The following is a 72089-nucleotide window of genomic DNA, read 5'->3' on the forward strand; positions in this document are numbered from 1 at the left end:
ATAACACTTGGGATCTTGTCCCTAGACCGCCTAATTCTAATGTACACTACAAAAAAATAGTATATTTGTAACGGAATTCCGTTACTAAAGTTCACGTAGCTAACATAATTCCATCTCAAATTCCGTCTCTAATATCATTAGTAACGGAAAAAGTGGATTTAACAACGAAAAAATCTTGTTTACAAAATTGATATTTTTTTGTAGTGGTAGTTGGCTCGAAACGGGTCTATCACACAAAATTCTTGGCAGATGGATCTATTGTCCGTTGCTCAAGGTTTTAGCCAACTTCCTGGGTTTGATTTGACTCATACCTTTAGCCCTGTCGTAAAGGTGTCCACGGTCCGCATTATCTTATCCCTTGTTGTCATTCGTTACTGGCTCCTACATTAACTTGATGTAAAAAATGCTTTCCTCAACGGCTATTTATCTAAGCCGGTCTTTATGGAGCAGCCACCTAGCTTCATTGATCCCTTATATCCAGATCATGTATGCCGTCTGAAGAAAGCTCTCTATGGTCTTCGTCAAGCCCCTCTGGCCTGGTATCATCATCTTCGGAATTTTTTGTTCACTCTTGGATTTCTTTGCAGTACTGCTGACACATCTTTATTTGTTCTTCGACGAAAGTCTACACTCATTTATCTATTAGTATATGTTGATGATATAGTTGTCACAGGAAATGACAATGTTGCAGTTTATTCTCTATTGTCTCGCTTGCGCACCGAATTTTCCATTAAGGATCTTGGGCATCTAGGGTACTTTCTTGGCTTGGAAGTTTCATACACTACTTCTGGTCTCTTCCTCAGTCAGTCTAAATATTCCCGTGATATTCTCGCCCACGCAGACTTTCTTGATTCCAAACCAGTCTCCACTTCTCTCGCTCCTGGCGCTACTTTTACAGTTGTTGGTTCTGCTTTTCATGATCCTACATTATATCACTCATTAGTTGGTGCTCTTCAATATTTAACAATCACACGCCCTGACCTTACTTACTCTGTTAATACTTTCAGCCAATTTCAGCATCACCCTACGCTTGAGCATTTTCAAGCCATCAAACGTATTTTAAGGTATGTTAAAGGCACTCTTGGTTTCGGTCTATCTTTCTCACCAGGGCAGTATGGTATTCATGGATATTCGGATGTTGATTGGGCACGCTGCATTGACACTCGACATTCAACGTATGGATATGCCATTTTTCTTGGTCCAAATCTTATCTCATGGAGTGCGAAGAAGCAACCAACAATCTCTCGGTCAAGCTGCGAATCTGAATAGAGGGCTCTTGCTAATACAACATCAGAACTTATGTGGGTTACTCACCTCCTTCGAGACCTTCACGCATCTCCAGCTTCCCCTCCAGTGCTTTTTAGTGACAACAGAAGTGCACTGTTCCTCAACCATAATCCAGTCTCTCACAAGCACGCCAAGCACCTCGATATCAACTGTCACTTTGTGCGAGCTAGTAGAATCTGGAAGTCTGATTACTCAGTTTGTTCCGTCTTCGCTCCAGCTTGCCGATCTTTTCACAGAAAGTCTTCCTTGACAAGCCTATGAAATGTCCAGGTCCAAGCTTCATATTTCCTACAATCTCACGCTCTGCTTGCCGGGGGGGTGTTAACGATAATTATGCAAATTAATTCTACATCTTCTATACTTAACTCCTTAATTGTCTCACGTAGATTGCTCTTATTACTCTTATCATTCTATATAATCCTACGATGTAATTCTCTTCCATCGGCAATAAATCATATTATTCCAACTTTCACATAATGAAGAGAAATGAATTAAAACAGCAAGTATGGAAAATGAAGTACGAGATTGCAACAAAATGGCATGAAAATTAAACAAAAGCTAAAAATCGGATGTTCGAATGGAATTGCTGGATAAAATAAGAAAACAATAAAATTAATAATAATAATAATAATAATAATAATAATAATAATAGTAAAAAAAAAAAAAAAAAGCAGCTGGTTTTGTTGGATGATCAATTCGCCCCCTCTCACTCGTCAGATTGCTTCAACTCTAATCCCTTATTTTTATTGCCTTTTATTGTTGTAAAAACTCGTGCGTTAGTGACCATAATCTAATTGTCGCAACTTCCTCCAATTGAACGGTCATACGAACTACTGTATGTCAATTCAATTTTTGAAGTCAAACATTAATAATTCCAATGAGTGACGCAACCTCAACTATATTTTTTTATTTCCAATATATACATATTGGGTAACATACTCCCTCACCCCTAACTCAATTGTTAGAAATTTTGGGGGAAAATAATGAGATTGTATTATTATCGTCAAAATAAGGAGCCTATATATAGGCCATACAAAATAGACTCGATAGACTCAAATCTAAGTAATCTAATATATGAATATGATCAAATCTAGATATAAATCTACTAAATCTGAATATCTAAAATATCTCAACATCAATAAATCAATTTGGGGTTTTGTAATAACTAAAAAGTAAGAATATTTTATTTATTAATTGAAGTATATAAAATTATTTTGATACTTTTTGGCTCTTTATATATATATTTTTTATAAATTAAATGTACATTAATAATATATTTGTAATATGTGTAAAAATAAAAATATTTTGATATTAGTGAATACTTTTGTTATAATAAAAAACAAATAATTTTTACCCAATCCGCAACCCAAAACCCTTTAATCCAAAACCCAATACATTCGTACTATGCTAATTTTGAAAATGAGTTTAAAATATTTAAAGAGTAAATAAAAAAGGAAAAAAGAAAAGATTAAAGGGTGTGCTGTATAAATCGGAAAGCGTATTGAATAAACATGTAATGTATGATTAAATCAAGGGGCGGACAGGCGGCGACCTCCGATAGGTGGGTTACATGCATGTACGGAGAACCTGACGATGACGAGCAATAAAGCACCGGGAAATCGGGGCTCTGTCGGGTGGGTTTTTTAAAATAATGTCCAAAGTCAAAACTATTTTTAAAAAAATAGACCTCAAAGTACTTTTGAAAACTACTTACTTTTGGTAAATTAAGTAGTTCCTAGAACTCTTTGATTGTAAATCTAAGGAGTTCTAAGAACTTCATTTTGATGTAGATAGTTATGGCCCACACCAATCCGAATTTAATAGCAATTCCAAAAGTTCTCATAACTCTTGAATGTCAATTTAAGGAGTTTTGGGAACTCCTTTATTCACTACACATATACCCTCACAATCCTACCAAACGTAGGATTAAAAGAAGAGTTCGTGATCGCACTACACGCATTCGAAATGAAATGGATCGGGGCCAAATACGTGCGAGGCAAGTAGCGCAATCAGAAGCGGCCGAGGAAGCATCATCGAGTCGCAACTACTGACTTACATTTAGTGGAAGTAAGTTTTTTTGTTGCATATAATTATTATAGGGATATATTAAAAATATAATGTTGGCCGGTAAAATTTCGAATTTTTTTTTTGTTTGAACAATAATTTGTTGGCAACATAATTTGATGTCATTTTATTATGCACGTTTGATGAACATATGCAATATATGCTGCTGTTGTTGATTGAACTTTGAACAAATATCCGGAAAAAAATATATAATTTCATGTCATCTCATTATCGTATGCTTATACTTGTAAGATATTTTTTTTTATAAAAAAATTTCCATGATATTATTATGTGTTATTATTATTATTATTATTATTTTTTTTTTTTTTTCGGTCACTGTCACTGTCATTATTATTATTATTATTATTGTTGTTGTTGGCATTATTATTATTATTATTATTATTATCATTATCATTATTATTATTATGTGTCATTATTATTATTTTTATAATTGTTATTATTATTACTGTCGTCATAATTATTATTATTATTATTATTATTATCCAATATACAACACTTGTACAGATTATACAAACAAACATGTATGATAATACAAACAAACATTCCAACTAAATTAAATAACATTCCAACTAGAAATATAATATCGAACTACATTAAACAAATATTCAAGTCTGTCTGCATTCATATACAAAATCAAGAGACACATACAGACAAATATTTACATTCATGTCAATGTCCTTTGTGGCCTCCGGTACCACAATTTGGCGGGTGACTTGCACGAGTGCTTCTACGAAGTACTCGTTAAAGTTGAAGACATGGGGATTCAACAATATTACATTCAATAGGTGAGTTATCAAGTACACGCCCTTGAGATTGCACACGGTGACATTCCAAAAGTGGTGAATGATCAAAATTAGTCATATTACCTTTATGAGGTGTAGTATTGCTTTCGTGCACGCCACTATCTTCACCAGTCTCATATGCGTGAATAGAATCACTGTGAATATAAGGATCCGGACTTAGGTGGACTTGATCATCATTTATGAAAGTAGTTTCATATGACTTAAATGTCCAATTTGCTCGATCTTGTGAAACGTCAATAATGTTTTGGACTAGACTGATGTCTCCAATCTCAGTGCAATGCCTTAATTGATTAACCTACACAAAAAATAATAATTATTATAATTTCTTCAAAATGCAATAATTAGATTGCGTTAAATAAAGAATAAATTTACCGCAAAATGATTGTAAGATGGTAGCCCAGGTGGATAGCCAATCCGTGAACGCAATTCAGGATTATAAATAAATCTTTTGAAATGAGTTCTATACCACTGAAGATATTCTGGAGTATACGGCATATCATGCAAGTTTGATTCACCAATCACCAAGTTAGGCTCATACCACTGTTGAATATATATTTGATAAATTCGCAACCAATTTCTAGCATTTGAGCCTCTTGAAGAACTATGTGTGTTCCTATTCTCCACTATCGATGGATTATCCGGAATATGCTGAATTAAACCTAACTGTCGAAGTACTCTATCTAAGTGAAGATGCTCGACGCAGAGCTCGTAAAATAAAGTTCCTTTGTACCGAAACAAGGTTGAAGGACAAGAATGCGGTAAGGAATTGTACAAGTTAGGTTCATACACTACAAAAAAATAATATATTTGTAACGGAATTCCGTCCCTAAAGTTCACGTAGTTAACGTAATTCTATTACTAATTCCGTCTCTAATGTTATTAGTAATGGAAAAAGTATATTTAGAGACAAAAAAATTTTGTTACAAAAATGATTTTTTCTTGTAGTGATAAAGCCGCAAATTAAACTGTATGAAAAATAAATACAACATTATATAGATAAATTGATTAAAATGATTATACCACAAAAAAGTTTGCAGTATTAATAAAAATACCTGTCCATCTCCTTCATGATCAAGAATATCCCGAATAGCAGATACACAATTATGCACGGTTAGTGCAAAATTATGTTTACCACGACTCCATCTACAAAACAAATAGATATTATACATTATATTAAGAACCAAAAATAATAAAATTTTAATATAATGATGATCGTAATAAAATATAAATAATTTACGTACTTAGCTCCATAAGAAGCAGCCGGTAGTACTAGACCATTAGGAAGTACCAGAGGGTCAAGATCAATAGATTTAACGGATTTAATTCGAGGAGCTAGGATGTATAGTCTAGACCATGCCCAAACCTGAAATAACAAAGTATATCGTGAATAAAATATTTAACATGTTATAATAATATATTTAAACATATAGTCATAACATTTTTTCTTTTTAACATATTATACCTGCAATAATGTGAGTGGACCACTAAGCTTCCTTCTATCTTGTCCAATAACAGCCGAACAAAGATTATGATATAAGCATGCAAGACAAGCGCTGCCCCAACTATACTTCTCAGAGAGGTCAAGTGCTCGTATATATGATAAGTAAGTTAGTTTAACCTTACTACCATCTGAAGAGGGAAGTATGCTACCCATAATCATAAGTAGCATAAACCCACGAGTCCAACACTCTACTACCTCTTCAGGACTATCATTATCAATTTGAAAATTTTTCAAACAATTATTTAAAGTAGAATGTAAAATCCAAGGTCCATGTTTGAAGTATTCCGGTGTAAGAGGCAAGTGTAACAACTCTATGCATAGGGTAGAAGCTTCTTCTCTGTTTGCCTAGACGTGACAGCACTAACAATGGGTTTACCATCAATAGGTAATTGATATATCATAGCAACATCCTCTAATGTGATTGTAGCCTCACCAAATGTAAAATGAAAAGTGTGTGTTTCAGGACGCCAACGCTCGACTAATGTTGTAAGAAGACCAGGATCGTGCTTAACATGTCCAACTCTATATACCCCATAAAGTCCCATTCGATGCAATATTTCGAGAACCTTGGGATGACATAATAAGGATATACTAGTCCAATATCTCTCGGGACAAACAAGACTAAACTTATGATCAATCAACTCACCATTCCAAATACGTTCAGAACGATGTGTCGATTGAAGATGAAGCAATCGATCATTAGTAGGGCCGGACAATCCATCTCGATATGAAAACATAATCTGAAGATAATAACAATACACAAATTTATTATCCTTATAAAAGCATAATATTTATGGACCAAATCAAAAATGGAAATATTTATGCATAATATTATCCTTAAATCATAATATTAAGCATAGCATTATCCTTAAATCATAATATTTATGCATAATATTATCCGTAAAAATGGAAATAATATAGCAAATTACGAATAAAGTAATGAAATAAAAATCCATATAAAATAGAAATAAAGATTTGTATTTTCTTAACTCTGCCTCCACCCCCACCACAATATTAAAAAACCAAATTACACCAACACAGTCCATAAATTAGAACCCTAACACAAAATTAATCAAAATCAAATAAATTACCTCAAGTACTTTAGGAATTGAAGGAAGAAGAAAGGGGAGGAAGAAGGGGATTGACCCGCCGGTAGAATTTTAGGAGCAACAGCGGTGGTGTTCAGGCCACGGCAGTCGTCGACGGCAGTGACGCTTCGGTGGGGAGGCACGGGAAGAGCAGCGATTCTGGTGGAGGCACAAAATGATTCGGTTCGATTACGGGGATTGAGAAATGGGTTGGAGAAATCGAAAGCTTCTGTCGCGGGATTGAGAAATGGGTTGGGGAGGGATTGAGAATTCTGTTGCGGGATTGAGAAATGGGTTGGGGAGAGGATTGAGAAATGGGTGGGGGAATTAAAATTAGGGTAAATTTATTTATTTAAATTATTATTAAAATGAAAAAGAAGTTCCCATAACTCCTTAAATTTACAATCAAGGAGTTCTGGGAACTACTTAATTTAGTTTTGAAAACTACTTTGAGGTCTATCTTTTTAAAAATAGTTTTGATTTAGGACATTATTTTAAAAATCCCCTGTCGGGTTGCCGCCTTATCGTCTTGGGGCTTTTTAAAAAAATGGCCTAAGTCAAACCATGATTTAAAATTGTACCCCTCAAACCAGTTTTGAAAACTACTATATTTTTATATTGTAGTAGTTTTCAAAACTCCTAAACTTTTAAGTTTAGAAGTTTTAAAAACTTCTAAATTATTAAATATAGTAGTTTTCAAAACTACTACAAATATTTTTATTAAAAATAAGTTGAGCGATGGCGTCCTGAAACACATACATTTCATTTCACATTTGGCGAGGCAACAATTACATTAGAAGATTTTGCTATGATATATCAGTTACCCCTCGATGATAAACATGTTGTCAGTGATGCCATATCTCGACAGACCATAGAGCACTCTTCAAAGATTTGTATGGATTTGTTAAAATTGTCTCTTGACCCAGAATCTTTCAAGCATGGACCATGGATTTTGCACTCTACTTTAGAAGATCATTTGAAGAGTGCTGAGTTTCAAATCGATAATGATAGTCCTGAAGAAAAAGTAGAGTGTTGGGGACGTGGATTTATGCTATTGATGATTATGGGTAGTATACTTCCGAATTCAGATGGTAGTAGGGTCCGGTTGATTTACTTGTCATATCTGCAGAAACTTGACCTTTCTAATAAGTATAGTTGGGGAAGTGCTTGCCTTGCATGTCTATATCATAATCTCTGTTTAGCAGTTATTGGAGTAAAAAGAAAAAAACTTAGTGGCCCCCTCACATTGTTGCAGGTATATTCATATAAATTGACATCTTAAATTTATTTAAGAACACTATTTTTGTTGTTTAAGTATTTTATTTTTTTTTTCTAGATTTGAGCATGGTCTCGATTAAATATGTTGGCTCCTCGAATTAAATCAATAAACTTTATTGCTGTCGATCCTCAAATGCTTGCTAATGGTGTAATGCTTTCTGCTGCGCCTTATGGAGCTAGGTATTGTGATTTATACAAGTAGTTCTTAATTAAAATATTTTGTATTTTTAATCCTCAAACTGTATTTTGTTATTATAGATGGGCTCGGGGTAAACATGATTTTACTCCAACTGTTCATGGTTGTGTGGCTGTCATATGTGTCTTGTTGAAACTCCTCCTCAGGCAACTTCTGAAAATATTCAATCAATTGATATTCATTTTGACTACCTAAATGTAGAATTGTACATAATTTAGGAGATCCCGATGGCCCTGACTCTTTCCATAATGCAGTAGCATCCACAACCCCTTTTTCACAATTTCCAAATATCTCTATTTCATCATCTGAGCATGAAATTGATTCTGATTCACTAGATTTATCTTCTCCAACTCCTTGACAATCTGCATCTAATATGTGTATATCATCGTCTATTTGCTCAAGCCTTATGTTGGAATTTAATATGCTGTCTCTACAACCGCACTTGTTTCACTAAGTTGAAATTCAACAAACAACTCCAAACATTGATAACTATTTTCTGAATTTAAAAAGTGCTGCAGATTGAAGTCATTCATAATAAGAAGCCTCATTCTCTGATTATCTTGTCAATTCGTCCAACTATAAGGCATTTTCAAAATCAAAGAATAGTGCATCCGGTCTAAATCTTCAAATGTACTATCTCGCCGAACAGCTGTCATACACTGTGGATCACAATTATATTCTATTGTATCCGACTTTCGTATAATATTACCATCTCAATATAGCAGAATATCAATATTGTTCTAGCCACTGCTTGTCATCTGTTTTCTTAAAAAAATATATATTAAATAAATACTAATAAGAATAAAATTAATATATTAAAAAAATAAGCCATATATAAAAATATTAAAATAAGAAATAGACATAAATACATCATGCATTTAAATAATATATCAATATAAACCTTATAAATAATACCAAAAAACACCTAAGATGTTATAAAATTACAAACAAAAATACAATAATAACTAAACAATAAATACCTGAAAATACAATATACAATACAAAACAGAATATTGCCTACCAACAATATAAAACAAAATATTATATGAAAACTATAAAATAATTTAGTGAAACAAATAATACCTGAAAATGAAATGCAACAAAACCGTGAGGTAAATTAAGATTAAAAATATAAAAGTTCTCAAAACTCATATAATAAACAATATAAGAGTTTTTATAACTATTTTTCATAAAAAAAAGTTTTTAAACCTCTTACATTACCAATTATAGTAGTTTTGATAACTTCTATAATTTCCCTGTATTAATGGTTGAAACTACTATTTTTTATATTTTAGATGTTTTGAGAAGGTATATAATTTTAAACCCAAAAAGTTTTAAAAACTACTACAACATAAAAATATAATAATTTTTAAAACTAGTTTTGAGGGCCAGAATTTTAAAACACCGTTTGAGTTTGAATTAGACCAATTTTTTTTAAAATGTCCGTCGTCTTGCTGCAGACCATCCCCTCCTGCCCGCATTTATGTTATACCCACAACAATCCTCACAATGCCAGCCCGCAGTTTCCTCGAGAAATCAATCGGAGGTTTCTTCACTTGCGCCTGGCTGAAACGACGATCCACTCGATCCTGCTCACCTTGTTTCGGTGGGTAACTGTAATTCCAACCATTGCTCTATTTATTATTACTTTTTTTTTTTTTTTTTCTGATTTGTGTTTTTTGGGTTTTGTTTTGGGGGCGGCACCGACGTTGGGGGTTTTCGCGCGATTTAATTTCACGGGTTTCTGCTGCTTCTGTGATTACCTGTTCCTTTTTTCGCTAGAATGATGAAATGATTTTTTGTTTCAATTTGACGTGAATGTTCATGCAGAGGAGATTTTGTATTTCTTCTTCAATTTAATCGAACAGAACGAACTAGTTCTTAATTAATTTGTATGCTTAATAATATGATAAGTGTTTCCCTTTTTTAAATTTAGTCAGTTTGATTATTCAGGGGTTTCTGTCTTGCTCTATTTTGGGGAAAAAGGATCTTCTGCACTTGCATGTAACTGATGTAGAATACAATATTTCTTAGTTAATTCTCCCCTATCTATATATGAATTTGGATATGAAAACATAGTTTAGATCTTTTTAGTGTTGAGATATTTTTTATATTGAATTAGTTTTGATTGGTTTATATTAGATTTAGTTGGTTTACACATTAGATTCTCTCATATTCATTAGATTATGCTGTTTTGCATTAGACTTTGATTCGAGTATATTGAGTTAAGCTCGCGCAATATTTAATCATGAGATTTCGGCAAATTATTTTAGGCAAAATTACTTAAACTCACCTGTGGTTTGGAAAGTCGATACATTCTCACTTGTGATTTAAAAATTGCAGGAGACTCTTTTATATTTTTAAATTACATATGGATTATAAGCAATTTTGCCATTATTTTAACACGGAGAATTGGTTGCATAATTCACTTTACATTAGGCATTCTTCCAAACTCATATTTGTGTAATTTGTGCATATATACATCTGAGGCAGCACTTCCTTTGTTTGTCTGAGCTTCATCAGAGTTGAATTGGAACCAAGAGATGGACAAATCAGAGTTATCAATGATGTTGTTCCAAAGAATACAGAAACTAGACCCAAAACATGTCTCCAAGATCATGGGTTATCTTCTCTTGAAAGATCAGAGTGAGGTCGACATGATCCATCATGCCCCTGCCCCGGATAATGTAATCCAGTCCTTGATCGAAAATATCAAGCAAGAGCTTTGCGTGCCTCCAAAACCACCTGTCCCTGCCTATGTTTTGACTGCTTTGAATTGTCCTACAAAGTTTTCGCCATCTTTGCCATGGTTTCCGGCATCCTCTGCAGGATTTTCACATGAAATTGCACAGCAGGTCCCTCAAGCTCCGACAGGCCAGCAGCAACAGGTCACGCCACTTGTAAACCAACTTGGATGCCATAAAGCTACTGGATTGAATTTGAATGTGCAGAGCTATGTTCCGCAAGCTGTAAAGCATCATCAAGCGTCTTCATTGGACATGTACCCTCACTCCTCTGACCAGTTATCTGCTCCAATCTGTGAAAACTATAGTAAGGGTTATTGTGAGCATTGTGGCGACTGCAAATTCCTGCACTTACTCAAATTACAGAATGGTAAATTTATGATCATTAACCAGCCAAAGGGTGTAGCAGATAATTCCACTAGTTCGTCCGACAGATACACCTTGCAGCTTGAGGAACAGTTTGTTGAGATTCTGAAAATTAGAAGAGGGATCCCGGTCCCGCTCTCTTGCTTACCAATTTTGTATCATGACAAATACTGCAAGAGTCTCCCTGTCCAGGCTTGTATGAAAGAGCCGCATAAACTCAGGAAAATCTGCTGCACACTGACAGAACTTATTCGTCAAATGAAGAGCATTAAAGTGACAGACAAGTTTAGTTACCAAAAATACCTTTTCTATATATGTTTGGAGAAGTTCTGGAATGTGTGTTAGTTATTGTTCTTGTCTTTACATACAGGTGGCACGGGATGGAATCTACAATCTTGGAAGATGACTTGTCGACATACCTAAAGTCAATGAAGAAAGAGAGAGGCAGGGGTCAAGCTTTGCAGGCTACTGCCAAGTTTATGTGACACTCTCTATTCGGGCGAAAGATGTCGAAGAATATTTTTCAAGTGAGCGAGATCATTATACTACATATCTATATTTTGTTTGGGTATCTAATGCAGTGCAGGCATTTGTTGTCCTGTCCTCCTCGGGAAATTTGGAAAAGTAAAAGAAGTTGGTGTTGGGTTTGGGTTCCTTCTATGGAGGCCCAACAATTCAAGTTAGTCCAAAAAGAGTTAAGAGCCCACTTTTGTCAATTGTTGCCCTAGCCCTCATAGTTGTGAGAGGGGTCATTTTGGGCGTAGAGATTTTGAGAGAGGAACAATCGGTATCTACGCACCCGAAAGAATCGACAAGCAAGAGAGAATTTCTTCAAGTCGGTTTCGATCAACGGTCTCATCATCCTTGGATATTTTTCTTGGTATCGTTGATTTCTCACTATTTACTTGTTTGGATTCGATTTTGATTCTTATTGATTGGGGTTTGGAATGGGTTGTTTGTAGTTGAGAGATCTATTGTGGTTGGGGTTCGATTCTTGTAATTGGATGTGGAGTTTAATAGCCCTTTTGGTTGTGGTTATCTTTGATTGTATGAACCTTTTGATATAGTTGATTTTGCCTTGGGTCGGGTGATAAGCCACGTGGTTTTTATCCTTCATTTTGAAGGAGTTTTCCACGTTAAAAGTTTTGGTGTCTCATATTGTTATTTCCGTTGTTTATTGGTGGTTATCATTCATCGTATTTTGGTACAAAGAATAATTGATTGAAGGGAAAGTTTTGGTAGAACAGTTTGAACACCCCCTTAGGCGTGACTACGCTTAAGGAGTACATCGAATCTGATTTTGGTTTGCATTTTGGTTTTCTTCCGATATTCTCACAACATAAATGGTATCAGGGCAAGGTTGTTTTAGAGTGTTATTTACCATTGCAGGATAGATGTGAACTTGGGAAGAATGGTTTACTTAGATGGAACAAACTATCATGTTTGTAAAGGGAAGATAACTGATCTTCTATATGTGAAGAAGTTACATGGGCCAGTATTTTCTGCGGCAAAGCCTGATGTTGAAACAGGTGATTCAGATTGGGAATTGAAGCATCAACAAGTATGTGGTTTCATAAGGCAATGGGTAGAGGACAATGTTTTGAATAACATTGTGAATGAGACCAATGCCAAAATATTGTGGGACAAGCTGGAAAGCTTATATGCTTCGAAGACTGCATTCCATGTGACTGCCAATAGGGATTTCTACACATCATATACTCCGGGAGACTTTTGGAGTCTTGAAGATAGGAAATGATGGCTTGGAGAAAGTAGCAGGCACATGAACAATGTGTTTGGATACCAGTAGTGGATACACACTAGTGCTGAAGGATGTGAGGCATGCTCTCGATGTTCGACTACATCTAGTTTCCACTGGTAGGTTGGATGATGATGGATATTCCTGCCATTTCGGTGATGGAAAATGGAAGATTAGAAAAGGTTCTATGGTAATTGCTCAGGGTAAGAAAAAATCCAGTTTATATTGGTTTCATGCTATTATTTCTGCGAATGGTGTTAATGGAGTTCAGAATGGGAGTTCTTCAAGCTTATAGCATAGGAGATTGGGTCACACTAGTGAAAAAGGACTCGATACTTTGGCGAGAAAGAATCTACTCCCTGGTGTTAGACGTGCTTAGCTTGATAAGTGTTCACATTGCTTTGTGGAAAAGCAAAGATGGTTTTCTTTGTTCATCACCCTCCTACTAGGAAAAGAGATATTCTTGAATTGATCCATTTAGATGTGTGCAGTCCTTTGAAGGTAAAGTCTTTCGGAGGTGCAGTTTATTTTGTTACCTTTATTGATGATCACTCAAGAAAATTATGGGTTCGAGGGTTGAAATCGAACGATCAGGTTCTTGATGCTTTTGTTGAGTTTCATGTTCTGTTGAGAGAGAAACTGGTAAGAAATTGAAATGCATCAGGACTAACAATTGAGGCAAATATTGGGGACCGTTTGATGTTTATTGTTGAAAGCATGGTATTCGACATCAGAAGACGGAACCCAAAACTCCGCAATTAAATGGCTTGGTAGAAAGGATGAATAGAACGTTGATAGAGAGAGTCAGATGCGTGCTTTCGGATGCTAAATTGCCTTAACATTTCTGGGGTAAGGCATTATATGCAGATGCTCGAATTACCAATCTAACTCCTACAGTGGCTTTGCAGACAGATGTTCAGAGTATCTTATGATCACATCAGAGTTTTCGGATGCAAGTGTTTTGTTCATGTGCCTAAGGATGAACGATCCAAGTTGGATGCTAAGATTCAACAATGCATTTTCATTGGCTATGGTGATGATGAATTTGGCTATAGGTGTTATGATCCTATTGAGAAAAAGCTTGTCTGAAGCCGTGATGTTGTATTCATGGAGGATCAAACGATTGAGGACATTGAGACGAACTATAAGCCAAATGTTCAAAATAAAGACTTGATTTATTTAGATCGAGTTCTTACACCAAAAGTGGGTGGTGATGAACATCAGTATGTCGGCAATGATGCCGTTGATGATGTTGATGTTGGTCCGGATTATTCCGAGAATTCGATGGATATGGCAGAATCTTCATTGAGAAGGTGTACCTAGGATAGACAACCCTCCACTAGGAATTCATCTACGGAGTATGTGCTCTTGACCTAGAATGGAGAGCCCGAGGATTATGAAGAAGCCATCCAAAGTCCTGAAAAAGAAAAGTGGATTGTTTCTATGAAGGATGAAATGCAATCCTTACATGCTAATGACACGTATGAGTTGGTTGAGCTTCCAAGTGATAGAAGGGCCTTAGAAAATAGGTGGATCTATAAGGTGAAGCATGGAGAACACTCATCCTCTCCTCGATATAAAGCCAGACTTGTTGTGAAGGGCTTTAGTAAAAAATATGGTGTTGACTTTGAGGAGATTTTTTCACCGGTTGTCAAGATAACTTCTATTCGTGTTATCTTGGGTTTGGCTGTTTATCTTGACTTAGAAGTGGAGCAAATGGATGTCAAGATGACATTTTTTCACGGTGACCTCGAAGAAGAAATTTATATGGAGCAACCTAGAGGTTTTGTGGTGAAAGGGAAGGAGAACCATGTATGTCAATTGAAAAAGAACTTCTATGGGCTTAAACAGGCTTCGGGGCAGTGGTACAAGAAATTCAAATATGTTATGATTCAACAAGGGTACAAGAAGACTGATGCCACCCTTGTGTTTTCATGCAGTAGTTCTTAGGTATTGATGTTATCATTTTATTTTTTTATGTAGATGATATGCTCATAGTAGGCTCTTTAGCCTTGAAAATAAATGATTTGAAGAAAGAGTTGAGCAAGCATTTTGCGATGAAGTATTTGGGGCCAGCTAGAAGTATTCTTGGGATGTATATTTCTCGGAATAGGGAAAAGAAAAAGTTATGGTTATCCCAAGAAAAATATATCGAAAAAGTGTTGCAGCGGTACAACATGGACAAGGCCAAAGCTACTTCTACCCCGTTTGCTGCTTCATTTAAATTGAGTGTGAAACAATGTCCTTCTACTGAGAAAGAAAAGAAAGATATGCAGCGGATGCCTTCTGCCTCAAAAGTTGGAAGTTTGATGTACGCAATGGTGTGTACTCGTCCGGACATAGCTCACGCAGTTGGTGTTGTCAGCCAATTCATGTCGAATCCGGGCAAAGAACATTAGAGTGCAGTGAAGTGGATTCTGAAATATCTTCGGGGAACTTCGAGTATGAGGTTGTGCTTTGGTATTGGTAAGCCGGAGCTTGTTGGTTATATAGATTCTTATATGACTGGAGATATTGATAATAGGAAGTGTACTTCTGGATATGCAGGGAGCTATTTCATGGTAGTCCCGATTATAGAAATGTGTTGCACTCTCTTCAACCGAGGCGGATTTTATTGCTGCTACCGAAGCTTGCAAGGAGTTATTATGGTTGAAGACTTTTGTGAGTAAAATCGGTTTCACTCAACAAAAGTATATTTTGTATTGCGACAATCAAAGTGCGATCCATCTTAGGAAGAATCCGACATTTCATGGGAGATCGAAACATGTTGATACAAGGTATTATTGGATTAGAGAGGTTTTGGATTCTAAGTTGATTGAAGTTGATAAAATCCACACGGATGAAAATGGCGCGGATATGTGCACTAAAAGTCTTCCAAGAGACAAGTTCGAGTTCTGCAGGATGGCTGCAGGGTTGGTTGCCTCCTCCACATAGTCGGAAGGGGGAGAATTGTTGGGTTTGGGTTCCTTCTATGTGTGGAGGCCCAACAATTCAAGTTAGCCCAAAAAAAGTTAAGAGCCCACTTTTGCCCATTGTTGCCCTAGTCCTCATAGTTGGGAAAGGGGTCATTTTGGGCGTAGAGATTTTGAGAGAGGAACAATCGGTATCTACGCACCCGAAAGAATCGAAAAGAAAGAGAGAATTTCTTTAAGTCGGTTTCGATCAACGGTCTCATCATCCTTGGATGTTTTTCTTGGTATCGTTAATTTCTCACTATTTACTTGTTTGGATTCGATTTTGAATCTTATTGATTGGGATTTGGAATGGGTTGTTTGTAGTTGGAAGATCTATTGTGAATGGAGTACGATTCTTGTAATTAGATGTGGAGTTTGATAGCCCTTTTGGTTGTGGTTATCTTCGATTGTACGAACCTTTTGATATAGTGGATTTTGCCTTGGGTCGGGTGATAGGCCTCGTGGTTTTTATCCTTAAAAAGTTTTCCACGTTAGAAGTTTTGGTGTCTCATATTATTATTTCCGTTGTTTATTGGTGGTTATCATTCATCGTATTTTGGTAGAAAGAATAATTGATTGAAGGGAAAGGTTTTAGTGGAACAGTTTGAAACACCCACGCTTAAGTTATACATCGAATCTGATTTTGGTTTGCATTTTGGTATTCTCCCAACAGTTGGGATTCCAAACCAGGGGAATATGAAATACGGATTCATCACTTTTTTCTATGGTGAGAGACAGCTTCCCTTGTGCTAAGCAAGTCGAGTCGAATCTGCATCGATGCATGCATGATAGTTGCCATATGTAGCTGCACTTTCTCAGATGGAATCAACCAACCGGTTTCTGTACTGTACTTTCATCTCATCTTTACTAATGTTTATAAAATCTGCAAGTTTGTTGCTCACATGCATTCATTATTTCATGTATGCCAATTTTCTAGTACATGGATCTTAAAAAATTGCTAAATCTCAACATGCCTTTTGTTTTGATTTGATCTTTGTTATTCGTTTTATTTCTAGCTACTTGTATTATTAATGTAGCACGTATCATTTTTTGTGAAATACTCATAACTAGTGTGTGTGGTGCAGAAAAATCGATGATAGAAATCAGATTCCGCAAAAGCAGTTATCATGTAAGTCTCTGGCTTTTTTCTCAATTTCACGTTTTGGATTCTTAATCATTTGCTTGTTTTATTTTCGATTATATATGTGTGTGTCCTTGGTGACTTAGCTGCTTGAACCCTACTTTTGCATATATCTTCACATCAGTTGATCAAATCTTATCTCTCTATTTCCGAAAGAAAAGCAAAACAGAGAAATTAAATTAGTTATGGTGATTCTTGGACAGTGCAGTTGTGATGTACGATGGCTCTTCTCTTGTATAAGGTTAGTCCTCTTGTATAAGTTCATTTCAATTTGACATTTTCCTATTGCCGTCGTAGCTTACATCTCTATCTCTATTTCTATTTCTATTACTCTCACTATCACTATTCTTATCATCCAGAATCAATAAGCTGCAGATCTATGAAAACATTTTAATATATAAATATAAAAATAAAATAAATTAAACAACTCATTTTTTATTAGAAGCTAATAATACATTATTCCATCTAGCCTAGTTATGCCAATTTTTCTTTTTAATTGTTTTATCCAAATATATACTCCCTCTGAAATGGCTCTTTGGAATTTTGTAGAAAATTAATAAATAATAGTGTTTTACTAATTATGGTAGCGTATAAGAAGATTTGACATTTTTGTCCTCTAATTTTACTTAAAAAGTAAGTGTATGTGTAATGGTTGTTTGTAATTTAAATAAAAATTATGAATATTTTTGTATTTGTATATAATTGCTTTGGTATGTTTGTAATTTAAAAAATTATGAATATTTTTGTATTTGTATATAATTACTTTTACTAAAAAAGCAAAAGGATACGTCGAAATGGGATAGATGAAAATGATATAAAGAATATTTTGAAATAGAATTGAGGGAGTATGTTATTTCACAAAATATATTTCCAACAGAGTTATTTGAGCTCGACAAAAGAAGAAGAAACCACCCACTTATTTGGCCCAAATTTATAAATAAATAAAGGCCCATAATAGAGCAGCCCGGTTGGAGGCCCAGGCCCGAGTTCACAAGCCCGTACGCGCAATGTTCGATTGAAATTATTCTAGTTTTGGATAAAGATAATTGAAGGATGAGATGGAATCTTAATTGGATTAGGTTTGGTGAGATATAATATATATACATACTAGTTCTCTCGTTTGCGACATAACCTCGTCGCTAGATTGTAACAAATTTTGATATATATTATTAAGAATACAGTAGAATCTATTAAAATTATATAGATATATTCCATCCGTCCCACCGGAATTGAACTTTTTAATTAGGGACACGATATTTAAGGAAAGGATGTTTAATTAGTTAATAATAATTAGTTATGATATTATTATATTATTTTTTGTATAATTAATAATATTTATAGTTTTAAAAAATAAATTTAATATATATGATTAAAAAATTTTTAATATATGTTTAAATATTTAAAATCATATAGCAATTAAAAAATATATGCAATATGGATATCATTTTGTAGAGAATAAAATCTTCTATAATACAAGTAAATAAAAAAATATTTTTTTTATTTATTTATAATTAACATAAATTAATTTTATAAAAGATGTTTAGTTTTAAATATAGATAAAAATATTTATTTTTTTGAGGAGAGAGGTAGAAATAAAGGGGTTTTGAATGGGTCCTACGTCATTTATGATGTTGTATGTTATGTAGTTAATTAAGTTGATTTATATTTGTTAAATATGTTTTGGTTTAATAATTTTTACCAAAAATAAAAATGTGTCAATTGTTACGGGACAGACAAAAATGGAAATAGTGTCAATTGTAGCGGAACAGAGAGAGTATTTATTAAGAATGTACATATATAATTTTCTACAAAATATTTTTATTTATTAATATTTCAAAAATAATGAAAAATCAATGACTAACAACATTATAATCATAGAATGCGATGAATTCCATGTCCTATAAAATTCACTTGGGAGTGTTGCCGGTGTCTCTACTCACAATTAAGATGATTAGACTATTATAAATAAAATAATAATGAATAAATGATTAAGTAGGTGCTCTCAACCCCGAATAAATTCCATCATGATGCATTGGGCAAGTTCTTCTTACCCAGATTACCTACAAAATGTAGATTTAACATCGGCAAATAGCTGAGTAAGTAGAATAAAATTACACAAGTTAATACAATTAAAATCATGCACATTTATAATTTTGATGATACATGTGTTATGATTACCTCATTGATTCTCCGTTATATTTATTCCGTTTACAGATACGAGGAGCCAATAAAAACAAACTCCATGATACAAGGAAGGTTTGATTTGATATATATTTGTGATATTGGGCATTGCATAAAACCTTTCATATTCTTTCAACATAAATTTTCCATTATTTAATATTGGTAGCAAGTAAAGCCACCTATAAAAAATCGGCATTATCCAAAATGCCTCCGAACATCATCAATAGCACGAGATAAGGCAAAAAAATAAAAAAGAATGCATCTCAAGAAATAATATAAAAAGTCTAATATAATGAGGTAGGCATCCAGGCCCAACATCAAAAGCATAACCAACAAAGTATAAATAATAGAAGTATGCCAATCAATCATATGGATAGCCGACATGTATCGCCATTAACCATAGAACTATCTAGAGCTCGTGGTAGCGAAGATAGACCTATCCAGAGATCTATCCCGTATATGGTAGTGGAATTCTTGCACCCCATGAATCACCCAAAGGGAACCCAAAAACTCTACTCCTCATAGCGCGCCCATTCAGGATCGTGTTTGGAATTGGCCAATGATCCTGAACTACCGGTAGACCTCATTAGGTGCAAATCTAATGAGTGGACCAACACCTGCACGATAATGATTAGATAGGGCTATAAATAACCAAATCTAATCCCCGAAGAACCCTGCAACATAGGTCAATCGGTTGTCCGACTAACTATTGTTATTGCATATTATAACGTTTCATCAATATACGTATGCATGATGGTACCCTTGCCTAGCACTACTGTACATCGCAAATAACAGTAGAAATAAAAAAATCCACACATAGAAGTCATGCTACATGTATAAGATATGAGATTCACGAAATAAAAGCAATGAAAAACCAAGTGGATCACATCACTTTCAAGCTCCCAACAAAGAGGTATAATGCGTTCGTATTTGATATTGAATCACGATGATACAATTATTAAGCCATCAAAATTATATTTTTGAATACAACAATTAAGTTGTGATTAAGTGTATGTTATTTCCATATAATTACTTATCCGTTTCGGTAGGCAGATCAAGCTAATGAGCTTGACCAGTATGAGTGACCGGTCGTACGGTCAATCAAATATTTCACATACTCTGTGATCACAATTTAATGTAATACAGGGAAAGAGATCGTCTCCACATCGATTGTGTGAATCACTATTTCATGTTCTAATGCATTAAATAAAAGGGAAAAATTTCTTTTATTATCTAATGAAGATAAAATAACAAAACAATTAAATTAGCAAAGAACTTGTGTTTAATCATCAATTCAATAAAGTTATTTGTTTTTAGACTATCAATAAATTGGTTATAACTATTAACAAGCTCTGACAACCAATCTTTTCTTACAGTGTAGGTAGTTAAGGTACGCCGTTGCCTATCTCTAAATAAACTAATAAACCTAGGTATGCCCATAGGAAATATTGCCTAATCGCATTCTAATCTAGAAAAAACCAATACAAAACAATTACTATCTAAGAGGAATAATTAGATTTGATTGTCTAACCCCCGGGAAGGAATTATTCAACCCGGTTGTCAACTATTCAAGTGTGAATACAATTACGGATAGCCCACCCGAATTAACTTTAGATTATCAGACGAATTTAAATATCGATACCAAAACATCTAATCAATCTAACAATCACAAACATTATTCTCAGGATTAGACAAATATTGATAATAAAAAACTTGTATAAAAAAAGTCAAGAATCTTCAAAATACAAGAGCCAAAACATTATCATCCCTCAAATCAGAAAAATATCTACTTCATCAAATAACAAAGAACAATAAGGAAAGATAAAGTCATAGTCTGAAGATAAATAATTTGCTCCTGCGCGATCTATGAATCTGTCATTCTTTTGCTCCTGTGCGTATCTGTTTCTGGCCATTCTGCTTTTCTGTGTGACTTCTCCTTCTTCTTATTCAATTTTGCCATAATTTTTTGTAGTTGGGCTTTTGGGTCTTTAATTAAATTCCCATGTCAAGAGGATGTAGTTAGTCATGGTCATAACTAATTTCATTGTCCAATGCTGATTTTTTCTTTTATTTTTCTCCAAATTCACCAAATTTGTCTTTTCCCTCCTGCATGTCGAAAATAAACAATATGCACAGAAATTATGTAGAATTCAATCAAAATCAATCAAATATCGCATATGATATAAACATAAAAAGCACGCAATTTCGAGCTATCAATTCTCTTCACACCTAGATCATACTTGCCCTCAAGCATAGATTCGAAATAAGCAAGAGAAATCGCAGGCGACTCAATATAACAAGAGGATCAAACACAACCAATTCAATCCGAAATTCAACACTTCAAGCCAAGTCGGCCTCACAAGATAAAGCGTATACGCACATTCTCTCTGAAGGAATAAGTGTATAATTGGTTCAACACTAATTAAATAAACATACTTCATTAAGATGATTATTTTTTTCTTTTTTTCTTTTTGTTTTTTTTTTATTCTTTTCTTTTTTCATTTTTTTTGGTCTTTTGGCCTTTATATAAAGATACCTTACTACCCATAATCATTCCAGCATACTATGAGTTATTCGTACCCAAATTTTGTTTCTAATTAGTGCCGAAGAAATAAAGTGTATCACAATATAAACTTAAAGTAATTCTTTCTAACATAGGGTTCAAATCGGAGAAGGCTTAATCAAAAGAAGGGTATTAAGCTAAAAAACGGTTATTATAGAAGAAAAATAGGGTAAGACTCAAATGGGCTAAATGGAAAAAATTATTGTGCTAGGTGATAACGAAAGACTTAATTGGGTTACCTAATGCCCTTATCATTTCCAAAATGCAAGACTTGATAGTTGCAAGTTCAACATGCATAATCACTCAAATTCTAGGTCATCTAATTGAGCATTACAAATCACACATGAAAAAAATTCCAAAAGCTTGAATATTAAGTTTATTTTCGAATGTAACTTTTGGAACATAGGCTCAAATCTCACAGGGTTTAAACGTCGACATGACTCAACATATCACCAAACAAATGTCATTAGTCATGCTAGACACACCTATCACACAAATCACATTTGACTCATTCAAACTAATCGCAAAAACATGTAAAAGGACAACAAATCAGACATTAAAAGTAGAACGGAATGAAAATTTTGCCCAATAGTTTTGCATCACTCTCCCCACACCTAAAGCATACATTGTCCTCAATGTAAAGAAAAAGTAAGAAAAGAAAAGAACTTCCCTGGATTCCAAGGGGTGCGACAGTGTGTTCCATGTTTGCCTTGCCAACGCTTTATCATTTGGTCATGTGCCACTTTTAAACAAGGCTTGAAGTGTCTCACGAGTTCTGCAAAAACAAACTAGCCGAAGCAACTATCCAAAGAAAAAGAGTGATAGTGATGGACTAGTCAAATGCTTTTCTCAATTTAGACACAAAAGAAGCATCATAGCACACGAGTAAATAAGAAAATAGCATCGAGAATCCACGAGAATTCAATTTTCAGTCCAACTAAAGCAAGTGTCCCAAACCACAAGAAGATATCCAACAAAAGATTAAGATGCAATTTGACTATGATCAATCAAAATCAAATGTATAACCACAATCTGCAATCAATTGCACCCAAAAACTTACAGAAAATTCTCTTAGCATCAAAAAATTCTATTTCACTTTCAAGTCCAGAACACCAATTGTAGTGAGCCAAGCCAATTTATCCCAATAATTAAAGAAAATAATCAACCACAAATCAACTTCAAGTTCCATTGCAGAAAATCAAATCGATTAAATTTATGCAGCACATATCAAAATTAAAAGCAGCAAAAAGATGGAGAGATATTACCAAATTTCCGGATTGGTGTTTGGGCGAGCAGGAGTCGACGTGGCGGGCTGTGCTGGCTGGTGTCGCCCGGTCGGCGGCTGAAGAAACGATCAGCGGCTGGAGCGGCTTGGTCTAGTTCGGTTGGAGGATGAAGGTGGCGGTCGTGACAGCGACGCTGGCGGCTGGAGCGGTCTGGCGGAAGAAGTTGGCGAAGGCTGGAGGAAGAATAAGAAGACGAGGGGGAAGGGGGACTGGGCGGTTCGGTTCGGGTCGGTTGACGGGGTGGAGAACCCGTTTGGTAAGGGATGTCGCTGCGGCGTCAGTGGTAGGGTCGCGGCCGCGATTCGGTTTGATCGAACCGGTTCGGCGGTGGGGCCGCGCAACGATGGCTGGGAGATCGCGGTGGAAGGTAGGGTGGAGGGTGGTCGTCGGCTGGAGAAGGAGAAGAAAAAGGGAGGAATAGAGGATGGAGTCACCGGTGCTGTCGTCGTCGGCTGTGTGCGCGGACGGCTTCGCGAAGAGAAAGAGGTAGGCCGGTCTAGCGATTCAGGATGGTTTGGGAATTAAATTTAATTTAGGGTTTAAACTTTGATAGGGCTAAAGAAGGCAAGCACTATGTCGGGGGTGTTTAGTCATGATTATGACTAAACAATATCTCTTATTCAAAATGGGTAAAGGAAGGTTGGGTGAAAAAACAGTATGGGAGGTGCCAATTAGTCATGACCATGATTAATAGTCACCTCTTGGCCTGAATTGTTTTCTTTTTTTTTTTTTCCGAGATATAAGAAAATCGATGCGCCTACGCCAAGAGCCAGTAATTAGTTTCCAAAAGACCTGCACAAAACCATCAAAAGTATTATTAGCATTAAAACAATAAAAATACAAGCAAACAATAAAAATTAAAGAAAGCATTTAAATAGTTTGGGTTGTCTCCCAAAAATTGCTTTTCTTTAGTCTTTAAGCTAGATTTTATCTCGCATCAATTCTGAACATCAAAATCAGCAAAGGGTGCCGACTTCATAGGATCAAGTGAGGGTCCCTCGTGGCATAATTTGAAGCGATGTCTATTGGCCATACTTTTTCTTCGCTTTAAAATTTTGATTCACTTTATAGCACTTTTTTGCGGCCAACAATGGTGATCCCTTGGGAATCCCACTCAACTTTTCGACAATCCTTTTTTTTCTCTTACTCGTTGTCATATCTTCAATTGTTCTTTTCTCTAACTACTTTGTCAACAAAGTATTTCGTTTTTTCTCATCACCAAATTCATAGGTTTCCTACACCACATGATTAATAATATTAATTGCATATAACGATTCAGATTGAACAAGATATTTGATGAGATTAAATCTATTGAAATGAAATTCTTCTCCATCAAACTCCAAGCCGAGTGTGCTTTTTTTTTAACATCTATCTTCACTCCTGCAGTTCACATAAAAGGTCTTTCTAACAAAAGAGGCAGTGGATTAAAGTAGTGTGCATCATGCATATCCAAAATATAAGATCAACAAGAAAAATTAAGTCATTCACTTGAACGAGTATATCTTCTATCATACAATCAAAATAAGCATTGGTTCGATCAACAAGTTAAATAATAATTCTTGTTTCTTTTGGATGCACTAGATTTAAAGAGTCACATATTGATCGTGGTATGACATTAATAGCAGTTCCTAGATTTAGCATAGCCTTACTTATCTCAGCTTTTCCAATATTACAAGGGATAGAGAACATACATGGATCACCTGTTTTAGGTGGTACATTTCTTTTGAAAACAACATAAATGTTTTCACCCACTATAATTTACTCATTCGCAATTTTCTCTTGTTGGTGCACAGTTCTTTAAAAAATTTTGCATACTTGGGAATTTGGTTGATAGCTTCCAGGAGCGGGATATTAAGTTCCCGCTTTTTTAAAAATCTTCATCATCTCTTTTCGTTTGTTTGTCTTTTGTTGTTTCTTCAACATGTCAGCGAAACGAGCCGATTTAGTTTCAGTAGGAAAAATAAAATTTGGATGTACTTTTTCATGGATCTCAGCTTCCTTTGCATCTCATTTTTACGTTTCTCTTCGCTTTGCTCCTTTGAGATAAGAGTTGGACCATCCACTTGCTTCCCACTACGGAGTATTATAGCATTCGTATTCTTTGGATTAGGTCGGGAAGGACATTCAAACATCGTGTCACTGCAAATAGTGATGGCACCGACATTTTCTCGATTTGGCTTAGACTGAGCGGGCCACTTTCCTCTTTCATGTAGCTATTTTACCTCGTCTGACATTTGATTGATCTAACCTTGTAATTTGTCAATGGTCAAACTCATCTATTGTTGGAACTTTTTCGTCTTTTGTTGGAACTGCAGGGTAGTGGTAGCCATAGACTTTACCAAGTCTTCCAAAGACGAACTGGAGTTGCTTGTGGGTGCTTGGGGCGGTTGTTTTTCATAGAAATGAGGTTGTTGTATTTGCTACTTAGCTCCGAATGGTTGAGGATTTTTACTTTGTTGCGCGTTTCCATAGTGCAGGTTCGGTTGATTTCTCCGGCCTAGATTGTAGGTGTTGGAGTATGGGTTGTACACTGGAGGTCCATTCATGACTTGTCGCGCGGTCAATCAAATATTTCACCTATTTCGTAATCACAATTTAATGTAATACAGAGGAAGGGATCGTCTCCACAAGGATTGTGTGATTCACTCTTTCGTGTTCTAATGGAGTAAATTGGAGAGTATAGTTAGTTATGGCCATGACTAACTAGGTGGTGCAAATCTAAATTTTTCTTTCCTTTTTCTGCCAATTATGGCAAATTTGATATTTACCCTCTGCACACAGCAGATAAACAATATGCATATAAATTAGGTAGAATCCAATCAAAATCAATCAAATATCGCATATGATATGAACATAAAACGCATGCGATATCTAGCTATCTATTCTCCGCACGCCTAGATCATGCTTGCCCTCAAGCATAGATTCAAAATAAGCCAAAGAAATCGCAGACGACTCAATATGACAATAGAATCTAATACAACCAGTTCAATCCGAAATCCAACACATCAAGCCAAGTTAACCTCACTAGATAAAGTGTATTCGCACATGCTCTCTGAAGGAATTAAATATATAATTGACTCAACACTCAGGTAGTGCAACAAAAGATTATCTATCCTATAGGATTGAGTAAAAATCAAATCTCATTTATTTAAATATTCAAATCTAACATAAAGAATCAAACAGACTTTCAATAAGGGTTGTAGTGGGGCGTATGATCAGGGTAAGGAAAAGGATATACAAATGCTAAAATATGTCAGAAAAGAACACAATAAGAACATGATGCTAGCACATGAAGAACAAATCGGCATAAACAATGAAATCCTTACTTTATTCACTACCCAAACTTCAATAATATAATTAAATAGAAATACTTCATCAAGTTTTATTATTTATTTGTTTATTTATTACTATTGTTGAGTAAGAAAAACCAATGTGTAGGGTTTTTCGAGAATAGGCTGATAAATTAGACTATGAGTTTGGGTATGGTCTAGGCGTTATTTAGAAAAATGGGCTTTTTCGGGAGAACCTGTGACTAAGTGATCGGTGGATATAGAGGTCGGACAAGGAGAGGTCGGACGAAGGAAAGTGAGACAATAGGCATGGAGGTCGGACAAAGGGAAGTCGGACGAAGAAAGATGAGGCGGCCGATGTGGAGGTCGGACAAATGGAAGACGGGCAAAGGGAGATGAAGTAGTAGACGTGCAGGTCGGATGAAAAACAGTTCCAAGGCGGTTAGAAGAAGTTACAACTGGAAATCGGATATGAAGGCACGATCTGATAACGACATTTGGTCGGTTGACATGGGTTTTTAAATAGGTCTTTTCACGACCTAAAAGGGGCATCATCAATCGACATCAAATTCAGTGAATTTCTTTTAGGGATCATCATTTTACTTTTACGGTTTGTAATATTTCTTTTCAATTTTTTCTTATGTATCGTACGGTGTCTAGGGATTCTTAATCTCAAGCATTTATTTTAATCAAATTCGAAGATAATTTCTATTTTTGGATTTCACTTTTTATTGTTGAAAATCAGCATCAACAACTATTATTATTATTTTATTATTATTTTTTCCTTTTTTTTTTATTTTTTTGATTTTTTTGATTGATTTTTTTTTTTTTTTTTGACTTTTGCCATTATATATATATATAAATACTTACACTACCCACAATCATTCATGTATACTATGATTCATTCGTACCCAAATTTCATTTCTGACCAGTACCGAAGAAATAAAGTGTATCACAACATGAACTTAGAGTAATTATTTCCAACATAGGGTTCAAATCGGAGCTTAATCAAAAGAATGGTACGAGGCTAAAAGACAGGTTGTTATAAAGAAAAAGTAGGCTAAGAATCCTCAAATGGGCTAATTAGGGGAATATATTGTGCTGAGTAATAAATAAAGGCTTAATGGAGTTACCTAATGCCCTTATCCTTTTCAAAATGCAAGACTCGATAGTTGCAAGTTCAACATGCATAATCACTCAAGTTCTAAGTCATCTAATTGAGCACTACATATCTCACAAGAAAGAAATTTCCAAAAGTTTGAATATATGCAATTTATTTTCTAGTGTAACTTCTGGAACATAGGCTCAAATCTCACGGGGTTCAAACGTCGACTTGACTCAACATATAACCAATCAAATGTCATTGGTCATGCTAGATAAACCCATCACACAAACCACATTTGACTCACTTCAGACTAATATAAAAAACATGCGAAAGAATAGAAAATCAGCTATAAAAGTAGCACAAAATGAAAATTGTCCAAAAATTTGCATAACTCTCTCCTCACACCTAATGCATACATTGTCCTCAATGTAAAAAGAAGTAAAACAAGAGAGGAACTTCCCTGGAGTCCGTAAGAGAAGGAGTAATTGCGAGCTTTTACTTTACTTGCCAATGCCATTGGATTTGGATTTGGTTGTGCACCACATTAAGACAAGACTTGAAGTTCTCATGAGTCCTATAGAAATAACTAACCAACCCAAACTATTCCAAAAGAGAGTGATACTTGATCTAACTAGTCATCAAAGAATGAGGTGTCATTTACCCAAGACTCTCATGAAAATTTCAAAGCACAAAGTGACAACACCCGACAACCACAGCAAGGAGAACTCAAATTTCAGTTCAATTATGACAAAAATGAGTGATGCAATGACAATGATCGATCAGGCTATAGAAATTGCTTTATGTATGTATGAAATATGCAGCAAATAGAGTCCAACATTCAATCCAAACCATCAATCTCACTAATCCTGGAATATATCCAAAATCGAAAGAGATTCGAACAAATAAGATTGCACTTTTAAGTTCAAGAGTATCAATTGTTCTAATCCAAGGCATAGTATCTCCAAAATTGAACTAGCAACGAAAAAAAAATCAAATGCCAAGATGCTATCATTGCATAGGAGAATTGACATAAACTTCACCAAGTCCCAAACTTCAAGTTTAACCAACTCGATACCAAATTTGCAGTCCAAATACCAATAGCAATAATCCAAGACAACATTTACCAAATTGAAAGTATTAGACATAACAGGGTGAAATGATGTTACCTAATCGCGATTGCTGTGCGGTGGAGTGAGGCGGTGGTTGGACGACGGAGGCGGCTGGACTCACGCAGCTTGGTGGCGCGACCAAGGCAGAGGCAGTTGACGGTTGGATCACGGCGTCGGAGGCAGAGAGCATCTTGGTTCGGACGAAAACGGCGACTCTGGAAGGAGTCGCGCCGGAGGGCGGAATCGCGGCGGAGAGGGAGGGGAAAAAGGAAGAAGACGAAGAAGAAAAAGAAGAAGAAGAAGGACGGCGGGGGACGGTGGGCAATCGGCGGTGGCGTCGGGAGGAGGCGGCGGTGTGCGGCTGGATTGGCGGAGATCGTCTGTGCAGAAGACGATCGGCGAAGGCGGGGAGGAAAAAGACAGGGAGGATCACGGCGGAGTCGAGATGGAGGCGTTCTGGTTTGGTGGCTATCGTCGCTGGGGTATCAGAGAAGAAGAAGAAGAGGAGGGCGACGGGTTCGGCGAGACGGAGGAGAGAAGAAAAAAAAGAGAAGGAGAGAGAGAGAGAGGCGGTCTGGCTTATGATTTTGGATTTTTTTTTTTAACCTTATTGTGTGATTCACTCTTTCGTGTTTTAATGCAGTAAATAATTGGGGAAAATTTTTTTTTATTATCTATTGAAAATAAAACAAGAAAGCAATTAAATTAAGGGAGAACTACCTATTAACGGGATGTCTGGCTCAAGGGATAATGCAGTTATGACACTTATGTTTTATCATTGATTCAATAAAGTTAGTTTTTATTAAAGTATCAATAAATTGGTTATAGTTATCAACAAGCTCTGACAATCAATTTTTTCTTACAGTGTAGGTAATTACGGTACGACCGTTAACTACCCCTAATTAACCAAATAAACTTAGGTGCGCCCATAAGAAATATTGCCTAATCACATTCTAATCTAGAAAAATCCAATTCAAAACAACTACTACCGAAGAGGAGCAATTAGATTTGATTGTCTAACCCCCGGGAAGAAACTATTCAACCCGATTGTCACGTATTCAAGTGCGAATACAATTACGGTAATCCTACCTGAATTGACTTTAGATTATCAGACTAATTCAAATATTGGTACCAAAATATTCAATCAATCTAACAATCACAAACGTTATTCTCATAATTAAACAAATATTGATAATCAACAAGAACTTTTATAAAAAAAATTAAGAATATCCAAAACAAAAGAACCAAAACATTATCACCCCTTAAACCAGAAAAGTATCTACTCCATGATCAAATAACAAAAAACAAAAGAGAAAGATAAAGTCATAGTGGGAGGGGAAATCTTCTCTATCAATTTGCTCCTGCGCGATCTATGAGTCTGTCAGTCTTCTACTCTTGTGCGTATCTGCTATGACCGTTCTCCCCTTTTGAAACGTGTGATCCCTTCCCCTTTTATTTAATTTTTGCCCTAATTATTTTGTAGCTAGGCTTTTGGGTCTTCAATTTAATTCTCATGTCATGAGGGTATAGTTAGTCATGGCCATGACTAGCTAGGTGGTGCAAATATGAATTTTTCTCTACTTCTTCTGCCAATTATGCCAAATTTGATATTTTCCCTCTGCACACAGCAAATAAACAATACATATGTAAATTAGGTAGAATCCAATCAAAATCAATCAAATATCGCATATGTTATGGACATAAAATGCATGCGATTTTTAGCTATCAATTCACACCATAGTTTGTAGCATTTACATCCACTGCATATCCTTCTTGGAGGGTTGGGCATGAATCCGTACGGTGGCTTGCATTTGTGCATATTTCACGTGCCTTGACCTGGACACTCGGGGTTAGATTTTTCCACGACCATCTTGCGCACAAAGCTTGTCAGCTCAGAAAGTTGTTGCTTCATTGATTGGATAGAATGATCGTTGTTGTTTCCGCTCGCCTGTCCAATGTCCCTCGAACCAAACTGTTGCGTGTTTTCAGCCATCCTCGCAATAAGATCCCAAGCTTGTTCTGGCATCTTATTTACTAGAGTTCCACCACTTGAAGTATCAATGGTGTTCCTGTCCATCAATGACAAACTACCATTAAAATATTGAATCAATAATTGTGGAGAAATTTGGTGTCGTGGACATTTAATCATAAGCTTATTAAATCGCTCCCAATATTCATGGAGCGTTTCACTTGGTTGTTGCTTGATGCCACATATTTCCTTCCTAAGAATCGCAGCTCTGGAAGTCGGAAAATACTTCTCCAAAAATTTCTTTTTTCATTTATTTCCACGTGTCGATGCTTCCAGGTGGGAGATAGTAGAGCCAACCCTTTGAAGCATCTTTGAGTGGGAATGGAAAGGCTCTGACTTTGATTTGTTCGTCAGTAACACCTGGTGGTTTCATGCTGGAGCACACCACGTCAAACTCTTGCAAGTGTTTGTGAGGTTCTTTCCCTGCAAGTCCATGAAAAGAAGAAGACAGTAAATGAATTAAGCCAAATTTCAATTCAAAAGCAATAAAGTTAATCAAAGTTGGAAAGTTAATGCATAAGGACTGCTGCGTCAAGTTGGGAGCAGCCAACCCCCTTAGAGTGCGGGTATCTTCAGCCATGACAGTCTCTTGATCACTTTCAGAGTCGCTAGAGCTAGAGAATCTGAGGTGATTTAAAGAATCGGACAGCTTTGCAAATTAAGCAGCTTTTTGTTGTTTAGCTTCCTTTCGCAGCTTTTACCCAACCTTCTCGATCTCAAGATTAGGTTTCAATTCACTTGTACGAGAAGAACGGGCCATTAACAGAATGATGAATGAAAATAAAGCAAATAAACAACACAAAAGGGTAAAACAAAGCGCCAATCCCCGGCAATGGCGCCAAAACTTGACCGGTCGCACGGTCAATCAAATATTTCACCTACTCTATGATCACAATTTAATGTAATACAGGAGAAGAGATCCTCTCCACAGGGATTGTGTAATTCACTCTTTCGTGTTCTAATGCAGTAAATAAATGGAGGAAGTTTATTTTATTATCTAATGAAGATAAAATAACAAAACAATTAAATTAACGGGGAATTAGCTATTAAGGGGATGTTTGGCTCAAGGGATGATGTAGTTATGACACTTGTGTTTTATCATCAATTCAATAAAGTTAGTTTTTATTAGACTATCAATAAATTGGTTATAGTTATCAACAAACTCTGACAACCAATTTTTCCTTACAGTGTAGGTAGTTAAGGTACGACTGTTAACTATCTTTAATTAACCTAATAAACCTAGGTATGCCCATAGAAAATATTGCCTAATCGCATTCTAATCTAGAAAAATCCAATCCAAAACAATTACTACCTAAGAGGAACAATTAGATTTGATTGTCTAACCCCCGGGAAGGAACTATTCAACCCGGTTGTCACGTATTCAAGTGCGAATACAATTATCAGACCAATTTAAATATCGGTACCAAAATATCCTACCTGAATTAAATTTACATTATCAGACCAATTTAAATATCGGTACCAAAATATCCAATCAATCTAACAATCACAAAAACTATTCTCAGGATTAAACAAATATTGATAATCGAAAAGAACTTGTATAAAGAAAGTCAAGAATCTTCAAAACACAAGAACCAAAACATTATCATCCTCAAACCAGAAAAAAAATATTTACTTCATAATCAAATAACAAAGAACAATAAGGAATGATAAAGTCATAGTTTGAAGAGAAATCTTCTCTGTCGATTTGCTCCTGTGCGATGTATGAATCTGTCAGTCTCCTACTCCTATGGGTATCTGCTTCTGGCCATTCTCCTTGTTTTTTTGTGAGACTCCCCTTTCTTTTTATTTAATTTTGTCGTAATTTTTTGTAGTTGAGCTTTTGGCCTTTAGTTAAATTCCCATGTTATGAGGATTTGGTTAGTCATGGTCATGACTAAATTCATTGTCCAATGCTGATGTTTTCTTTTATTATTCTCCAAATTCACCAAATTGGCTTTTTCTCTCATGTATGTCGAAAATAAACAATACACACATAAATTAGGTAGAATTCAATCAAAATTAATCAAATATCGCATATGATATAAACATAAAACACATGCGATTTCGAGCTATCAATGAGACTACTAGTACATTCTTGCGACAGACAGCTAGCTACCTTTGGAAGCAGAATACATATATTATTCTTTTCCGAGTTAGATTAATGATTTCATTATCATGTAATATCAACTATTAATTTCCCAATATATTCACTTTCATGCGATTTAAATAAAGTCGGATCATGTTATGAACTTGTAAATATAGTTTGTTAACACAGAAGATGAGCTACCTGATTATTCAAATGAACTACTAGCTTGCTCAAATGATGAATTTCAAAATTAATCCATTGGTTTTCAAATTCTTTTTTATGATAAAAATACTATATTGCAATCATAAAAGCCTAATACCTAATATCATTTTGACTGACGGATTTTAAAATAAAAATATTTAAAGTTATAAATAAGCAGACAAGTCTAAGATACTGCCAAAATAACTTAAAAGCCGTAAATATAATATCATTTTGATGGAGATATTTTAAAATAAATATATTTAAAGTTATGAACAAGAAGACATGTCTAAGATACTGCCAAAATAACTTAAATTCGGATTAATATGAAATTCTCCAAATATAAACTTGAAGTTATATCTAACATAATAATTTAAAAATGATCATGATTTGATAGTTAAATATTCAATTATAAATATTTGAAGAATTTTTTCAAATGTTTGATTTGTAAAATAGATAATTTAAACCGTATTTAAAATAATAATCAAATTCTACTCACACGAAGGAATACAATACCAAAAATAAAATAAAATCGAACAATACTTTTTCTTCCTTTCTTCTAATTTCTCCCCAATATGCCTCGTGCCTTCGTGGCAAGGGTTTGTTTAAAAATTCATTTTTGTTTTTATTTTATATGATAATTTTATTATTATTATTAATCAGCATCATCCTTATCATCGATTCCATCGTCATTATCTTCAAAATATAATAAATTAATTCTTACTATATTATTTTCATATATCATTAATTTAATATATTATATGATTAGCTGTTTTTTTAATCTCGTAATTAAATAATTTTATCATTTTAGTTGCGTAATTAGAGATTGTTTTAAAATAGTCATATAAGTGAATTTTTTTCTCAATTTAATCCTCAGTACCTAAGTGCCATCTGCATGGCATGCTGACGGACATGTGTCGGCCTGACCAGCGCCACGTGGCTTACACATGTATGCCACGTGGACAATTTTAATTTTATTTTTTAAATAAAAAATAAATTTAAAAATATAAAATATATAAAAAAATAAAATTTAAAAATTTAAAATAAAAAATTTAAAATTATTCACATGTCGGTCGGATCAGCGCCACATAGCTACTATGTGAATAATTTTATATTTTTTATATTAAAAATAAAATATAAAATATAAAGAATATACTAATATATAAATTATTAAAGGTCACGTGACGCTGATTTGACATATGAATAAGTTTTATTTTTATTTTTAGTTTTATTTTTAGTTTTATATTTGTAACTTTTATATATAAAAAGATTAAAATAATTCACGTGGCGGACACGGGTCAACCACATGGCGCTGATCTGACCGACATGTGTCCGTAAGCATGTCATACAGGTGCCACGTAGACACTGAGGACTAAATTGCGACATATTTTCAATTACAAGACTATTTTAAGACAACCTCCATTTACAAGGTTCAGTTACGGTACTAAAAAATCAGTTTACCAACATTAACCCTCATTGTAATATCATAATTATCCAATTTATATAATAATATTGTTGATGCTTTTTTCAACCAACAATAAAAAGTAAAATCCGAAAATTCAAATTTGACTACAATAATATCTGGGATTGAAAATCCCTAAATACCGTACAAAATGCAAGAAAATTTAAAGCAAACAGATACTGAAAAAGAAATAAAAGATGATCCCCAAAGCGAATTTTCACTGAAATTGATGCTGATTGAAGATGCCCTCTGCCGGACGCGACTTGCTTGTTATATGCCCTCCAAGTCAGTTATCGGATCGTGCGCGCAGTCGGTTGTAACTGACAAAAAACTACTTCGCGGTTACAACCGCCTAAGAACCGCTCCTTGCTTGTATTCCATGCCACCACCCGACCAGTCGACCAGGCAAGCTGCCGACTGACCAACCGACCAACCAAGCTACCGACCCACCGATCGACCAAGCGACTGACCAACCGACCAACCAAGCGACTGATCAACCGACCAACCAAGCTACTGACCCACCGATCGACCAAGCGACTGACCAACCGATCAACCAAGCTACCGACTGGCTTACCTTTTCCTTCAATAGGTATTCAAAGGCCTACATTCTTTTTTGGGTTTATCCGCGGGCCCAAACGTTAAAATCCAGTTATAGGCCCAATAAAAACCCTAGAATATTTTAATATATAACAATTTGCCTCCCCCGCCCGATTCCCTGCCGTCACTTGTCGATTACTGTGAGATGTGACGTTTTTAGGGAGTCTGTTCATCATTGCGCTGTCCAATCACGGGGTTTTGCAAAAACCCCACTTAAAACCCCTCAACTTTCGTCATCTTCCCTACGCCTTCCATTTTCCAAATACATTTTCTCCTCTTCGCTAAAGCTCCTTCTTCTCTCAGCACTCGAGCTTCATTCTTGTGCAACAATGGCCAACCAGCACGTCCCCGCTCTGCCTTTCGATGGCTCTGACCCAGAAATCCCTTTCGTTTCTTCCGTTGTTCTTACCCCAACTCTTCGCCCCTACTGTACTACCTCCGAGGATGCTTCTCGCATGAGGAGCATAATTTCTTCAATCACCCCCTTAGCCATCAACCATCTCGATTCAAACCTGAACGTGTTAATGACCACATCAAAACTCATTTGACTGATCCGAAAGAAGCCTTCTGTTCCTGGTATTCCAGGTTTTCCCCCACTTTTGGCGAACAGTGGAGACGACAGGGGATCGACAAGGCTATTTACCTCTTTACCCAACCGTTATACCTCTATGAAAAAGTTCTTCTGGCCATGACGGCCTTCTGGAATGCACAACTGGGCATTTTCCTTATCCCAACTGGTCCAATTAGCCCAACTTTGATGGATATGGCCATGATCGCCCATCTCCCTGTCGTTGGTGACAATCCGGTGTTGGGCTCGCTAGACGGTCAAGAACCGGCGCCGACCACGAAGGCTGGTCGCTTGCCCGCACCACTAAGAAAGACCGGGGCTGGACAAATTTCGTCATCCGACATCAAGGTGCTGATGGTACCCCAGCGACCGCCTTGGAGCACACCGCCTTCTTGTTGTTCTGGCTGTGCAGGTATGTGTGTTCCTTTTCCTAGTCAATTCTATATATATTTATTTGAATTTTGAATTTTGAATTACCCTTATATCCTTTACAGATACATAATTCTATTCCCCTCCAAATCAGTTTTGACCTTGCAATTAGATTTAGCCATTCATCTAGCCAGTGGGCGATTATTTTCATTAGGAACCCTCTTTTTGGCCAATTTATACCAGGGATTATCTAGAGTTAGTGTCCCCCTTCTGGACACTAAAAGGGTGGACACGGCCGTCTCTGGTCTTTTTTGGTTTCTTGAACTTTGGCTGCGGCTTTATTTTCCAAAAGCCTTTTTTGGTCGGCTACCCGTATCTCCGAACCCTCAGAGTTCTCTAGGGTTAGCCCTCGCCCAACTAACTCCAAACTATTCAACACTCCATCCTTCCGACCCGTAATTGTAGCCATTTTTTCGGACGACCGTAGCAACTCCAAATATTTTGTTTATGAGACTTACGTACAGTACGCCACCGAATTTTTTTGGCCTTATTTGGATATGAATTACCCCCATCCATATCCAGATCCCTTACCTCATCCGACCTATCCCCATTCTTGGGATTCGGCTCTCAAACCCCGATCTCTTTTTTCCAATCCTAGATTTGAAAAGAAAAAATCATAAATCTTTTTATACACTTAATTATCAGCCGCAATTTTTGTCCCGACAGTTCGGCTGTTGTCAAGGTCTTCCGGGTCCACTCGCCCGACCACACTTAATAACCTAAAGTCCCGACGGGCGAGTGATCGCTACCTTAATTTTGCCTTATCTTTCCCAACTTTCTTCTTATCTCACGTCCAATTCTTACCTCCCTTTCCGCCGAAACCCCCAGTTGGTTGAAGCCTTTCTTTCCTGGTGGTCGGCCACCTGGGCTGTGGTGGCCCCTCCTTCCGACAAGCTTTTGGGGAAACTCACTCCCCCTCCAGCCCTTGCCTTGAGCTCTCCACCCCTTGCAACCGTTCCCAGGAAGAGGCGGGCGGCTCCAGCTGAAGGCCCTAGTGCCCCGAAGAAAAAGAAGAGAGCCGCCCGAACCCAAGCCACCATAGAGCTGACGTTCGATCAGCAGGCGGTAGAAGAATATCTGGTGTCTTTACCTATGGATCCTGCCTGGTTGCCCGCCAACATGTGCCGATATCTCGGTAAGGACTAACCTATATCAGCCTTTACTTTCTCTATCTCATGTGCCTTTGTATCTCCAACAATCCTTATCTCCAGAGTCGCTTCCCCCAGCCGCCGAGCAACCAGATGACCGACCTGCCGATCAACCAACTGACCTACCTTCCGATCAACCGACCGAACTACCTACCGAAGAGGTAATCTCCAACATCCCCTACTTTCTATAAATTCTTATTACTGACTTTGCTTCTCTCCTTGAACACAGTCTGTTCCCTCTTCGCCTGCTACTGTGGTCGTTCCACAACAGGCCAATCCACCAGTGGAACTGCCCATGATTCGTCGGGAGGAGGACCCGACGATGAGGCAGGTCTCCTCTTCAACCTCTACACCTTCCCGTCCAAATGTGCCTCTGGTGAGTCTGAAATGTTTGCAAAATTATGTTCTTTCCTTTCCATAATTTAATTCATACTCTTTGTCTTAGGAGCCCGCGGCGGTTGCTCCCATGGCTGAACCGGTTGTCACCGAACACCATCCGTCAGTGGCTCCCAAATTGGTTCTGTTGGACCCGGAACCAGCCCATCCGGCTCCCGAACCGGTCCAAACAAACCCCGGACTAGTCCAAAATCCCGAACCAGTCCAAAACCCTCAACCAGTCCAACATCCCGAACCAGTTGAAGTCTCATCCTCGGAGTCGGGCGATGCCTCCGTCAACCAGAATCGTGAAGCTGTGGTTAGCAATTCTTTCTTCTGTAGTTTCTCATTTTTTAATTATGACCTTTCTCAACTTGAGTTTTTATTCTTTCAGGGTTCGGAGCTAGGTTTGATAGGTCCCCATTCTGTGGTCTTCGAGTCAGTCGCCAGGACGAGGATCCAATCTGGTCCTCCACCCTGGCCCTGGTTCTCTTGGCCCCTTCCGAGGTCACGGCCGTCCTCAATCAGGTAACTTCCACATTACTCAACTAAATTACCTTTGAGTTTCTAATCACTCTAATCTATTTTAACAGGCTACTCGTGAGATCAACTTTCTCACAAGAGTGCCGTTGCTGGCGCCTGCCCGACCGGTAGTGATGCACTGCCCAGCCTGTCATTCGCCGACTTGAGTTCTGGAGACCTTGATTCTCTAGCTCAATTGGCCATTGATTTGCTGGTGCAGACTCCTGCTGAGTCTGCGGTAGCACCCACACTCAGTCGGATGATGGAGAGGATCACCGAGCTTCAGGTCGACTTACCCTTAATCCGACCTCCAGCATCCGACGCTACACCGTCTCAACCAACACCCGACACCGTGGCCATTGAGGCTTCCCTGTCAAAAGTGACAGAAGACCTTAATGAAGCCTCCACCCAGTTGAGTGAGCTCCAGCAAGCAAGCCACAATTTAGCCGCAGAGGTTTCTCAAAAAATGAAGGAACTCGAAGGCCTTCAAAAAGAACTAGAGACTCTAGACGGATGCATCCAAGAGGAAGGTCGTCTGGTGACGGAATAACGCCAGACCCAAGCAAGCCTCCATGGCCAATTACAAGCAACCATTCGGTTGAGGCTTGTACAAGAAAACCAGACGGCCTTCCAACAACAGAGGACGACCCGATCTGAGCAGAAATGGACGGACCTAGTAACCGCCCTTAGAGCCCTCATCTTGTAAACATAGACGATGTCAAGCCTTATATGTAAATATAACCTCTAACCTTAATTTTATCCTATTTTCCGATCACTAATCCACGAATTTGCACCACATAATAAAAACACGAATCGCCTATTTAAATCAAACCTCGAAAGAACAAATCACAACAAACCCTCGAACCTTTCAACACATGGCTTCTTCTCCCCGAATTCGTATTCCTTCCATCAACTGGGAAAGTTCCCTGCAACCATTTTTTGTGGGCAAACACCCCATAGGTCATCATGCTGAAGACCTAATACAAGTGCTCAAACAACTTGATTTTAAATTCAAGTTCTCTGGCAGGGGTAGAAAAATCATACATCATACGATTCGCCTAATGGAACGTGTGTCCATCGGCTATGAACCCCTCACTGACATTCTCACTCGCATATCAGACCTTGATCATCATATGGACATGATAGACCATCATGTCATGGCGGTTCTTCCTGATCTTAACTGGAACAACATTTTCTGTCAGCAAAGATCAACACTTTCTAGATTGCGTGTTCTTGTCGAGCGAGAACGTCATGCAAGATATGAAGGTTCGTACCGAACAAGACCTTCAAGAAATGCAAGACCAATGGGATCGTTATCGCCCCGACCTAGAAGATCTCCTTGACGAGGAACCCGAAGTGGTATTGCCAATTGGGATAAAGATTCTGAACCAGAAGATGATCATGTTTGCGTCACCCTCTCTGATGACGAATAAAACCCTTTCCTGTGGGTTCAAACCCTCAAAGGGTTTTTAGACTTTTTTTAATAAACACTAACGACAGTACTTTGAAAAGGCAGGGAAATACCTTTTCAGATACTTGGCACTAATATTTTCATGTACCAATTTCCCTTCCTGATTCACAATAATAAAAGCTCCATTCCCGATCTTTCTGTGAATGATGAAAGGCCCCTCCAAATTTGGGGACCATTTACCCCACTGATCAACTTTCTTGTATGTGGGTAATATTGTTTTCCATACTAGATCTCCTTGTGAAAAAGTTCGAGGAGACACCTTCTTCCCATAATATCGCGCCCGTACTTCATTCTGCCGGATCATCTGTTCCAAGGCTTCCATGCATTCTGTATCCACCGTCTCCAGCTGTTGCATCATATTTTGCTAATACCCCATCGTGTGGTCCATACTAGTGTGAGCCACTCGGAAAGTGTGTATGTTGAGTTCGGCTGGAAGTACAACATCCTGACCAAACGTGAGATGATAAGAAGAAAGTTCTGTGGATGAACTCTTAATGTTCTAGTGAGCCCATAAAGCTTGGGGCAACAACGTATGCCACTTCATGGGATTTCCTTCTATCATTTTCCGAATGATATTGATAATGATCTTGTTTGCTGCCTTAGCCTGCCAGTTGGCCTATGGATAATAAGGTGATGAAGGGTGAAGTTTCACGTGAAAACTTGCCAAAAACTCAATAAACTTCTTGCATGTGAACACCAGACCCTGGTCAGTGATGAGAGTATGCAGAATTCCAAACCGATAAATGATATGATTGAGCACGAACTCAATCACTTCTTTTTGCGCACATTCTTCAAAGGAACCGCTTCGACCCATTTGGTAAAATAATATGTCGCCACTAAAATAAATGAATGATGTTTTGATGAAGTAGGGTGGATTTTACCAATAACATCGAGTGCCCAAGCTTTAAAGGGCCATGGTTTAACCATCGCATGTAATTCTACCGACGGCAGATGATTCAATGGGCCATGTCTCCGACATTCTTGGCATCCCTTTGCAAATTTGATGCAATCCTCAAATATTTTTGGCCAGTAAAAACCCATGCGATGAATAGCCATCTCATGTTAAGACCCGTTCGATGTACTCCACATATTCCACTATGGACCTCCTGCATTATCTCCACAGATTCCTTCGGACCTAAACATCTCAGCAGAACCTCCTCTATGGTTCTCTTATATAACACTCCCTCCACTAACTGGAAATGCAAAGCTTTTAACAGGACCCCACAGGTGTTGATGGGTCTGGTACCTGCAGATAGGCAATAATCTTAGTTCTCCAGTCTGCAGTCATATTAACATTTCCAACATCAATCTGCCTGCATGCACCCTGGGCCAGACTGTCTGCTGCTGATTTTATGTTCTCGGGATGTGTTCGACAGTTACTTCTGCAATTCTAGACAGTAAATGGTGCACTACATCTCTGTATTGACGTAAATAAGGGTAATTGCATATGTACTGCCTCAGAACTTGATTAATAATCAACTGCGAATCTCCATAAATGATGACCGATTGAACTTTCTTCGCCACTAGCATTTCTAGTCCTAAAATCAACGTTTTATACTCTACAGAATTGTGGGTTACTTCTTGCATTCGTAGTTGCAGCATAATATCTTGCGTGCCGGGTCCCTTCAAAATTACTCATGCTCCTGATCTTCCGTTTGCCCGAGATCCGTTGAAGAACAGCCACCAGGGACTAGTTTCTATATAAGGCACTAGTTCATTATCCTCAGACTCGCTTCTAGTAAATTCTCTGCCAATAGGTCAGCCACCACTTACCCTTCATTGCTTTGAGTGGTCTGTATTTTAAAGAAAAGGGGGCCAGTTTGATAGCCCATTTCATCAATCTGCTTGCATGGTAGGCCTGTGTAAGAGCAACTTGACCAAGTCCACTTTGGAGACCACTTCAGTTTCCCTTGGTAGGATATAATGCTCCAATCGGGTACAAGCGAACACTAGAGAATAATTCTGGCATGGTATAATTTAACTCGGGCCCTATCAGGGTCTTGCTCAAATAGTAAATAGCCCCCTCTTTTCCATCATCCCATTCTTCGACCAAGATACTACTCACCACATCCAAACTATTTGCTACATATAATCTTAAAGGCTGCTTACCTTTTGGAGGAACCAATACAGGGGGTTCTGCTAACGCTTGTTTGATCGCTTCAAACGTTTCCTGTTGCTCAGAACCCCAAACAAAATCGACTGCTTTATTTTTCAACAACTTGGTAATGGGTCTTAGTTTCCCTGCAGAATTTGATATAAATCTCCTCAAATAATTTACCTTTCCCAGGAAACTTTGAACCTCCTTGATGGTTCGGGGCGGCTGAACTGCCCAAACTGCTTTGGCCTTGTTGGCATCCACTTATATTCCCTTTTTGTGCACCAGAAAACCTAAAAAAATCCTAGATGATACCCCAAACTTACACTTAGTTGGATACATGTTAAGGTTGTACCTCTTCATCCGAGCAAAGGCATTCTCGAGGTCACCCAAGTGTGTGCTGAAGTCGGCCGATTTCACTATCACGTCATCAATATACACCTCCATTGACTACCCAATAAGATCATGAAAAATGGTATTCATAGCTCGCTGATATGTAGCCCATGTGTTTTTCAATCCGAAAGGCATTACCGTCCATTCGTAAATTCCCAACGCCCCTGGGCATCTGAACGCGGTCTTCGGAATATCTTCTTCTACCAGAAAAATCTGATTATATCCAACATATCAATCCATCAAACTTAAAATCTTATACCCAGTAGCCGAGTCGATCAACATGTCCGCCATGGGCATGACATACTCGTCTTTAGAAGTTGCCAAATTAAGATATCTGAAATCAATATCTTCCCATTCTTTTTGGTTACATGAACTATATTTTCCAACTAATCCGCATACCGACAAAGTCGGATGAAGCCTTCTTTCAATAACTTCTCGATCTCCTCATTGATCTGAGGGAGCAGTTCAGGACTGATTCTCCTGGATGGTTGCTTATATGGCCTGAAACCATTTTTGATGGGCAACCGATGCTCAATCAACCTCCGTGCTATTCCAGGTATTTCTGAATAATCCCATGCCAGACATTCCATATTTATCAGTATTAGCGCTATCATCTGTTCCTGTTGTTCTTTGGATAATAAGCTATTTATTCGAACCATTCTAGGTACCCGGTCGGTTCCTAGAAGAGGAAATTAATAGTCTCTACAAGAATGGCACTTGGGATCTTGTTGAACTTCCGAAGGGTAGGCGTCCACTACGTTGTAAGTGAATATTCAAGAAAAAAAAAGGCATTTCGGGGGTTGAAGAGCCTCGTTACAAAGCACGGCTAGTCGTCAAGGGATTCAGTCAGCGTGAAGGTATAGACTTCACTGAAATTTTCTCTCCCATTGTTCGACATACTTCTATTCGTGTTTTGCTTGGTATTATTGCTATGTTTGATTTGGAATTGGAGCAACTTGATGTAAAGACGGCCTTTCTTCATAGTGACCTTGAGGAAGAAATCTATATGGAGCAGCCCGAGGGCTTCATCATTTCCGGAAAGGAAAATTTTGTGTGCAAATTAAAGAAATCGCTTTATGGATTGAAGCAAGCCCCGCGGCAGTGGTACAAAAGGTTTGATTCATTTATGATTGGGCAAGGTTATTCTCACAGCAAGTATGACGACTGTATTTATTTTCAGAAGTTCTCTGACGGTTCATTTTTATACTTGTTGCTTTATGTCGATGACATGTTGATTGCCTCACGTAACATGTCTTGTATTGTTAAGTTAAAATTGCAGCTTAGTAATGAGTTTGATATGAAAGAGCTGGGTGCTGCGAAGAAAATTCTTGGGATGGAAATAATCAGAGATCGAAAAGGCGAAAAGTTATTTCTGTCCCAAAGGGAGTATGTGGAGAAGGTACTCGATCGATTTAATATGCAATCTTGCAAAGCTGTATCTACTCCTTTGGCTGCACATTTCAGATTGTGCGAAAACTTGAGTCCTTGCTCAGAAGATGAAGTTGAGGACATGGCGAAAATTCCGTACCCAAATGCGGTTGGTAGCCTAATGTATGCAATGGTTTGCACTAGGCCGGATTTGGCGCATGCCGTGAGTGTTGTGAGCCGTTATATGCACAATCCGGGAAAGGCTCATTGGAATGGTGTTAAGTGGATTTTGCGATACTTGAAAGGTACATCGCATCTTGGCTTGGCTTTTGATAGAAATAAGTGTACTTCATTGGATTTGACCGGTTATGCTGATTCGGATTATGGTGGAGACCTTGATCGCAGACGTTCTCTTTTGGGATATATTTTCACTTTATGTGGCTGTTCTATTTCATGGAAATCTTCACTTCAGTCGGTTACCGCTTTATCGACCACCAAGGCAGAATATATAGCAGCTACCGAAGGAGTTAAAGAGGCAATTTGGCTAAGAGGTCTTGTCATGGAGCTTGGTTACGAGCAAAAGGTTCTTACTGTATTTTTTTATAGCCAAAGTGCAATACATTTGACGAAAAATAATCGGTATCATGAAAGGATGAAACATATTTCTGTGAAGCACCATTTTATTTGAGATACGGTCTTAAAAGGTGAAGTTGTAGTGGACAAAATTCATACGTCCGAGAACCCGAATGATATGTTAACTAAGCCACTTGCCGTTGCCAAGTTCCAATATTGTTTGGACTTGTTTAATCTTTACAGTTGTTGAGTGTCCTGTCGGGGACTTGGCGATGAGGATGTTTACTTTTTAAATCGAATTTGTGGCAAGGTGGAATTTGTTGGGATTGTGCCTCAAATTCTCTTCAAGGCAAGATTTCCAGAAGTTTCTGGCGGCCTTAGTCATTGGCATGACTAAGCGGACTTTCCTGTTATGGATTTGATTTTATATATCTTGCCAAATCAGAAGATATCAGAGGCTTTAATCACGGACGTCCAAGATGGCAAGGTTGACTTGGCACCAAATCATTAGAGTCATGGGCATGATCAATGAATGATTTCCTAAGATTCCATATCTCCATCCTTCCATATATTGGTGATCTCTATCGATTTGATTTACCTTCCATGTTAGAAGGTCAAAACTTTCCTTTTTGCATATATATTGATAAGAGGATGTTTTTGGGGGTTGAGAGATGTTAATCATTCGATTTGTAACATTGAAAACATTCGATTCATCTAGTGGATTCCTCATCATCTGTGGTTTTTTCCCGTTTTGGGTTTTCCACGTAAATCTTATGTTCATTTCATGTTTTGCAATATTTTGTTTGTGCTTCAATTGTGTTTCGATCCGCTTCCACAATTTCATCGCACCTTTAGGCGCTTAAATCCCTAACTGGCCAATTATGTTTTGTTGTTGATGAAGATTTGATAATGCGAACATGAAATGCAATTGTGTAAAAATAGAATTACCTATTCTCAGTCATTACTTGTAATTTGTAAAATAATTACAGCCATTACAATTTTCACTTACTAAATATAATACAAATTTACCATAACTCGATGAAAATTGACATGTGTTCGTGGAAAGCCAAAACTTTGGTTTAATTTTTGTTAAACCCAAAATGAATCGGAATTGCCCTTATTGAAACAAAGAGTAGTATAATGCTAACAAAATTTGATCCATTCTTTGGAACAATAGCATTTGTCTTCATACGTACCACGGTGCAAAGATATCATTCCGTTAACACCGCACTCATCAACTAATTTATATTAATCATGTAAACATATAAATGTATTTATTTACTTTGTGGCTATTGCTTTTATATAATCTAATATATTTTATCCACCTATTATTTTCTAAAAATTTCAACATATATTATCTTAAATAAATACTATTGATTAGCTAACTTTTAAAAATTGTTATTAGGATGTATACATCCAAATAATTAATTGGGCCGGCCCAGTCAGATGCAGCCCAGAATGATGGTTCGCGGACCAGCATGCGGCCCCGATCAGCAAGTTGGCCTGCACGTCCAATCAACCCACTTTGAAAACTGACACCTCCGACAACCAGGGATATGTCGATGACTCATCATCACACCCTAGACAAGAGGCTGCCCTACGTGACGAAGCCTCTGCAGTGGCTGAAAGGTCGGATCCCATCATCAGCCTTCCGGCCAGCGTACTCTAGAAGCAAATTCGGGGGAAAATTCAGTCTTCCCTCTATGAATCTGCCTTGGAATTGTCCAAGTACATTATTGACGTGTTGAAGCCCACTATTCAGACCGGATTTGTGCTGCTTCGGGAAGAGGAAGGTCAAAAAGACAAGGCCCCGATGGCCAGCTCCAATCTGCTGGAAAACTGGCCACCCGCCACCTTCACAACCAACTCCGGGATGAAACCGACCTCTCAGGCGCCCATATATGGTCAGGTCATGATCTTCGGTATAAATGGATCTGAAGAACCTTCGTCCAATGCCCGGAAGCTCAAAGAATCTAGCTCGCCGGCTCGGTAGGCCTCTTTCGAGCCGCGCTCCGACAAGTGGATTTGGCGTAACCTTCAAGTTAGTGCCGTCGGCCCCGTATTGGCATTCGAGTTCTTCATTCACTGGAGCCGCCATTGGCACCCCAGCTCTAGTTCCTTGCCCCCAAGGGCATCCGACGGTCGAACAAGGGACCGCAAACACTTGGGGGACAGGGCTGACAGCGGTGCCAGTGCCTTCTTTAGCTCCAGCACCTTCTGGGACAATGTGGGGACCAGGAGGAGCCGTCCCGGTGACATCCCAATACACTAGGGGTCAAGTAGCTGCCACGGAAGGTCAGTTCACTGCTAGGTCTGGGATATAACATAATTTTGAATTTTATGCCCAAACAACCCCTGGAAATCTTCGGTACAACAGACTTCAACATTCAAGGAAAATATGGAAGTCCCTAGAGTTTGTTTCCCACCACGGGAACCTACTCATCAGGTCTTCCCGCAGTCGGCAGCCCGCAATCCGCCACCCGCTCAGGCAACTTCCAAACAGCTTGGGGGGTAGATAGAAGTGTTGCCGCTGCCACTCATAAATCCTCAGGCGATCGAGGATGCGATTCGGAGATTTTACGGTGATCCAATCTGTTTACCGGCCAGGCCTCATTACCAATGGCCTTTCCCGGGGTATATCCCTTTCGATCACCTGCTGCCTCGCAATGCTCGGATCCCCAAATTCACATTATTTTCGAGCAAAGATTCCCGCTCCACCATAGAACATCTTGGCCGATTTACAGCTCAATGCGGAAGAGAATACTGGAATAATGATTGGTATAAACTTCAGCTTATTCCTTGGCTTTGACAGCTCCAACTTTTTCGTGGAACACTTCACTTCCTCCGAATTCCATCCATATGTGGGTAGATATGGAGAGTCTTTCCCGAGCGCTTTTATAGCCCTCTTCCAGAGGTAACCGTCTCATATTTGACCAATTTATGCCAGTGTGGTGATGAATCTGTGGAAGCTAACATCCAAAGCTATGAAAGCCGAACAACTCGTTAAAGGGGCTCAAACGGCCCGAAATCAGAAGTTCCGAAGTGGGAATCACTGCGTCTTTGCCCAAGAAGGACTACCAAGGTTGAGGAAGAGCAGGAAAAGACCTTTTTGGCTGAAATTCCGTAAGGGAAAGCATATGCATGCCTGGTTCTTAAGCCGTCCTGACAGAAAGAGGTGAATCCAAAAATATCTTACTCATTCGACATTGCCAAAACGGAGCAGACTTTTGATTATTAGCTGAAAGATAACCAGCTCCGCCTCAAAGAAGGTCAAAAAATTCCGACCAAAGAAGAGCTGAATGGAATTTCATTCTGCAAGTGGCATGGAATGTATGTCCATCAGGTCGGTAGTTGTATCGCCTTCCCAAATGCGGTCTAGAAAGCCATCAAAGAAGGCCGAGTCAAGTTAGCCAAAAAACCTGATATGAAAGTGGATACGGAGCTGTTCCAAAATCCAATAAACATTGTCGGGATGTGTCCGACCAGGTCCAAAAAGTCAAACCCAGGCTTTCGTGCAGATGACAAGGGAGTCGGCCCTAAAAAACATGTGTTGGAAAGGCTCGGAAGGTCGGTCAAACCTCCGAGGAAGAATTCGGTGTGGGACAGATTCTCCCCCACGAACATGGTTGTGGAAGTAAGTTTCGAAAAAGGGGGTGAGGTTTGGCGAGTCACCTCAGTGGATCAGGTCGTAATCACTCCCCACCGAACCCGCCTTCCTGAAAAGGCTCCGGACGACGGGAGCTGGACAAGGAACAGAAAGGAGCCGGCGACGCGACCTCTTACTAGGACTCAGAAGAGAAGAATGCAGTGATTGCGCTTGGATACTCACCTTTCCCAGGAGCATTAGGCTGGGGGGGAGAAGTCCCAAGACTCGGAAGGAGTTGCCGCCAGAAGGCCGAAGCTTGGTCGGGAAGACCTCCACTATCGGCTTCGGGCCCGAAAAGAATGGAGGACGAAAGGAATTTTTGCGAGGATTGAGTACCCTACAGGACCTCACTTTACTATGAGACTCAGGGAAGGCCAGATCCCTGAGGATGAGCCGATGATTGATGCTCTCGATTGTGATGACGCGTCAAAAGCTACCTTCGATATCATAGCATCTGACCAAGATCTTGAGCAACCCTCACACCATGAGAATTCGAAGCTCCTCCAGCCCAGCCCGATTATCTTCAGAGAGATGTTCTATTGGAAGGAACTTGTTCGTTGTGTTGGGTAGACCAAAATTCCGACATCCAAAAAGAATTACCAGAACCAGTGATCTTCCAGAAATTAACGGATAAAAATACGCATCACTTGAAACTCCTCTTCCTCACTGTTCATGTCGATGGGCAGACAGTCAGAAAAGTCCTGGTCGATGGAGGAGCGTCCGTCAATGTTATGACCTTGTCTACCTTAAGGGAGATCAGGAAAAGCATAAATGACCTCATCCCGACATCCATGAGAACAACTGACTTCACTGGAAATGCGCACGCGACAACAGACATCTTAGTGGAGAAAGTAACGGTCGGGACAAGAATGGATTGGATTGCTTTCTTTATTATCGAAGGAAAGTTGACCTATTCAGCCATTCTCATGAGGGATTTGATCCACACTACCCAATGCGTCCCTTCAACCCTCCACCATAAAGTTATGTTTTGGAACGGGGATCAAGTCGAGACGGTGGAGGCCGAGGCTGACCTAGCCATGGAGGTACATTCCTAGAGGTTGTTTACTATTCTCCTAAGGTATACCCATTATCCATGATGCTAGAGGATGTTGGAACATGGAAAGAGTGCAATTTAACCATGAAGGAATTCGAAATCAAGGTTGAGGCCGATGCACGGCCTAATAATTCAGGTAGTTATCATATGTGACAACTTGATTTTGCAGGATCTGGAGGCGAGGGCAGCCACATCTGGTTGTCCATTCATACAGGTTAAAAATCATGCAGCTCAGCCTCCCGACGGGCAAGCAGGGCTAGCGCCCACCCAGCCGCTTGATTACGATAAAAACAAATAGGATATTCCTTCACCAATTTGAAGAGCTGCTCCGCCTTTCGAAGCGCAGGACCCGCTGGAAGAGATCAACCTGGGGGATGAGACAACCCTTTGGACGACACGGGTCAGTGCCTTGTTGGATGTCGAAATAAAGGAGCGAATGATTGCTTTAATCTTGGAATTCAAGGATCACTTCACATGGGATTACCACGAAATGCCAGGGCTACCAAAGATTTAGTAGAACATCGGCTACCTACCAAAGCTTCATTTCATCCGCACAAACAGCCCCTTAGGCATTTCAACCCGGAGTTGTTACCAAAAGTGAAATAGGAGGTCAAAAAACTCTTGAAAGCTAACTTTATCCGAACATGCAGATACCCGGAGTGGATTTCTAACATTGTTCTAGTGGCAAAGAAGAACAGAAAAATTTGGATCTGCATTGACTTTCGGAACCTAAATTTAGCATACCAAAAGACGAATACGTGATGCCCATTTCCGACATGCTCGTGGATTGTACGGTTGGATACGAGATTTTTTCCTTTATGGACGGCTACTCTGGCTACAATCAAATATATTTGGCCAAGGAAGATGCCCATAAAATAGCTTTCCGCTGCCCTGGAGCAATCGGAATCTTCGAGTGGATAGTAATGCCCTTCGGCCTCAAGAATGCCGGAGCAACCTACCAGAGGGTGATGAATGCAATTTTTCACGACTTGATCGGTGCTTGTATGGAGGTATACATTGATGGCGTGGTCGTGAAGTCCCAAGCATTCAATCACCACCTACTGGACCTTCGGAATGCCTTTATAAGGATGAGGCAGCATGACCTCAAGATAAACCCGGCAAAGTGCGCTTTTGGAGTACACATAGGAATTTTTTTGGGGTTTTTGGTACATCAAAGTGGCAACAAACTTGACCAAAATAAGGCCAAGGCCGTCCAAGACCTTGGGCCCCCACGCAATATTAAGGAATTGCAAAGCTTGATGGGAAGGTCAATTTCCTAAGGAGATTCATCGCCAATGCTGCCGGAAGAATAAAGGCCTTCTTGGTGTTGCTGCGTGGGAACAAAAGCATATTCGAGTGGGGAGCAGCCCAACAAGAGGCCCTAGACCAGATTAAGCAGACGTTAGTGTCTCCTCTAGTGTTAATGCCGGCAATCAACGGAAGGGGGCTGAAACTATACATAGCCACGACCGATGACACGATGGTCTGCCTCCTTGCCCAAGATGACGACGAAGTCCAGGAACGAGCTATTTATTTTCTTAGTAAGACCTTAAACAAAGATGAAACACATTATTCGTGTATTGAAAAACTCTGTTTGTCATTATATAATGCATGAACGAAATTAGAGTAGTTTTATATGGCGGTTGAAACTAAAGTCATATGCAAAGTCGACCTCCTATGCTATTTATTAAACAGGCCAGCCCTTTAAGGCTGTTTAGTTAAATGGGCATTAAAATTGGCATCGTTCGCATTGATATTTTAGCCCTTCAAGGCTGTCAAAGGATAGGCCATTGCAGATTTCTTGGTCGAACATTTGGGAATAGTTTACGCCGTTTCATTGGATTATTTAGGACTAGAACCCTAGCTGGTGACTTTTTATGGGTCTAGCACCACGGGAGCAGCCGGAGCAGGCGTAGTAATCTCCAGTTCAAAAGGAGAAGTAGGGCGTTTCTCTCACCAGCTTTCGCAAGGTGTCACAAATAATCAAGCCGAATATGAGGCGTTACTATTGGCATTGCGATTTTTGGTTGCAAGGGATGTCAAGAAGGTCGTTATTCAAGGGGATTCTCAACTGGTTATCCAACAAGCCCTCAAAGAATTCAAGTTGAAGGAGCCACAGCTTCAGGACCTGCTTCAAGAGACCCATGACCTTCTTCGGCAGCTCATAGATGTGACATTAGAAGACATACCTCGGGAAGCGAATGTAGAAGCACACAATTTGGCGCAGTGGGCCTCCGGATTTAAAAAAGAGAAATATTGCAAAGGTTCGAATGTTTGCAGGCTACCCAAGGCGCAGATTGGCGAACCCTACTGCTGGAAGGTCTAACAGACCCTGGGAAGGTCGCGCCAAAAGCAGTATGCCACCAGCTTCTAAAACACACTCAAATCAATGAAGAGTTGTACCGATGGAGATCCGACGGAACATTAGCCTGCTGTCTATGTCATAGGGACGCTATGAAGGTCATGGCCAAGGTCCACGAAGGCATCGGAGGTGCTCATAGGGCTGGACCAGCTATGACAGGACGATCCTCTGATACGGTTATTTTTGGCTACAAATCTCGCAGGATTACGTAGATTATGCTCGGGGATGTCCAGCATGTCAGCGTCACCGACCACTTTGACGTGTCCCTATGGAAGAACATCATTCGATTATCAAAGCTTGGCCTTTCCATGGATGGGCAATGGAAATCATTGGCAAGATTCACCCCCCGTCTTCTAAGGGGCACTCTTTCATTATGATAGCCACAAACTATTTTACAAAGTGGGTGGAAGTTGTTCTGTTAGCCAAGGTACAACATAACCATGTTATACATTTCATTAAAAATAACATTATTCACAGGTTTGGCATTCTAAAGACGATAACCACTGATCAAGGAACTGCATTTACGAGTGCGAAGGTCAAGGCATTCACAGCCCAGTATGGGATCCAACTACTCCACTCCTCTCCTAATTATCCTCAAGCTAATGGACAAGCCAAGGCAACGAACAAAGTTTTGATTTCTATTATTAAGAAAGCGTTGAAGGATAATCTGAGGGGTTGGCATGGTACTTTAGAGGAGGCTTTGTGGCCGTATAGGAATGCCAAATCCTCCGTAACTTGCAGCACCCCTTACAGACTAACTTACGGCCATGATGCCGTGCTCCTTTTGAAATTACGGTGCCCTCACTTCGAATCTTGAAGGCGAATGTGCTATCAAGGGAAGAGCATACTCAGGCCTTGCTCTATGAGCTTGAAGCTTTATCCGATAAGTGATTACAAGAGCTCGAATGCATTCGGTATCAAAAGAAAAAGGCCGAATTGGCCTTCCGGAAACATGCAAGGCCTCAGACCTTCCAAGAAGGCGACATGGTATGGAAGGCCCCAAGGATGCAAAGTGGGGAAATGGTCCCCCTCTTAGGAAGGGCCATATATCATAACAGCCAGATCGTCTGGCAGCATATACAGACTAATGGAGCCAGAGGGAGAGGAACTAGAAATATTTATTAATGGAAAATATTTAAAGAGGTTTTTCCCCTCTCTCTGGGAACAAGAAAGAGAAAGACCTACTTAACCAAAAACAAAAATGGGGGGGTTCAAAAGCCATAAGCATGCCTAAGATGATCGAGGCGTAAAGACAAGCTAAACAAAAGAAGGCAAGTACACATTAAGCCAACCACCGCCAATACAAAACACGTACTATGCTGTTTGGTAACCGCAAAAACAGTCTCCCTTGCGCACTAGCCGATTATCGCGAAGGAAATGAAAGCTAAGCCAAAATAAGTTGTGCCGAACATACTAATCAATAGGAGGATCTCCAGAACAATATCATGGTTAATATTGACATCCACAAGTCCGACATCAGCAGCAGAAGTGCCCTTGGCTGGTAGCACGGGCGGTGCATCTACGGTGAACGGCTCCCCAACAGTAGTTAGTGACTTCGGGGAGCACTGGTCGGTTGGCTCTGGGTGTTCGGGGTGCGAGGAAATCCACTGGGCTATCATACCCGGCCATGCCAAGTCAGCTCTTCTAACCCTCTCTCGGCTCGCTGGAAATTCCTTTCGATGATGATTTTTTTCCCACGAAGTCCTGTCAAGGGCTCATCCACAGCCCGTGCTCAGTCATATAGTTCCATCCTCTGGGAGGCCCAAGTGGCAAGGCTTTCCGTCACGCGATCCGATTCCGATGGGATCTCCTTCAAGTGTTCTTGATCCAATTAAGTTCAGCCCACAAAGTTGCCTCTTCAACACGTAGACCCTCTATGTAAGCCGCCTCATCCTCAGCTCATTGTTTCTCATCTAAGAAGTTCTGGGTGCAGGTCGCTTTCTCCGCCTCCAGGGCTGCCAGTTTTTTGAGTTTGTTGTCATTCGCACTACGAAGGCCCTGCAACATCTTTAGTCGTCCCAAAGCCTCCCCCTAACGATCGGCCATATCCTCTAGCTGCCTTCTGTGATCTGAATCCAGGGACATAAAGGTAGCTGTAGCTAAAACGGATACCTATAAAGAATCTAGAACCCCGAATTCTCTTGGAAAGAGGACTTGTAAGCGGCAAAAGGGTCCTGATCCAACCCGCTGAAAATCGAAGGGAAAAGAACGTTCCTAGTGGGTTCCTAAGTGAAGTATGCCTCTACGTTAGCAGGAATCACTATTTGAACATGAGGGACCAGCCGAGATGCAGACGTCCTCGTACACTCAGGATCGGTTGAAGTAAAGGAGTGAGTCTAGGCCGAATCGATCACCATCTTCGGAGTAATCTCTCCTCGAGACACCTGCACGGTCATACCAATCAAATCAAGCCCCAAAAGTAAACCCGCGATTGGCATCGACCAGTAGCTGAAAAGAGGACGGAAAAGAGATAGACGTTCCGGTGATCGAGCAAAATATTCAGGAACATTCTCCATTTGGGAAACCTGTACGGCGAAACCAATCAGAGTGTATCATGCAATCAAAGGTTAAACTAAGGGATGCACATATATATCCGAACGGCAGACGGCAACAGGGCTGTTTTCCCAGCCGAAACAGCAATGTAAAATGGATTGATCTTTTTGGGAGGAGCTTGTGCGGATATGTAAAATGAGAACCTACCTCATGACTAAGGATTCATTTCGAAAGTTACCTAAGGCGAAGACGGCAATAAAGCCGGTCAATTGGCAGGCCATTTGGATCGCGACTTGGGCACGGCTGGCCTCGAAATTAACGTTCGAGAGTGTCGAATTGCAGAAGACGACACGGGTCGGGGGCTCGGCATAGAAGGCATGCCTGCAATACAAGAGAAAACAATGGCATGATTATGCATTACCAGATTGCATGGCAAATGCTAGAGGTTACCTGTAGATGGAGCCACTAAAATCTCCTCTACCCTCTCGGAAGCAGCATCGGGCGAATCCTCATTGCTCGAACATTCATCGACTAGTCTAACTAAGGATAATTGTAGAGCGGCCAAGTCCACATGGGAAAGGAAATTGGCCTACCACCGATCGACGGAAGGTAGGGTATCCGGATTAAGAGGATGGAATGAATAAGGAAGGCTCTCCAATTCACAAACATAAGTCCGCCAAATATCGACAACCGCCAATCCTAAACTTTGATTTCGCTCTAGAGGAGGCGGTAAGAGGAAGCCAAAAATAGGGACCCCTTGAGTCAATCCAAACTGTTGGGCACAATATTGAGGCTGGTATATCTCTACAAATAGAGGATTATACCGAGACCTCAGAGCCAAACCCCCAACCAGGACCCGAGAAGTCAGACATTTATTTCAGTAAGTCGCGCGGAAGGCATCGTCGGCAGCTGAATGGTCGTCACGGAGAGCAGTCAACCAATCAGGGTCAACAGGGTTGGCGGTTAAAGAACATAAGTCACCTGAAGATTGTTTCTTTTCATGTAGGATGGAGTATTTCATTGAATGAAGATTACCTTTAAAAGAAGGGCACGACACTAGATGCAGACCTAACACAATAAGCTGACTAAATGGGGGGTCAAGACGCGGGCTAATCGGACCAGGGAAATATAGCCGCACCCACAACTCAAGGAACCATAAAGGGCCAACCCCTATCGGGTCACGGGAAGTCGAAGTGGAGAGCTTTCCTAGGAAATCATTTACACCACGGTATAACAGACCCAAAAAATATGAAGCCAAATCGAGTTCAGTGGCAGAAGTGATGGCATTCAGTATTGGTTCGGCCTCTCGATCTAATCCCTTCGATGCACAACAAACAAAGTACTTGCTAAGCTAATATAGGAGGAACGCATTATTCTCAGAAGAGTCGACGTCCACAGACAACTTATTGGAAGCTAGAAATTTTCTCACCGTGGTGTTATTGTCATATGTCACAGGAATGAGCAAACGATCTGGTTTGCAAGACGGCGACAGATGAGGCTCTACCCCTTTGGTGGGTAGCCCTAAGATAGCCACTATGTCCAACACAGTGGGGGTTAAGATCCCGAAAGGGAATGTAAAGGCGCTAATATTCGAACTCCAAAAGCATAATAAAGCCTTAGTCATAGAAGTATCGCGAGGGAGGGAATCGGCACATAATGACAACATGTCTCTAATCCCCAAAGTTTTCCACAATGCATCAAAGAAAGATCCTAGTCTATCCATCCACGATTTGAATTCTAAGTATCACTAGGCAGACGAAAGATGCGAGAAGAAAAACTAGTAAAATGAAGCCAAGATTCAGACAATAAAAGTTTACTCCCTCCGAGAACATCGTCAAAACCCTCGGATGCACCCTCATCATCCCTCACGAATGGCGCGAGCACACGTCGACTACCAACAGAGGCCGGAGCCGCACCCCCCGGGGTTGCCGCATGAATATGGCTGGTTCATGTGCCTGGTTTAGCCCTAGACATCGGAGCCCCCCCACCCCCTGTGGTGAAAGAATCGCCGAACCGTTGCTAGAAATTGCCGACCCGAACAAAAAACCACCACAATGTGCTGAGAGACGCCAAATCGGTGCTGGGAACTTTCAAACCACCCCAGAACCACCAAATCAGAGTCGGAGGTTCACAGATCGGTACAAAAGAACGAACACCAAGATCACCACCTTCGGAACTTGAACAGATTCAGCTCATCGTGTGAAAGAAAATGAAGGAGAAAATGCACTGAAGGGCGACGGAGCTAGGGTTTTCGAAGGATTAGAAGAAAAGAAAACGTGCGAGTATCTAGCCAAAGGGAAGTGAATTAAGTGATGGGAAGGAGAATCAAGGGGAAAAGCTGCGAAGGAAATTGACTGGGAGGAGCTTATCAGACAATATGATGAGACGCGTGAAACGATTTTCAAAAGACGAAGAATTTTACAAAATTATCCGGACTACAAATTAAGTTTTGTCTAGACAAATTTTTTGGGGGGCATTTGTACACACTCAAATAATTAAATGGGCCGGCCCAGTACAGACGCAACCCAGAATAAAGGTTTGCGGACCAGCATACGGCCCTGATCAGCAAGTCGGCCTGCACGTCCAACCAACCCTCTGACCCAAACAACCTAGTCTAGGAAGTAGCTTGCTGGGAAGATCAACCAAGAGCGAGTTTGTTGGGATAAAGTAGTTGTTGAAGAAAAATTAGGGATATGATTTTATCCAAAGAAATTCAAAAAATAACAACAAGATTTATAGAAGATCAAGAAACAGAACAAAGGGACGCCATTCATAATCTTTATCTTCTTTCTCTTTAGTTTTTTCTCTGCAATTTATTTATTTATTTTTTCCAAATTTATCTTTTCCAATTTAATTTCCATCTTTTCTTTCTTGTTTATCAGCCTTACTTTGCTTTCTTTCTACTTTAATTATTTGTTTTTCGTGAGATAACCCGGATCTTTTCTTGAGGAGGCCGGGAACTTTTCCAAACAAATCGATTCTGACAGGTTTCCGATTAAGCCACTAGAGGTGATTTTTTTATGAAAACATTAGGTATATACTATTATAGTTATATTATCCCATAAAATATGTCTTCTATAGTCCAAGTAAGAGATTAAAGCATAAGATTTTCCCACCGTAAAAAACTTATTACCTACCCCCTCCTCCCCTCTGCTTACCTCATCTCACCCATTAAACTCACTGTCCTATATTTTGACACTGATGAAGGGGAATTGCTTCATATACCTACTCTTCAGTTAAGCCATCTTCCGGCCGTCTCCCGTCTTCATCAGTAGCTTTGCCTGCCAATCTTCACCGTTTTGCTACGAAGGAGTGGTGTTATCTCCAGTCCTTGTTTAAAGACTTGTAGCAAACAGTCCTTCGCCTAAAAACATCTCGACGGCAGTCTTTGCCACTTGAAGTAGCAACTTACCTGTTCCTGTGTAAACTTTCTTTACACTTTTATCTGATCTATTGTTTTGCCTTTCAATAGTTAGATATTCCACTTATTTTCTGCCCTTTTTTAACACTGCATTCACAAGCATGGTTCTCCATCTCGTCGAGTCGGTCAAACTCGACCAAGTCGGAACCCGATCTGTTATCCAAAAACTGATATTTGGGCAAAAGCTTGTTTTTGGGTTATTTAGGGGGAAGAAGAATGAACCTTCGGTGGGTAGGGAAGGAAAAATAAGATAATGGGTAGTAGGATGAGAAGTAGAAAAGAAGGAAATAGGTTATATATTCTAATAAACACACCTAGTCAATGGAACAATGCATCAGTTTATTAATTCATTGACATAAGAGAATAATGATCCTCAAAACCTTTAACTATACTTTCATGACTTAGCTATTGAACTCGAAGCTCGTGTTGAAAAATATCGAACATTAGACCCTGCTCTTGTTGCCTTACTTATGTCCTTGTGAACATTGAATCCATATGTTGAGTTCTTTTGCCAATTATATACAATGCCCTATTTACATAATTACTGAATCTACTTAAACACAAACCGTCGACTAGATCAAAGAGTCTATAATCATCCTACTGTTGACGAAATTTCAATTATTTGGTTAGACCGGTCAACAACCAATGGCGAACATGAATCGTAATATACAAGTTTTATCCAAATAATGGGATCCTGAAAATAGTCTTATATTTTCATTTGTTTTCAATCCAGTGCAATATCCTTTAATGTATCCTTATGGTCAGCCTGGCTGGCATGTAGACATTTTAAAATGGCATGCTCCATCAACCTTCCCTGCCAGCGAATCTACGGCAGCGTTTTACCCAAACATCATGATATCTACTAATTCAACAACTTGTAAGGCTTTATCAACTATTCTTAACATTTTTTTCCCCTGTTATCTATGTTTTTAGACATATTTCTCTATATTAAAACTTTAATTTTGCCCTACTTTATACAACTACGAAACGAAGAAGAATTGATAAATGATATGTTTCTATTAGAGAATATCTGCTATATATTACAAATGAGGCCCAAATGTATAAATATATTGTTACACACGATCGCCTTTTACAACAATACGTAGTTGACCAATACATTAAAATGGAAACACAAAGACTAGATTTTTTCCGCCTAGAACAGTCCCAAAACAATTTTCGTTCAGAAACATTTCGAGGAATTGCCAATGCATATCATAATGATCATGAACATAATCTATCTATGATAGAAAAGCCAATTGTATTACCAACTTCCTTTATTGGGGGACATCGCGATATGCAAAAAAAATATATGGATGTTGTGGCACTTGTACAAACATATGGAAAACCAGATTTTTTCATCACTATTACTTGCAATCCGCAATGGTCAAAAATTTAATCACATCTATCTTCTACAGACAACACCACCAATCGACCTGATTTAGTTGCAAGATTATTCCGTATGAAAATTGAAGAACTTAAACATGATCTATTTAAGAAACATTTCTTGGCCACGTTCAAGCTTATTCTTACGTAGTTGGATTCCAAAAAAGAGGCCTCCCACATATACATATGCTACTTATAATGCAAGAACAATCAAAATTACAAGGTCCAACGTCCTACAATTCTTATATTTCTGCTGAACTACCTAATGCATAAGAACAACCTCATTTTTATAGTTTAGTTTGCAAACATATGTTTCATGGGCCATGTGGTATTATGAATCCAGAAAATGTTTGTATGGTAAATGGCAACTGCAAAAACCATTATCCTAAAGCATTTTTTGATGAAACCTCACGTACACCAAATGGTTTTCCTACTTATAGAAGGCATAATAACGGCTCAATTGCACATGCTCGTGGCTGAATCCTAGACAATTGATGGGTTGTGCCATATACTCCTATATTGTTATCGAAATACGATTGTCATATTAATGTTGAAATATGTTCAACAATTAAACTTGTCAAATATTTATACAAATTTATTTATAAAGACATGATCGAATAACTTATTTAGTTGGTTCAAGATGTGAAAACGGAGAAAGAGATGAAATTTCTGATTTTCAAACAGGTCGTCGGGTAACACCCCAGAAGCATGTTGACACATTTTTAGCTTTACTCTTAACAAAATGCAACCTTCAGTACTTGCTCTGCAACTACATATGCCTAATTATCAATACACAACATTTAAAGCAAAAGATCATATAACCAATATTGTCAACTCAACATTACCACAACGTACAATGTTAACCGAATTCTTTAACATGAATGCCAAAAATAGCCGTGCAAAGAAATTACAACTACTATATAAAGAATTTCCACAACATTTTGTTTGGAATCACTCTACTCATAAGTGGCATAAAAGGAAAAAAAAGGTTCAGCTTGTGCTAGAATTGTAACTGCACGACCTTCTGAAAATGAAAGATACTACATACATATGATGCGTCAATATCGATGTGGGCCCACCTCATATAAACAACTCGCCACTATCGATGGTGTAGAACATGAAACCTTTTGAAGTGTATGTGTTGCATTAGGTCTACTTGAAAGTGATATAGGAATTATTGATTCTCTAGAAGAAGCTTCACAGTTCCAACTACAAGAAGCATTTTGACCTGTCGCGCGGTTAATCAATTTTTTAACCTAATCCATGATCACAATTTGATGTAATACATGGGAAGGGATCGTCTCCACAAGGATTGTGTGGTTCACTCTTTCGTGTTCTAATGCAGTAAATAAAGGGGGAACTTTATTTTATTATCTAATGAAAATAAAATAACAAAGCAATTAAATTAAGGGGGAACTGACTATCAAGGGGATCCTTGCTCAATGAATGATGCAGTTATGGCACTTGTGTTTTATCATTAATTCAATAAAGTTAATTCTTATTAAAGTATCAATAAATTGGTTATAGTTATCAACAAGCTCTGACAACCAATTTTTCCTTACAGTGTAGGTAATTAAGGTAGGACCGTTAACTACCCCTAATTAAGCAATAAACCTAGGTGCGCCGATAAGAATATTGCCTAACCGCATTGTAATCTAGAAAAACCCAATTCAAAACAATTACTACCGAAGAGGAGCAAATAGATTTGATTATCTAATCCCCGGGAAGGAACTATTCAACCCGGTTGTCACCTATTCAAGTGTGAATACAATTACGGATATCCTACCTGAATTGACTTTAGATTACCAGACTAATTTAAAAATCGGTACCAAAATATTCAATCAATCTAACAATCATAAACGTTATTCTCAGAATTAGACAAATATTGATAATCAAAAAGAATTTTTATAAAGAAAATCAAGAATCTCCAAAACACAAGAACCAAAACATTATCACCCCTCAAACCAAAAAAGTATCTACTCCACAATTAAATAACAAAGAACAAAAGAGAAAGATAAAGTCATAGTGGGAGAGGGAAATCTTCTCTGTCGATTTGCTCCTACACGATCTGTGAGTCTGCCAGTTTCCTGTTTCTGTGCGTATCTTCTCTCGCCCTCCTCTCATTCTGAACATGTGATCCTCCTCTTTATATTTAATTTTTGCCCTAATTATTTTGTAGATAGGCTTTTGGGCCTTTAATTAATTTCTTATGTCAAGAGGGTGTAGTTAGTCATGGTCATGACTAACTAGGTTGTGCAAATCTGAATTTTTCTTTCCTTTTTCTGCCAATTATGCCAAATTTGATATTTGCCCTCTGCACACAGCAAATAAACAATTCGCATATAAATTAGGTAGAATCCAATCACAATCACTCAATTATCGCATATGATATGAACATAAAACGCATGCGATTTCTAACTATCAATTCTCCCCACACCTAGATCATGCTTGCCCTCAAGCATAGATTCGAGATAAGCCAAAGAAATTGCAAGCAACTCAATATGACAAGAGAATCCAACACAACCCGAAATTCAACACATCAAGCCAAGTCAACCTCACAAGATAAAGTGTATTCGCACATGCTCTCTGAAGGAATAAAGTGTATAATCGGCTCAACACTCAGGTAGCGCGACAAAATATTATCCTATAGGCTTGAGTAAAAATCAAATCTCTCTTACTTAAGATATTCGAATCTAGCATAAAGAATCAAAGGGACTTTCAATAAGGGTTGTAGCGGGGCTTACGGTCAGGGGTAGGAAAACAATGATAAACAACGGCTAAAAATGTCAGAAAAGAATACAATAAGAACACAGTGCTAGCATATGAAAAATAAATCGGCATAAATAATGAAATCCTTACTCTATCCACTACCCATTTAATAATGAAATTAAATGACTATACTTCATCAAGATGATTATTTTATTATTTTTTTATTTTTATTTTTTTGTGTGTGTTTCTTTTTCTCTTTATTTTTTTGTTTATTTTTTTGATTTTTTGATTTTATATATATATATATACTTTCACTACCCATAATTATTCTTTCATACTATGACTTATTCATACCCAAAATTCGTTTCTAACTAGTGCCGAAGAAATAAAATGCATCACAACATGAACTTTAAGTAATTCTTTCTAACATAGGGTTCAAATCGGAGAAGGCTTAATCAAAAGAAGGGTATGAGGCTAAAAGATAGTTTATTATAAAAGAAAAAAAATAGGCTAAGAAGGCTCAAATGGGCTAACCAGGGGAATATGTTGTGCTGGGTAATAAAGAAAGGCTTAATGGGGTTACCTAATGCCCTTATTATTTTCAAAATGCAAGACTCGATAGTTGCAAGTTCAACATGCATAATCCCTCAAGTTCTAGGTCATCTAATTGAGCACTACAAATCACACATGAAAGAAATTTCCAAAAGCTTGAATTTATGCAATTTATTTTCTAATGTAACTTTTGGAACATAGGCTCAAATCTCACAGGGTTCAAACGTCAACTTGACTCAATATATTACCAATCAAATGTCATTAGTCATGCCAAACTAACCTATCACACAAATCACATTTGACTGACTTCAGACTAATCTAAAAAACATGCGAAAAGACAGCAAATCAGGCATAAAAAGTAACAACCAAAATGAAAATTTGCCCAAAAATTTGCATCATAACTCCTCTCCCCACACCTAAATCATGCATTGTCCTCAATCGGAATGGACGGAAGAGAAGGAGAGAGTAATGCTTCCCTGGTTTGACGGGCCGATTTCAATCGGTGTGGGGCATGAGTGACTGGATCATTAGCTTTAGATCGGAGAGGGTTGCAGTCACCTCAGTGCAAAACATGGAAAGTTCAGCTTGTTGGTACCCGAGTGCAACTCGTAAGTGATCAAATTGTGTCTGGAAGTCATGGGAGAGGGGTATGGGTGCATCAGAATCAAGGGCAGGGGGGTCTGGAGAAGGTGGAGAGCCGCGGACCGGTGTGCCGGCGAAGAACCGAGTTCCGAAGGAGTCTATAACCAATTTCATTGCCTTGAGGCAGGGAATATCCAATGGTGTCATCGAGCAAGCCCAGTGATGATTTTTCGACATGGTTCCAAGCATTTCTCATAACGCTGGCGGTCCTGGGGGTCTTGGAAATCCAAATTACCACCAACAACTGAAGTGGGGGCGAATTGAGTAGCTGCGCGACGTGCACGATGGCCAGTGGAAGAGGTGCCACCCGTTAGGATACGTGGGCACTGCAGGAGATGGGGTGACGGGCTGGCCGCATTTCTTCTTGGTGATACATGCTGATTGAGTAGCCTTGATGGAGCTTGTGGTCGAAGCTCGAACCTTACCCATGAAACCTGCAAAACAAAATAACCAGCAACGCAGTAGCCTAGAACCAAATCGAAGCAATATCTAACTCCCAAATTCGACAAGTAATGAGATGTATCAATGGGAGAAGATCAATTCCATAACACCGAGAACAGGAATGTGATATTCTATCAAAAAGAATCAAAATAGACATCAAAATTCTATCGCCCCAATCTTATCTTCACGCACCTTCACGCAAGAAGACATCAATATCAATCCAAATTCCCATATAGCAAGGAGCGAAATTCAACCAAGGAATGCTAAAGAAATCTAAGTAATCACCCAATTCTCAACTCAACGTGGAATCCCTAAATTGACAATAGTAGAAATAAGGAATGAAGTAATACTACCAATTAACAGGGTCGGAGATGTCCGGTGAGAGAATCAGCGGCGTCATTCCATGGAAACCTGGAACCGGCAAAGCAGGGGCGGCGCCGGGAGGGGCGACCGGCGGAGAAGAAGAAGAAGAAGAAGAAGAAGAAGAAGAAGAGTGGAGGCGGAGGCGCGGGCGGAGTCTGGTCGATGCGGCATCTGGACAGAGGGGGATCGCGGCGGCGGGCGTCGTCTGGAGGGAGGGCGACGGTGCGGGGGCGTCGCGGAGGAGCAGGGGCGGTGTCGCGGGTGAGGGAGAGAAAGAGAGAGAGAGAGAAGAGGAAAGGGGGATTGGGGATTTTTATTTGTTTTATTTATTTATTTTATTTTGGGAATTTTAGGGTTAAAGGGGGATTGAAAGAATGAAGGCAGTATGGCAAGTGGTCTTTAGTCATGATCATGACTAAAGACTACCATGCATGCTGGAAATTGGAGGGATTAGACAGTGTTATAGGTGCTATTTAGTCATGATCATGACTAAATGACACCTGATGATCTGATTTTTTATTTTTTATTTTGGAAAGTTAACGCGCCGCACCTTCGCCAAGAATCAGTAATTAGTTTCCAAAAGACCTACACCAAATCAAACAAAACAATCAACAATATTATTAGCAATTAAACAAAAAGCAATTAAAATTAAAGAAAGCAATTAAACGGTTTGGGTTGTCTCCCAAAAAGTGCTTTTCTTTATAGTCTTTGAGCTAGACTTTGTCGCGTCTCAGTCCTCAACTTCGACATCAGCGAGAGACACCAACTCTATAGATTCAAGTGGGAATCCCTAGTAATATGACTTAAGACGATGTCCATTGACCACAAACTTTTTCTCCATCCTTAAGCTCTGAATCTCCACTGCACCATAAGGAAAAAGTTTAGTAACGATAAAGGGGAGATATACTTGGAGACAAATGGTACTTGGCCCTATCCACCTAGAGCGCAGCTTTCCAGGGAAAAGCTTAAGACAAGAGTGATATAATAAGACTTTCTGTCCAATCTCAAAAAATTTTCTGGAGATGTGATGATCATGAAAGGCTTTTGTCTTTTCCTTGTAGAGTATCGCATTCTCGTATGCCTCTTGTCGAATCTCCTCTAGCTCTTGAATTTGCATTTTTCAATGGGCTCCAGCTTCTTGAAGATGCATATTGCACTTTTTCACAGCCCAAAATGCCTTGTGTTGAATTTCCACAGGTAAATAGCAAGGCTTTCCATACACCAATCGAAATGGTGACATCCCTATTGGTGTCTTGTATGTTGTTCGATATGCCCACAGAGCATCATCAAGTCTCGAGCTCCAATCTTTTCTGTTCGGTTGAACTTTTTTCTCCAAGATAGACTTGACTACGCGGTTGGAGATTCCAGCTTGTCCATTCGTTTGAGGATGATATGAGGTTGACACCTTGTGAATCATGCCATATTTTCGAAAAAGTGCAGCCATGGTTTTGTTGCAAAAGTGAGTCCCTTTGTTACTCACAATTGCCTTTGGCACTCCAAATTGAGAGAAGATATATGACTTAATGAATTCTGCAGTCACCTTAGAATCATTAGTTCGGGTGGCTCTTGCTTCCACCCATTTCGAGACATAATCAACAGCCAAGATAATATATAAGCATCCATATGAATTAGGAAAAGGTCCCATGAAATCTATACCCCACACATCAAATATTTCGACAAACATCATAGGCGATTAAGGCATTTGATTATGGGAAAAGAGATTACATGTTTGTTGACATCTATCACAAGACTTACAAAACTCAAATGCGTCCTTGAAGAGAGTAGGCCAGTAAAGTCCACTGTCCAACACCTTTCTAGTTGTCTTCTTGGATCCAAAGTGTCCACCACAGCCATAGAGTGACAAAAGGTCAAAATAGAATGAAATTCACCTTCATTAACGCACCTTCGAATGATTTGATCAGAGCATCGCTTCCAAAGGTAGGGGTCATCCCAAATGTAGTATTTTGCATCGCTACGGAGCTTATCCCTTTTCGCCTTTGCCCAACCTGCAGGAAACTCGTTAGTGACTAAGTAATTAACAATATCAGCATACCAAGGGTGTGTAGTTGCAATAGAGAGAAGTTGTTCGTCAGGAAATGACTCTCGAACAGGAACTGCATCTGACTCCACGGGTATGCGACTCAAGTGGTCAGCTACTAAATTTTCAGTTCCTTTCTTGTTGCGAATCTCTATGTCGAACTCTTGTAGAAGGAGCATCCATCGAATTAATCGAGGTTTGTCTTCCTTCTTTGCCATCAAGTAACGCAGAGCTGCATGGTCAGAATACACACACACTTTAGTGCCTAAAAGATAAGATCTAAATTTATCAAGAGCAAAAACAATAGCAAGCATCTCTTTTTCTGTGGTGGAGTAATTTAATTGAGCGTCATTCACTGCTCGCAAAGCATAGTAGATGACATGAGAAGCTCTCCCAACTCGTTGCCCTAGAACGGCTCCCACTGCAGTATCACTTGCATCACACATCAACTTGAATGGCAAGTCCCAATTCGGAGGTTGAATAATCGGTGGTGTTGTGAGGCGCTCCTTCAGTGCTCCAAATGCCTTCTTGCAATCGTCATTGAACTCATATGCTACACCTTTCTCCATGAGGTGAAACAATGGTGCTCCGATCTTGGAGAAGTCCTTGATGAAGCGTCGGTAGAAACCTGCATGTCCTAAAAAACCACGTAGCTCTCGCACAGAAGTAGGGTAAGGTAAAGCAGCGATTAGCTCAACTTTAGATTTATCTACTTCTATACCCTCATGTGACACCTTATGGCCTAAAACAATTCCTTGCTGAACCATCAGTTGACATTTCTCCCAATTGAGCACAAGGTTAGTTTCGATGCATCGTTTCAAGATTAAAGTCAAATTGCCTAGACAATCATCAAGACTAGAGCCATATACACTAAATTCATCCATAAAAACTTCAATGATTCGCTCAATATACTCAGAGAAAATACTTACCATACATCTTTGGAATGTAGCAGGAGCGTTACACAAACCAAAATGCATCCTTCTGTAGGCGAAAACTCCAAATGGACAAGTGAATGATGTTTTCTCCTGGTCCTCGAGTGCTATCGCTATCTGAAAATAACCTGAAAATCCATCTAAAAAGTAGTAATATGCGCGACCAGCGAGTTGTTCAATCATTTGATTAATATAAGGGAGAGGAAAATGATCCTTTTTTGTTACCGCATTGAGCTTATGGTAATCTATGCACTGGCGCCATCCAATTTGTTTTCGAACAGGGAGCTTTTCTCCTTCTCGAGTCTCTTCCACCGTTACTCCAGCTTTCTTGGAAACCACTTGAACCGGACTCACCCACCTACTATCGGAGATAGGGTAAATGATACCAGCTTCGAGAAGCTTTAACACTTCTTTCTTGACTACCTCAGTCATAATCGGGTTCAACTTCCTTTGAGCTTGTCTCACTGGTTTTGAATCCTCCTCGAGTGTGATCCTATGAGTACAGAACGAGGGATCAATACTTTTTATGTCAGCGATTGTCCATCCAATGGCGGTCTTGTGATCTTTTAAAACCTTAATCAATTTCTCTTCTTGTTATGGTGTCAATTTTGTAGAGATGATCATCGGTAGAGTCTTCTTCTCTCCCAAATAAGCGTACTTTAGAGTTTCAGGTAAAGGCTTCAATTCCAATTCAGGTGCCTGCATCAAAGATGGTAATAAACATTGATTAGACTCATGTAAGAATATTGGAGCTAATTCATACCTTGGTGACACTCTTGAAGTTGAGTTAAGCTCCTTGAGAACTTTTCTTATTCTCTTGTCTACGGCTATCTCTCTCCCATGTTCTTCCTCCAGATGTTCCATCAACACGATCTTCAATCGTCGGAACCACTTAATCCAAATGCGTCCTACACCAAGGGATCAATGATATCAATTGCATATAATGTTTCAGAATCAACAGAATGTTTCACAGCATCAAAAATATTGAAATAGACTTCTTCTCCATCAAATTCCAAAGTGAGAGTGCCCTTCCGTAGATCAATTTTTGCTCTTGCAGTGCACATAAAAGGTCTTCTTAACAAAAGAGGCGGTGGATTAAAGCAGTGTGCATCATGCATATCCAGAATATAAAAATCAATAGAAAAAATTAAGTCATTAACTTTAACTAGCACATCTTCTATCATACCATCACGGTAAGCATTGGTTCGATCAACAAGTTGAATAATAATTCTTGTTTCTTTTAAAGGCCCTAGATTTAAAGAGTCGTATATTGACTGTGGCATGACATTAATAGCAACTCCTAGATCTAGCATAGCCTTAGCTATATCAGTTTTTCCAATCCTACAAGGGATAGAAAACATACAAGGATCACCTGTTTTGGGTGGTACCTTTCTTTTGAGAACAGGAGAAACGTTCTCACCCGCTATAATGTGTTCGTCCCCTCCCAATTTCCTTTTGTTAGTGCACAGTTCTTTCAAACACTTCGCATACTTGGGGATTTGGTTGATAGCCTACAGGAGCGGGATATTAAGTTCCACCTGCTTGAAGATTTTCATCATCTCTTTTCGTTTGTTCGCCTTTTGTGGTCTTTTCAACCTATCAAGAAAATGAGCTGGTTTAGCTTCAGTAGGAGAAACAGAGTTAGAAGGTACCTTTTCGTGAAGTTTGGCCTCTTTTTCAATCTCCATCTCAATCTGATCTTCATTTTGTCCCTTCGAGATAGGAGGTGGACCTTCCAATTAAGATTCCAAATAGTGGACTCTAGGGCGGTGGAAGAGCCGTCAAGTAAGGGCATAAATTATTGACTAGTGAGAATGGGCTCAATTTGAGCGGGCCACAAGAGATAGTTGAAGGAGGTGAGTTTGATATTTACCATATGAGTGATGGTGGAGAGAGGAAGGGTGGAAGTCTTTGGTGCAGCCATGGCGGAAAGGGAGAATAGGGTTTCACGCCAAGAAGATGGCTGATACCATGATAAAAATAAATAATAATAATAATAATAATAATAATAATAAATTACCTCGTTAAACAAATCCATTGATATGGTCTAAAATATACTACAATGGAATCTATGAATAAGAAAAAACTATATTTAGTAGAAATACAAGGATATGAAGAGCACTAATTTAGCCTAATATAAAGGCACTAATTATGTCTAATATATGTACATATAATTCATCAAAATTCATCAAAGCATGCATGCTTGAAAGGTAGGCTTTATTTCGTTATTATTATCTATCAAGTATTCACAAACTACGTACTCTCCGCTACTTCTACTACTACTATGAGTACATAGTTTATGCAAATACTATTTTAAATCCTTCATACACTATAAGAAAAAATCATTTTTGTAACAAAAATTTTTTGTCTCTAAATCTAGTTTTTCCTTTACTAATGACATTAAAAACGGAATTAGTAATAGAATTACGTTAGCTACGTGAACTTTAGGGACGAAATTCCGTTGTAAATATATTATTTTTTTATAGTGATACTTCAAAGGAGAACATGTTCTTTTATAATTTTATATACAAAGGCATGTCCGGTTTACCCAATAATTTTTAAAACTTTGATACTATTAAACTTTTCAAAAATATCAAATAATATATATATATATATATATTTTTAACAAAAATCGTATTAAATACTAGTTATTTACTTATTTTGAAATTTCTAAAATTTCAAAAAAAAAAAATTGTGTAGACGGAATCTAAGATTTTTGTTGTTAGTCAATAATCAAAATTATGACATAATTTTGAGAAATTGTAAAAGTAGTTTAGATCAAATAATTTTTATCATTTCTTAATATATTTTTTGAGAGATAATTGTGTATATTAATTAAAAAATGTCAAGAAACATTTTTATTGAAAATAATAGAGAATATAAAATAACAGACCCTATACCCTTAGCATTCCATGTTCAGAATTTATAACACCACAATCACACAATTAAGATAAGGAAAAAAAAAAATAAAAATTCAGACTTAATTCATGTTTATTATAAATGTTGGCCTCTTTTGTTTTGTCTATTTAAATAGCTTTTTATCTTTGTAAGGAAAATGGTCGGTGGGGACTAAACTTGTTAAGGTGAGGTCATTGGTTCAAATTCCGATGCCACCAAATCCATTTGCTGCTAGACTGCACATGGTTCTAGGATATTTACCGGCACAAATTAAACTCGACTTAATTATTGTTTATTATGCTTGTTGGCCTGTTCTTATCTTTGTAACTTCCAGTTATATTGGCACTGTTTGATCACTATTTGATTTTCGGATATGTTTGTTATCTATTCTTTCGTTATAAATACATCTAACCGATAAAAAAAAAATAATAATAAAGAAAGAAAGAAAGAATCGAATTAATTAATTTATAGTATCACTTTTACATTGGCACTTCCCTTATCTTATAAAATCTTTTCCTGTGACATGAAACTTGTTAATGAGTATAATATTGCTTTCTGATTTAAAAAAAATAAAAAATAATATATAAATAAGCACAAGCATGCGCATATAAAATAATGAATAGAAAAGGACAAAATATTAGTAGGATATGACAAGGAAAAAACATTGGTGAAATTTTTAGTAATATATATTTTAGTACACATTGAGACATAAATTATTTAAATAAAGAAGATATGTCTAATGCGCATGCAATCCTTGAATTGATGTTGTCCCCATTTTTCTTTAAGGAAAAAAGAAAACGCTGTGGGGACAAAAATCATTTGTAACTTATTTATGTATGTTGGAATGTATCCTTATTGAATATCTAGAGTTCCGTAATTTTAATGATTGTCTGCGCTATAGCTCGGGTGAATTCATTCAATATTTTCTATGGCATAACTTTGTATAAATATTATTTAAAATATAATATATATATATAATATATAATATAGCTTTTTTTAATCAATTCATTAGAAATTAAAGGATCCAAAAAATAATTATCCAAAGTTATTGGATAATTCAAATTGGCAGCGATCTTATATAATGTAATACAATAACAATCCCACAAATTATGAGATTAAATAAATAAAAAATTATAATAATTTAAGAAATTATATATTACACTTATTACCACCGTCAAGCGAGGCGTGGAGTGAGGCAAAACACAGAGTTTGGAACGCAACAACTCGAAGGTATAGGACGAGGAAGACTCTTTGTGAGGACGTCGGCCAACTGGAGAACAGATGGCACATGTTGAGTATGCAACCGACCAGACGACACTAATTTCCGAACAAAGTGGAAATTAATGTCAATATGCTTCGCCCGCTTATGAGCAATAGGATTCTGGCTGACGAAAATGACACGCTTGTTGTCGCAGAGAAGAGTGGACTGTGGCGTAGAAATGTGAAGCTTAATAGGTTGACTAGCCATTGAATCTCCGAAGCTGTATTAGCCAAAGCTTGATATTCTTACTCAAAACTCGAGTGGGCGACAATAGGCTGCTTCTTTGCACTCCAAGAAATAAGGTTACCACCGAGAAATATAGAATAGCCATACGTGAAACGTCGGGTCTTGGGGCAACATGCCCAATCTGCATCTGAATATGCTAGGATAGACAGCTCAAGTTGGGCAGTGAAGGAAAGGCCAAAGTGCAGCATTCCTTTGACATATTGAAGTATTCGCTTGACAACATCGTAGTGAGCAAACCAAAGGTTTATGTAGAAACTAACTAACTTGACTGACGGCATACGAAAGATCAGGACAAGTGATGGTAAGATACTTCAATGCACCAACAATAGATCGATAGAGAATAGGATCATTAAATGGTTGTCCGTCAATAGTAAATGAGCATCCTACGGCAAGAGGTATGCTGATCGGCTTAGAATCCACCAACTGAGCCCTCTCTAGGATATTATGAGCATACTTAGCTTGGGCAATGAAGAGGCCCTGCGAAGTGAAAGGGATTTCCAAACCCAAGAAATAGTTTAGCTTTCCAAGATCTTTGACTGCAAATTCCATATTCATGTGATTTATGAGCTTCTGAATTAACATAGAAGAACTTCCTGTGATGATAATGTCATCGACATACAACAGAAGAAATATCACAGAAGAACCAATATGCAATGAAAAGAGAGAAGGGTCCGATCAGCTCGATCGGAACCTTAAGGTAGTGAGAAAGGTGCTGAAGCATTGAAACCATGCCAAAGGAGCCTGTCGTAGACCGTAAAGTGCCTTGTTGACACGAAAAACATGAGATGGATATCAAGAGTCGATGAAGCCCGGAGGCTGGGCCATATACACGGGCATAGTGAGAATGGCATTGAGGAAAGCATTTTTTACACTAGTTGATGGAGCTCTCATGTGTAGTGAACAACAAGAGCCAAAATTACATGAATGGTAGCAGCCTTAACGACCGGGCTAAAAGTGTGTTGAAAATCAGTGTTCAGAACTTATGTAAATCCTTGAGCAACGATACGGGCCTTATAACGTTCAATAGAGCCATCAAAATAATATTTTTTCCGAAATACCCATTTTGACCCAACAATATTTTCACCGGCTGATGGAGGCACTAAATCCCAGGTGTGGTTAGAGTGCAAGGCGTCAATCTCTTCAAGCATGGCGGTAAGCCAATGAGGGAAGTTCATAGCAGATTTAAAAGTACCAGGCTCGGATGCAGTAGATAAACCTGTATAAAGAGCAATAGTAGCCAAGTCAATCAGATATTTGGGCTTGAAGATGCCATCTTTGGCACGAGTTATCATAGGGTGCCGAGAGACTGGAGAAATGGATGGTGGCAGAGACTTTGATGAAGAAGAGCTATCGGGAGTATCCAAAGAAGATGGTGGAGATTTTGGTTGAGGAGAAGTAGATGTTGGAGCAATATGAAGAGAAACTTGTGGAGTTGAAATAGCATGGAGGAGCAAGGCCGACATGGTGGTGAAACAGAGGGCGTGCGTAAAGAAGTAGGATGCGGAGGATGGAAATACTCCTCATAGGTTATGATATCATAATCAGCAGTGGTAGAGGAAGACCCCTGTTTAGAAAAAGAAAATACAATCTCAAAAAAATGT

The 72089-nt window shown here is 38.6% G+C and overlaps 3 protein-coding genes and 1 pseudogene across 8 annotated transcripts; 2 read left to right on the top strand and 2 right to left on the bottom strand.

Moving 5' to 3' along the window:
• The first annotated feature begins 9718 nt into the window (after positions 1-9718).
• Positions 9719-17568, top strand: LOC127257675 (zinc finger CCCH domain-containing protein 18-like). Of its 6 annotated transcripts, XR_007840056.1 has the most exons (5): positions 9719-9844; positions 10762-11632; positions 11719-12228; positions 17144-17187; positions 17408-17568. XR_007840056.1 is itself a non-coding variant. In XM_051284137.1 (4 exons), exons 1-3 carry the CDS (start codon positions 9748-9750, stop codon positions 11831-11833), a joined length of 1083 nt encoding a protein of 360 aa, XP_051140094.1. In that variant the 5' UTR covers positions 9719-9747; the 3' UTR covers positions 11834-11875; positions 11935-12352. The 6 variants fall into 6 exon arrangements, 4 of the variants coding, with proteins under 4 accessions (XP_051140094.1, XP_051140093.1, XP_051140096.1 ...); XR_007840055.1 differs by having other exon boundaries at positions 17144-17568; XM_051284137.1 differs by lacking the exons at positions 17144-17187; positions 17408-17568 and having other exon boundaries at positions 11719-11875; positions 11935-12352.
• Positions 17569-21829: 4261 nt separating this feature from the next.
• On the bottom strand, positions 21830-30810 carry LOC127257631 (uncharacterized). The gene is made up of 3 exons (XM_051284066.1): positions 30560-30810; positions 28791-29311; positions 21830-24021 (listed from the first exon to the last, which is right to left on the bottom strand). The coding sequence occupies exons 1-3, from the start codon at positions 30808-30810 to the stop codon at positions 23987-23989; spliced, it is 807 nt and encodes a 268-aa protein (XP_051140023.1). The 3' UTR covers positions 21830-23986.
• An 18698-nt stretch (positions 30811-49508) lies between these two features.
• Positions 49509-51073, top strand: LOC127257633 (uncharacterized). Its single transcript, XM_051284067.1, has 2 exons — positions 49509-49870; positions 50635-51073. Exons 1-2 carry the CDS (start codon positions 49509-49511, stop codon positions 51071-51073), a joined length of 801 nt encoding a protein of 266 aa, XP_051140024.1.
• Positions 51074-64233: 13160 nt separating this feature from the next.
• On the bottom strand, positions 64234-67771 carry LOC127257634 (uncharacterized; annotated as a pseudogene).
• Positions 67772-72089: the final 4318 nt, after the last annotated feature.

This window comes from Andrographis paniculata, unplaced genomic scaffold, assembly GCF_009805555.1.
Source record: "Andrographis paniculata isolate CXL003 unplaced genomic scaffold, ASM980555v1 Contig58END, whole genome shotgun sequence".
Lineage (NCBI taxonomy): Eukaryota > Viridiplantae > Streptophyta > Magnoliopsida > Lamiales > Acanthaceae > Andrographis > Andrographis paniculata.

Excerpts from the sequence above, each read along its gene's own strand:
- LOC127257633 (XM_051284067.1), top strand. The coding sequence starts at position 49,509 with ATGCCCATTTCCGACATGCTCGTGGATTGTACGGTTGGATACGAGATT. Across the intron at positions 49,871-50,634 it reads CTCAAGATAAACCCGGCAAA|CACCACGGGAGCAGCCGGAG; the intron begins GTGCGCTTTTGG and ends TTATGGGTCTAG.
- LOC127257631 (XM_051284066.1), bottom strand. The coding sequence starts at position 30,810 with ATGGACAGGAACACCATTGATACTTCAAGTGGTGGAACTCTAGTAAAT. Across the intron at positions 29,312-30,559 it reads GAGTGTCCAGGTCAAGGCAC|CCAGACCGCCTCTCTCTCTC; the intron begins GTGAAATATGCA and ends CAAAATCATAAG. Across the intron at positions 24,022-28,790 it reads CGCACAGCAATCGCGATTAG|GTCTTTTGGAAACTAATTAC; the intron begins GTAACATCATTT and ends GGTTTTGTGCAG.
- LOC127257675 (XM_051284136.1), top strand. The coding sequence starts at position 9,748 with ATGCCAGCCCGCAGTTTCCTCGAGAAATCAATCGGAGGTTTCTTCACT. Across the intron at positions 9,845-10,761 it reads ATCCTGCTCACCTTGTTTCG|AGTTGAATTGGAACCAAGAG; the intron begins GTGGGTAACTGT and ends GAGCTTCATCAG. Across the intron at positions 11,633-11,718 it reads AGCATTAAAGTGACAGACAA|GTGGCACGGGATGGAATCTA; the intron begins GTTTAGTTACCA and ends CTTTACATACAG.